The 72,089-nt window shown below is 32.7% G+C and overlaps 4 protein-coding genes across 5 annotated transcripts; 3 read left to right on the top strand and 1 right to left on the bottom strand.

Moving 5' to 3' along the window:
- The first annotated feature begins 10,701 nt into the window (after window positions 1-10,701).
- Window positions 10,702-20,125, top strand: LOC146923901 (uncharacterized). 2 transcript variants are annotated; one of them, XM_085708992.1, is made up of 18 exons: window positions 10,702-10,867; window positions 10,958-11,018; window positions 11,132-11,168; window positions 12,185-12,315; window positions 12,449-12,553; window positions 12,649-12,757; window positions 12,920-13,053; window positions 13,567-13,706; window positions 14,379-14,429; window positions 14,515-14,597; window positions 14,701-14,755; window positions 14,840-14,954; window positions 17,273-17,765; window positions 17,843-18,056; window positions 18,149-18,219; window positions 18,439-18,607; window positions 18,712-18,844; window positions 19,061-20,125. In XM_085708992.1, exons 1-18 carry the CDS (start codon window positions 10,760-10,762, stop codon window positions 19,753-19,755), a joined length of 2,904 nt encoding a protein of 967 aa, XP_085565118.1. In that variant the 5' UTR covers window positions 10,702-10,759; the 3' UTR covers window positions 19,756-20,125. The 2 variants fall into 2 exon arrangements, with proteins under 2 accessions (XP_085565118.1, XP_085565119.1); XM_085708993.1 differs by having other exon boundaries at window positions 12,652-12,757.
- Window positions 20,126-21,632: 1,507 nt separating this feature from the next.
- LOC146923902 (protein INVOLVED IN DE NOVO 2-like) lies at window positions 21,633-29,899 on the top strand. Its single transcript, XM_085708994.1, has 12 exons — window positions 21,633-21,774; window positions 22,999-23,350; window positions 23,514-23,846; window positions 24,232-24,594; window positions 24,760-25,116; window positions 25,532-26,524; window positions 26,712-26,893; window positions 27,219-27,308; window positions 27,658-27,945; window positions 28,032-28,241; window positions 28,569-28,811; window positions 29,542-29,899. The coding sequence occupies exons 2-11, from the start codon at window positions 23,035-23,037 to the stop codon at window positions 28,803-28,805; spliced, it is 3,369 nt and encodes a 1,122-aa protein (XP_085565120.1). The 5' UTR covers window positions 21,633-21,774; window positions 22,999-23,034; the 3' UTR covers window positions 28,806-28,811; window positions 29,542-29,899.
- Window positions 29,900-30,691: 792 nt separating this feature from the next.
- Window positions 30,692-32,753, bottom strand: LOC146923903 (expansin-A4). Its single transcript, XM_085708996.1, has 3 exons — window positions 32,511-32,753; window positions 32,019-32,337; window positions 30,692-31,357 (listed from the first exon to the last, which is right to left on the bottom strand). Exons 1-3 carry the CDS (start codon window positions 32,659-32,661, stop codon window positions 31,048-31,050), a joined length of 780 nt encoding a protein of 259 aa, XP_085565122.1. The 5' UTR covers window positions 32,662-32,753; the 3' UTR covers window positions 30,692-31,047.
- A 24,957-nt stretch (window positions 32,754-57,710) lies between these two features.
- Window positions 57,711-62,352, top strand: LOC146923904 (uncharacterized). The gene has a single exon (XM_085708984.1). It carries the CDS (start codon window positions 59,819-59,821, stop codon window positions 60,983-60,985), a length of 1,167 nt encoding a protein of 388 aa, XP_085565110.1. The 5' UTR covers window positions 57,711-59,818; the 3' UTR covers window positions 60,986-62,352.
- The last annotated feature ends 9,737 nt before the right edge of the window (window positions 62,353-72,089 follow it).

A 72,089-nucleotide genomic window follows, 5' to 3' on the forward strand; every position in this document is an offset into this window, starting at 1 on the left:
TATAATAACTATTAATTTAATAAATCTAAAAAATTGGAATCAATCTTTAAAAAAAAATATCAATCCCCAATTCTTTCTCAATTTTCTCAAACAGTAAAAAAAATCATTTATTTAAAAATTTATTACTCGAATTATTTTATTTAACTCGAAAAATAACTATTAGTATAGTTATTTTTTATTTAAAAAATATTTTATTTATTAGTTTATATTAAGTGGGTCAAAGAAAGTTACTCAAAATATTTTATCAAAAAATAATATATATGTAAAATTTGATCATAGAAAATTGATGTGTTATTAATTATCAACTTTACATTAACAGTACAAGAAAATTTACTTAAAATTTACTTTGTAAATGAGGGTGTGTACATTTGATTACTAATTAACCAAAACCGGTATGAAAGATTTTATAGGACTATAAACTGTTGGAACAAAATGTGTTTAACAATGAACCTTGAGAGTTTTGATGATAACAAGGTATTAAAAATTGTCAATTGGACTAGCTAATATTTGTTCAAGTGTACAGGACCATATACAAAAATTTACATCTTAAATAGGTTCTGGATGAACAAAAGAGAGCTAAGAAATCAACAAAAAGGAAGCTTAAAGCGTCTGAAGAGAAATGCTCCTGAAGTCCAAAAGTGCTCCTGAAGACAAAGTGCTCCTGAAGTGGTGACGTCATCAGAAGCTGAAGTTCATCAGAAGCAAGATTCTCAGAAGCAACCTCATCAGAAGCTGAAAATCATCAGAAGTTGAAGGTCATCAGAAAATGCAAGAATTAAAGCTTCAAAAGTTGTTTAATGGATTCGAAAGCAATGCAGAAGACTGGGAATACAAAGCAACGGTCATTTTGAAAGGATTTGAAGGCATTGGATGCTTATCTTCAAAAAGCGTTGACAAAAGTACAATTGTATGAAGTGTACAACCACTATCTCCACTACTCTGTTGTGTCTCTGCTACAGGACAAGAAAAACAGCTCTGCCTGCAACAATGTTCCTTCATAATGGGAATGGATTTAAAATTGATCCTTCATAAGACAACTACATATCAGGCAAAAGATCATTGGTGATTGATCAAAGTTTCAAACGACTCTTTTTGATGTGCTGGCAATTTCACAACGTCTCTTTCACACCTCTATATAAAGGACTGAAGACTTAGAGATTGGTAGAGACTCAATAACAATTTACAAGTGTCAAAACTCTGCTGAAATTGTTCTGCATTCAAGGTTCACTTAGAATTTCTGTTTTCAAATTCATATCTTAGAAATTCTAGAGTCTTAAGAGTCTGCATCTGATTCGTATTGTGAGCACCTCTGATTGTATATCAAGTGTTCCACCTCAAACATTTTTCTTTGTAATCTTGTTTGATTAGAAGTCTCTTGCAGTTGTGCTTGAGCAATAGAAGTCTCTTGATTGTGTTCAGGAGCATAGGAAGGCTCTTGCTTGTGTGTTTGAGCAATTTGAAGTCTCTTGCTAAGATTAGCATTGAGCAATTGTAATCAGATATTACATTTTAGTGAACTCTCCTTGAAAGTGCAAGGGGGACTGGACTACTTCCGATTTGTGGAAGGAACCAGTATAATTGCTTTGTGTCTTTCTTCTTCTTCTTCTTCTTCTTCTTCTTCTTCTTCCTCTCTCTCTCTCTCTCTCTCTCTCTCTCTCTCTCTCTGTTTTTATCCGCTGCATCTTAGTTCTGAATTCCACTTTAGAAGCAGTTCTCACTTTGCTTCTGATCAGTGTTTTCAGCTTAGGAGAAAACGAAGAAAAATCTAACACAATTCAACCCCCTTCTTGTGTTTTTCTCACCTTCATAAATATTTAATAAAACATTGATATTTTATAGTAATTTTATTATTAGAAAGATTTTATTGGATTATAAACTTTTAATAAAACTTACAACTGAGGGATCAAAAGATTCACCAAGAGGGCAATAGAACGAACCCGAACCCCAACCCTGGTTTTTGGTTTGCCATACGCCATGTAAACTAAAATGTGGTCTTGGAGTTTTTGTGCATTGTCCCCTGCACGTAGCGGGCTGCCACTGGAATGAGACCACTATATACTATATAATCATATTGTAAAGTATTTATGAAATAATAAATAACAAGAAACACTTGAAATAAAAATTTCATCGTGTTTCAAAATGTGTTTTTCTTTATTGGAGTTTCAAAGTTTGTTATGTATTAATAGTCTATAAATTGTTGAAGTAAGAGAAAGTTTGGACGCACAACTTTAATGTTTCATAGTTGTTGTTGACAAGTAATTGGTTCAAAAAATGTATTACGTATTAATAATATGTAAATTGGTGAAGTGAGAGAAAGTTAGGATGTTTGTTTTGTTTTGTTTATGATGAAAATTAAACACCCCAAAATAAGTATATATGTTAATTTAGTTTTATTAAAGAAATGTTTTTTTAGTACAATTTGTAATTTTTAGTAGGATCTTACTATCACTACTAATTATGATGCTACATTTTATGAACTTGCTATTAAATTAAGAATGAAAAGTATATTAATGCATGATAAACGATGGTTCAAGACGAAAATGAGTTGTACAATAGTAATATTGGGTGCAAAGAAAAAACCGAAGGTCAAAGAAATTGGAAATGAGAACTAAAAAACAATAGATCAAAATTCATAGTCTGCTCTCACCATATGAAATCGAAATCGTCAGCTCTCTCCATATGAAATCGACATAATTCATAGTCGAACATTTTATGATTGATTTCATGAACGAGTAAGTTTTACAAAGCTTTTCCATTATTTATATTGAGAATATATTCCACGTTGGATGTTAATTGTTTGGAATAATAATTACCAATTTTTTTGATGAAATATAAATGTTTTAATATGTATTAACCAATTTGTATGATGATCTTAAATAATTTGAGTTGATATTAAATAATTTCATTATTGTTTTATTTGCATGGTGAATAAAATTGTTATGTTTTTTTTTTCAATAGTGTTCATGTAAAGAAGGATTTGAAATACACTTGGGAGAATTTCTTTAAAGACGATGATATGGTCTTTTAGCAACAAGAACAGGAAGAGCATGGTAGCTGCTTTTATAAAACTTTCAACCAACAAACATATTTTCAATTGGCCATAGATTTATATCCTGAGTTTGATCTTGTTAAAGTTTTGATGGTCAAGCTACATCCCCAAGCTATGGGGTGAACTTTGACATAGAGGATTTTAGATCAAACCTTGAAGTTGTATATTTTGCTCAGCCTCAATCTAAGTGTGTCACTCCCATCGATAATACCAATGGTCTTCCTCTACCAACCGAATTTCAATAAATCATGATGTGTTATGACCCAACTGGAACCCAAAAGATAGATTGTATATATGATGATACAAATTGTAAACCAATATTAAAATGGTATGTTTATTGAACAATAAACCTTTTTGGAATTTTAAAAATTGTTAGTGTAATAAAGGTATAAATCCTCATTAGTTGGCGTGTGTTTTTTTTAAGAAGTTGAAGTGTGAATGTTAACTCAACTGACAATCAGGGACGAATCTATAAATTTTAATAAGCGGGGTCAAGATTATTTATTATAAATACAAAAATATAAAAATGCATAAGCTATAAAATGACAACATCAACTTTACCATTATGGAAAAAAAATTAGAGATTACAAAAATTATATGTCTAAAATTTGAACATTTGTCACTCTCTAACTATTTAACATAAGGGAAAATGCTAACTACTACCCCAGGGGTACTACTTAGAGAAATAAATTTGATAAAAAAAAATCTCGGGACTTGAATAGTCACTAGATTTATGTTAGGGAAACATAATATAACATTAAATAACCACTTATTCTGTTAGAGCACAAATGCAAAGACTTAATAAAAATTGGGGGAGAATACTAAGTAACAACTAAGATGGTAAAAGATTGTAAAGGCATTTGATATATTGGGACACAGTTACGAAGTACCATTTTTTACTTTATTGTACTTAATGTATGTGTGTGAGTTTTTTTTTTGTTACAGTATGTGTGTGAGTTTCGTCACTAAACACTTTAGAAAAAAATTAAAGAAACAACTTACATAGATTAATAATGTTTCGTCACTCGAATTCAATAAACTTCAAACAAATTAATTACACACCTTCAAGAATCCCTTACTACTCGGGCCTCATTTATAAGAGAAAAATAACTTTTAGATTGATTCAATAAATTATGTTTCTAATTTATATTAAGAATTAAATACATCATTTATTGAATCAATTTAAAAAGTAAATTTACTCTTATAAATAAGACTGAAATAGTAAACAAAAAATTCAATCAAAGTCTCTCATTTAAAAGTTAAAACACGAAACATGAAAGTAAAGAGTAGAGATGAATTAGAAAACCTTTTATCTCAAAAAAATGAATTAGAAAAACTTATACGGTTCACATGACTTTCCACAAGTCCCATTTCCACTTCCTTTAACTATGACTATGATTTAAGAAAAAATTTCATTAATAAATAATAAAAACCAGCATTTAGCTTCCGACCAATGCACAATTGCACACTAAATAAGTGTTGTTTGCAGCAAAATTAATTAATTAATTGGGCAATGTGGGGTCAACATAACATTACAAGTGGGGTCAAAGCATCAAAATATGGAATTGCTAGTTGATTATATTTTGAATGAGTGGGTCAGCTGACCCCATTAAGGACTATGTGGATCTGTGCCTGTTTTGCTAGTCTTTTGATGATCAATTGTTCTTTTCATTACATTATCCATCAAATATTTGTTATCATGTTTAAGCTTTCCAACGTTAAAGAACGTATGAAAATAAGCTGAAAAAAAAATGAAAATTATCATAAATTATTTAATACTATTATTCATCATAATCTTACTTGTAATCAGAATATTTAAATTTGCTGCAGTCAACTCAACGGTTTGTCTATGAAGCAAGATTCACAAAGTATAAAAACTAACTCATAAAATAAACTACAACGAAAATTGCAATATAATTGCAATCTCTTGATCCATCACCACTTCAGCAACTGCATTCTTCCTTGTTGCCTTCATCTTAATCTAAAAAACAAAACAAAACAAAACAAAATCGATTACAATATAAACAAGACAACAGAGATCTTTCTCTTAAGATATAAGGAAATGTTCTATAATATTAAGTAGAGACAAAGCGTGCTTGTTTCCTATTTCGAAGTTCACAGTTATAGGTAGCTTTGGTGGTTCAAACTTCAAACTTATAGATCTCAAATAAATTTCATCCATGAAAAAAATTGATTAAATTAAAATTAGTTCATTGAGAGATTATATGCAATAAACAAGATAATAAGTAATGTACAATCATTTCAAACAATCTAGAAAAATAAGTAATAAGTAATGTAAACTTACAAACAAAGTGAAATGAAAAGCACAGAAGTATTTGTATCCATGTATATCTCAAAATATTGTATTAATAATAGACAAAATAAACAACATCAACAAAGAGTAGACTCACTCTTCTTGAGGGATAATTCTATCATGTGCTAAAACAAGTATAAACAAATAAACAAACTTAATGTTCAGAAAACCATCAAATTGTTGCAGTTATAGACTAAACAGAAACAACAATTTGCAGACTATAGCATAACCCAACAAGACTATTTCAAAACCACACATAATAAAAAAAATAGCAAAAACGCTCTATAAGAAGAAGATGAATAATAGGCAGAACCTCCGACCTTCAGTATTTTCATTCTTTTGTCTTTCCACAATCTCCAAAATGAACATTACAGTCATGCTAAACCACAAAGGATGGATGATAAGGTTATCTTAAGGTGAAGGGGGAGGTGGAGGAGTGGAAACAATTAAAGTTAAAGAAGGTTTGTGATTAGTGTTGATTGATGGAAAATTTTCTTTGGAAATGAAATTGAAGAAGGGTTGGATGAGATTTTTAGCCGACGTGGAAGTGGAGGGTTGTCTTGGGGGGGGGGGGGAACATCATCGGAATGTGGTCAGACATTGTTTTTGGAAAAAACGTTGCAACTGAAGAAGAAGAAGAAGAAGAAGAAGAAGAGGAATGTTTGTGTTATATATATTGTCTCTCGTGAGTTTTTTCTCAAGTTTTCTTCCGTTAACCAATCTCAACCCTCCATTTATTTTAATGAGCAATCAACGGTTACTAGTAAAAACAATTAAATAAAATGGAGAAGGTAGTGGGGCACCAAATTCGTTTTACCATCTCTTTACACAGTCACAAATCCATCTCTCTATGGGGTGAATATCTAATATATTCCATTTTATAACGAATATATTAGGTCATAAGTTGTTAAATTAACATGAATGATTTTTTTTAAGTAATGAATGAATGTTTTTATTGTAATAATAATATTTTCTATTTAAAAAAAATATTTGAATTTTATAATAATAGGTTATTTGTGTTTAACTTCACGAACTAAAAATTGATAAAGAAAATCAATTGTTTATCTTCATGGAATTTTAGGCTGGGAAAACTTTAAAAATTGGGTTAATTGTATGTGTTGATTTGAACTATAACCAACTCAAAACACATACAATTTGTTTAAATAATATCAAATATTTGAATTCTTATTTGATATTATCAACACCCAATTTAGTTCAACACCCAATTGTATGTGTTTTGTTTAACTTCACATACAATTTTTCACTTACTGGGAAAGCTTTAAAAATTGGGAAAACTTAAACAAATTGTATGTGTTTTGTTTAGTTCAATTGTATGTGTTTTGAAAAACTTAAAAATTGGGTTAATTGAGTTGAATTATGTGTTTTGTTTAAGTTTTTCAATTCGTATTTTATATTATTTAATTGTATGTGTTGATTTGAACAATGAGTTTTCTTTTTGTTCTGTTTCTGGTCAATGCGTTTGTATTAGTTGAACTATTGGTTTTATACTGTGATAACTATAACCATATTGGTTTCAAATCTCGTTGGTTGCAACTTAAGATAAACATCAAATATTTGGTTTTAAATTTATTTCTTACAGTGCCATAACTGTTGTGATGGTTATAACTATCTACAATGCTTGTAAATACTTGACAATAATTGTAATAGTTAACCAGTTGAGATATTTATAGAGAATAACAAGCTTATTTAACCCTTAAAAAAATTCTTAAATCAAATCAAAGACTAAACCTTAAAATGTAAAAAAAATAAAATCGCAGGGCCTCAAGAATAATAAATGCATATAGTGTTAATGTTGATTTTTCATGTCTTATGCTTTTCGTCTGTACATATTAACTATGTATGTTGGTTGCCACATTTGTTCAAACAATGAAAGATTTGGAGACCAACACGTTAGCCTCCAATGTTCTAAAAGACCATAATATATATGGTTCGTATCTCATAATAAAACATAGTTTACGGTTGCAGTTGTGTTAAAAAGAAAAATGGTTGTTTTATGCAGAAAGTATTTACGAGTGTGACCATTATTCTTTTCCTTGTGAGATGCAACAACTGTTAGTGCGGTGTTTATTTGATTCAGGTTGAAAGATTAGCTTTGAGCAAGTGCAGATCCGATCAATGACAACGACTTTGGCGTTGTCAACGTTGCAGATCCGGATACACGAGTATTCCGGAGACTTGAATATATTCATATTAGTCATATTTGTAGGCATATATACTTTGCTGTTTTATGCTATTAACATGGATGCTGTGAGTTTGTTAACAGATTCATCCTTTTTGTTTTTAGTGAATTTTGGATTTGTATTGTATCGATGTACTCTATCAATTTGAATGAATGAATATCGTTTACTTTTGTCAAAAAAATAAAATAAGAAAAAACAATACGTTACGACATAAATAAGTATAAGAAAACAATTTATTCCCTTAACTTAATTTCAGGTAACAGTTTGGTCCTTTATCTTTTTTCCATTTTAATTTGGTCTTTTTTGTCCATTTTCATATACATTTTCAAACTTCAAATCTTATATTCTTATGCAAACATAAAGGAGGATCATAGATTTGAAGACTGAATGTCCATAAGAAAATAAAATCATGAATTATAAGCTTAAAAATTCATATGAAAATGACAAAAAAGACCAAATTGAAATGAAAAAAAGATAAAGGACCAAACTGTTACCTGAAATTAAGTTAAGGGACTAAAACTGTAATTTTGCCAATAAAATCTCTTATTACTTAAAGTTAACCCGTAAGCAATATTTTGCCCTAGATTTACCCTAATTTCCCTGCTTAATTTTACCATATTAGCCATATCTCTTCTATTATCTCTTATTACTTAAAGTTAACCTGTAAGCAATATTTTGCCATAAATTTAATTTCTCTGCTTAATTTTACTATATTAACCCTATCTCTTTTATTATCTCTTATCTCTTATCTCTTATTATTTAAAGTTAACCCGTAAGCAATATTTTGCCCTAGATTTAGCCTAATTTTTCTGCTTAATTTTACTATATTATCCTTATCTCTTATCACTTAAAGTTAACCCGTAAACAATATTTTGCCCTAGATTTACCCTAATTTATCTGCTTAATTTTACTATATTAACCCTATCTCTTCTATTATCTCTTATTACTTAAAATTAACCCGTAAACAATATTTTGCCCTAGATTTACCCTAATTTCTCTACTTAACTTTACTATATTAACCCTATCTCTTCTATTATCTCTTATCTCTTACCTCTTATTACTTAAAGTTAACCCGTAAGCAATATTTTGCCCTAGATTTCCCCTGATTTCTCTGCTTAATTTTACTATATTAACATTATCTCTTCTATTATCTCTTATTGCTTAAAGTTAACCCGTAAGCAATATTTAACCCTATCTCTTCTATTATCTCTTATCATTTAAAGTTAACCCGGAAGCAATATTTTGCCTTAGATTTACTCTAATTTCTCTGCTTAATTTTACTATATTAATCATATCTCTTCTATTACCTCTTATTACTTAAAGTTAACCCGTAAGCAATATTTTGCCCTAGATTTATCCTAATTTCTCTGCTTAATTTTACTATATTAACCTTATCTCTTATTACTTAAAGTTAACCCGTAAACAATATTTTGCCCTAGATTTAAACTAATTTCCATGCTTAATTTTACTATATTAACCCTATCTCTTCTATTATCTCTTATTACTTAAAGTTAACTCGTAAGCAATATTTTGCCCTAGATTTACCCTAATTTCTCTGCTTAATTTTACTGTATTAACCTTATCTATCCTATTATCTCTTATTAGTTAACCCGTAAGCAATATTTTGCCCTAGATTTACCCTAATTTCTTTGCTTAATTTTACTATATTAACCATATCTTTTCTATTATCTCTTATTACTTAAAGTTAACCCGTAAGCAATATTTTGCCCTAGATTTACCCTAATTTCTCCGCTTAATTTTACTATATTAACAATATCTCTTATTAATAAAGCTTAACTCGTCTCGCTATTACTTAAAGTTTAACCCGTCTCGCTATTATGTTAGTCAAATTATGTTCCTAATTTCAATGATAATCGCATTTATTGTTCATTTCAATTAAAAGATCAAAATCTGTGTTGGGTCGATGTCATGTTACAATATCAAGGTCGATGTCATAGACATAATATGATATGATACAATACCAATGTCTACGATAATTAATATTATGAATTTAATTAGAACAATTATGACATTCAACTAAACTATTTTGTTACATGTTACTGTCAAATATTACCTTCGATATGACCCGTGCGATAACACGGGTCGATGGTCTAGTATTATTTAATAGAAACACAAAATGTTCGCACGGGTCGATGATCTAGTATTATTTAATAGAAACACAAAATGTTATCGGACTTTGTCAGGAAGTTTTACCTTACACCCCTACATCTATACATCCACCCTTACATTTTACTTAAAGTACCTATTTTACCCTTTTATATAAAATTCACTAAAATTGCCTATTCACCCTTCTAAGAATTACCGGAAAACACATTCTAAATTTTCCAGAATACATCAAATTCAGTGTATCTTTTCATGATTGCAAATACAAATCACGCAAAAGGCAAGAGTGTTGTATCCAATTCCAGTAAACATACAAAATTAAAGAGATGATTAGACAAGATTCACAAAACAGGCCCTTATAATTACTCTCGGATTCATGTTCAGATCTTCTTCATCATCAAAGTTGTGCTGAAATTATGTCATTGTTAAATCATTAATTCCATCTAATATCAAACAAATTGTTTCCATATTGTATTTGGGATAATTCTCGATGTGAAGGCTTGGAATCAAAAAATTGGAAAGCATGGATTCAAATCCAACAACCCACTAACACAAAGAATGAAACATTGCCATCGAACCCAATGAGATCAGTGTGAAGGCTTGGATTTCATAAAGGAGACATTTCTAATTTCTTATTGATGTCATGAATGATCGGAATCGTTTTCGGTGTTTTCAGAAACAAAAAAATAAAGATCGAAAATGTTGAAAAAAGGTTTTCGGAAAATTCATAGTGTGGGGGTGAACTCATCTCCATTCCGAAATGTTGAGGAGGGTGAGAAATAAGTTTGTAAAAAGTTAAATGATAATAAGGGTAGTATTGGAATTTTTAATATTTTGTAGGGGTGAAAATATATGTGTAGGGGTATAAGGTAAAATTTCCACTTTGTCATCGTAACCAACAAAGCCCAAACCGGATTGTAGTAAAAGCCCGGATCCGGGTCTATCCACACGGGCCACCCGGTCCATATTTGTCTTTGGTTGTAGTAGTAACCAGGGTTTTTCAATTCTGTTTCAAACACGCACGCTCAAACTCTTTCTTTCTAATTCGTTTTCATCTCTTCATCATCGGCGATGGGTAAGAAAAGCAAAGCAATGAAGGAAAATAGCGACGGCACTGTTAAACAATGTCCCTTAACACTCTTTGTTTCTAATTTACCCTATTCCTTCACTAACTCTCAGGTATTTTTTTTATTTTTTTTTTCATTCATTCTTTTCCATTTTTATTTATCATTCTTTTGTTTATGCTAATTTGTTGTTGAATTTATTCAGCTTGAACAAATTTTCAGTGAAGTTGGGCCTGTTAGGCGTTGTTTCATGGTTACTCAAAAGGGTAACTTACTAACTAACTAAGGATTAGTTGCTTAATTAATGAACATTTTAAGCTGAATTAATACAAAAAAAGTTATTATTTTTTTTCTTGACACCATGTTTAATTGTTTTCAGGGTCTACGCAACATCGTGGTTTTGGTTATGTTCAATTGTAAGTTCAGTTTAACTCATTTGTGTATGAACTAAAATGTAGCCATGTATGCATATGAATGAATCAGTGTTGTTAAATAACCGCTATAGCGTAGCAGAATTTCAACAAATCACTATTGTTCTATGCTATGCTATTTAATATAAAATACCGTCTAGTAACAGCTATGGCAACACTATAGTTTTCCGCTGTTGTACAAGGGTCTTAATAATTAGAAATAGAGTTTTCTGTAGTAGTACGGCAGTCAACTACGTAGCACAGACGCAAACACCAGACACAACACAGACACCGATAGTAATTTAAGAAAATGACATGATTCAGTGTAATTATAGGTGTTGTGTTGGCGTCGGACAATGACGCGTGTCCGACAACGGGACACACCTAATCCAAGGAGTGTTTAATGCCTAATTGATAATAATAAAGTAGCGGAATTTGAACAAATCGCTATTTTTATGTGATATGTTATTTAGTGCAAATGTTTTCAAATAATAGCTACATCGGCATTCTTGCATTGTTTTGTAGTGGAATTTGAATAAACAACTATTTTTTGCGATCTGCGATTGATCAGACTGTAATGAATAATCTCACCAGAAACCCATCTTTGTAAGTAAAGAAGGGTTTGCCATTTTTGGTAAGTGAAATTTGAGTGTATTGTCTGGACGTATAAAAGTCGAAGAAATATTACTAAATATGATACTGTTGGTTCACAAAGCTTACTTAAGAGGATAATATTGATGTCATGAGGACCGAGGAGGGATACAGTTTTTGAACTTTATAATAGGTTTTATCAGTTTTATAGTGCTTGCTTCACTAGTATCAGGTTGGTAGTCTTCTTTTCATGCTCACTCTGCATGTTGTGGTAATTCATGATAAACTAATCCGTAATCACAGTATATTGATGTACTTTTTTTTGTGCAATTCCGTTTTACATATATTATTAGAATTGTATAATTTGTAACATGACTTTTCTGGTTTGTTAATAATTTTTCTGGTTTGTTAATAATTGCTGTCATCTTCAGTGCTGTTGAGAATGACGCTAACCAAGCCATTGAGCTGAAGAACGGTTCATTGGTTGGTGACCGGAAAATTGTAGTGAAGCACGCAATGCCTCGTCCTCCCCGTGAAAATCGAAGATCAAAACCGGATCAAGGTTGATTGATGCTACCAATTCTGTTTCAGATAGAGATGTTATATATACTTTCCGAATGATGTACAGATGATTTGATCTTATCATTGTTCCTCCCTTGTTTTCTTTTCTCACTCTTTCTTTTACGACACAATAGAGGGCAATGAAGGCGATCTCACAGAATCAAAAAATGATGATAAAGACAGCGGATTATCTGGAGCAGAGAAGCCTGTTTCAGTTCCAAAAGAACCAAAGGAAGAAGGTTGTGATTGTGTTTACGTGCATTTGATTAGCTTTATTAGTTGCTCATTTATATATTTATTGCTTTTTCTTGATATTATATTTCATTCCTTTTAGAAGTGAAAGTTTTGGATAAACCGAAAAACTCAAGGAAGCCCGCGGAAATAAAAAAAGCAGCTCTTTGTAATGACGCAGCAGATGAGGGGGGTGGCTCAGAAAAGCAGAAGTATTTACTCTTCTCCCCTTTCTTAGTAGTACTTCAGCCATGAAATTAAGAGATAATGAGATGATCTGATCCTTTCATTATGGATGTATCTTTTCGTATCATGAATGTATATCTTATTTCTAAAAAGCTGTTCCCTGCTCTATGTTTTTTTTCTTTTGGCAGGGTTGCTAGAACTGTTATATTTGGTTGTCTTGTGAATTCTGCTATGGCTGAAGATGTTCACCGCCAAGCCAGAGAAATCGGCACTGTGTGTTCTATTAAGCATCCCCTTTCAAGGAATGATCTTCTGCAGCATGGTAACTGCTGATTTTATCTTTTCAAATTACAGAGAAGATAGGTTTTATGTATAATTGTTATTGGTGTGATATGTCATGTTATATTAGAAAATATTTAAAAAATATATTTTCGCTTGTTATAGGCTGTATTCCTGTTCTTTTCAGTTCATATTTTCTCATTGTTTTGCACTTCGTGTTGAATCTCATGGTTAGTGTATGAAGCAGTTTCTAATATAGATTTGCTTCTCTCTCGTGCTGTTCTATGTGCTCTGGAAGCTGTCAATCTTATTGTAATTTATTTTTTTAATGCCAAGCCTTTTTATTTTATAACTAAACATCTAGTTGTATTGTATCCCATATGATCAAATGTTGGGTATGCCTGATAAGGACATTGAAGTTTGTTCTTTCACTAAAATTTCCGATGAGATAGTTTTCCAGTTAGGATGCAAATCAAGAAGATTGAATCATGCATTATATTTATAAAGATTCTTTATACTGCTTAGGATAGTAAGGTAATTATGGTATTTTTCCCAGGCCTGCTGCAAGAAGGCTGTTCTTTCAATGCTTCAGCTGTACTTTATACAAGTGTAAAATCAGCTCGTGCTTCTGTTGCAACATTGCATAAAAAAGAGATAGGAGGGGGAACTGTTTGGGCACGCCAACTTGGTGGGGAGGTAAAGTGCTTGTCATAGAACGCATCAGAGGATAATATCATCATGCACCATATAGTATCTTTTATATAGAGTGATAACTGCTAGCTGATTAGAAGAGTTTGTACTGATATATATTAATAGAATGAATAATTTTGCTTTGTATTTTGATAAAAAAATGATTTTAGCTTTGTCATAAAATTTTAATGTGTTAATATTCTTCCAAAATTCAAATACAAAAAATCTTAATAACTACAGGTTTATTTCTGCTACTGCTGATCACGAAAATATGGCGTCAATGCATGCATTGTCTTAAAAAATAGGGAGTTACATCATGGGAATTTTTGATATGTGATGCGTCTAGAGCCTTGAAAGGGTTTTCTTTTTGGTGCTGTCCTAGTTAAAATTGTTTTTATTTCATTTCCTTGTATCTGATGCTGATATGTGACAATCAGCTCTTTAAAGTAGAAGTTTTGTTTATCTTCCCTGTTCAACATTTCTATCAACTATGTTTATCCTATAATTTGAATTTCGTAAATTGGTTTCTATTTTCTAACAATGATTTCATTTTGTTCATGCTTTTTGCGTATTTTTTGTATTGGTTTTTAATTTGGTCATAGGTAGAATGAACTTTTCCCTGTTTACCATTTATGATATTTAGTTTGTTTAACATTTTTGTTGTTGTATGTGGGCCAGGGAGCCAAGACTCAGAAATGGAAGCTTATTGTCAGAAACCTTCCTTTCAAGGTTCGATCTGTTGAGTTACAGAATATAACATAATTTTTTGTTTGGAGACCTTGTTTTCTAACTACTTGACTAAATATGGATACAGGCCAAAGAAAATGAAATAAGGGACGCGTTTTCATCTGCGGGGCCTGTATGGGAGGTATTCATTCCACAGAAGTCCGACACAGGGTATATATTCCTTTTCTTTTCCCGATATAAAGCGTTTCGATACTGTATTATAATACATTATGTTTTCTTACGCTGTTTTCATCGCCTCATTTCCTGTGTGCAGTCTTTCGAAGGGTTTTGCATTTGTAAAATTCACCTGCAAGCAAGATGCTGAAAATGTATGAACTGTTTCAAAAGTTTTACTTTACATACTGTTTGTCTTCTAAAATCACTTGTATATAAGTTCCCTGTTGCTGTTTCAGGCGATTCGAAAACTCAATGGATCGAAGTTTGGGAGTCGTCTCATAGCTGTTGATTGGGCTGTTCCAAAAAAGATATTTAGTAGTGATACCAATGATGCTCCTGCTTCAGAGGAAGGTAATTTGTTTCTTTGTTAAAATGATACTGCATCTTCAAATGATTTATTTATTAATTTGTTAACTAGTAGAGTTTGCTAAAACACAGTGCATTTGAATTTTGAGTCCTGTGACATTATCATACTTCAGATGTAGAGTGACATTATCATACTTCAGATGTGACATATTGACCATTTTTTGAATGAATGTGCAACATATCTTCCTCACAAGTGTCAAAATCATTTTGGTTTTTTTCATATATGAAGAAACAAAGATGATTAAGATTAAAAAATCCTATGGATGAAATTCTGGGTCTTAGATTTATAGAAAGTAAGAAACTGAAAGAAATAGAGAGAAAATGGAAGACTGCCACATATACATAAATATAATAAATAGAGAAATGCTAGGGTCACACCCTCTTAACACTCTCTTTAACACACTCCAATAATAATCCAACACATCATCCACTCTACTTATCACTTTAACCGGCAACCTGTTGAATAAGTTGCAAGCCTAAAAAAAAAAACTGTTATCATTTTCCTGTTCGGTGCCTTTCTTTCCGATTTCTTTTTCACCCTCTTTCTCATCTGGCTTGTGCATTTAGCCTGGCTTCCTCTGAACATTCAAGTTGTTTTTTTTTTTTTTTTTAATTTGCTTACACTTACAATCAAGTTTCTACTAATTTTTCTCATTAATTTTCTGGAATTCACTTTTCTTTGTTTGTCCTCCTTATCCTACAAAGCATAAATAGCATCAACAAAAAATCCCAATTGTTCTCTCAATCTTGTGTGGCGGCATGAAAATGATTTGGGTTTTTGGTGATTTTTTGTTTAATTTTGAGCTGTCACTAGAATGATGCAGTAGATAAAGCTTTTGAGAATCCGAATTCCAACCCTAGTGTCACTTTACGATCTGTCCATGGATTCTCTAATCTAATTGGGTTTGTTTTTGTTTTCTGATTGAGTTTCAATTTGGCTGTTGGTGTTATCACCCAACCAAAGGTCAGGGGCGACGGTTCACGAAAATACAACAGTATCATTTTTTCTTTTTTTCTTCTTTGAATTTAATAATTTAATAACTTGTACCATCAGTCATCAGGTAAAGTATTAAAAAGAGGAGGATGATATGTTGGATTATTATTGGAGTGTGTTAAAAGAGAGTGTTAGAGGGTGTGACCCTAGCATTTCTCTAATAAATAAGCATCACTTATTAAAGATAAAAAAAAGGTGAAATTCAACATAATCAAAAAGTACTTATTTTAATGATGTGTCTGATACAAATATCCAAAACAAATTACAAACTACCACAACAAAACTATAAACAATAGGCACAATACATCATGAAATAGGTGTCCCTTCACACCATAACATTGACCTCACCATGTCGGAACAACCAAAAAGTACTTTTTTAAATGAGGTGTCTGATAAGTATCCTATGGTTGTCCATTTCTGAAGTATGGACTCGCCTAAGACCATGGCTGTCCATGCATCATAGCCTCTGTTTGTCAATAGCGGTCGCGCCAGCCACTATAGCTAAAAAATCAGGATCACCGCACCAGGCCGCATCGGCGCGTGTCAGGCCACGTCGGCGCGTGTCAGAGGTGGAAAGCGGCCAAAGCAGACCTATAAATAGTAAAACAATAACTTGTGCTAGTTGTATATAATTGGTATTAGCCATTTTCGATTTTGCTATCCCTTTTATTTCATATTATGAATACTTCATGAAATTCTGAGTAATGTTTAAGGTATTTTAGTATTTCTTTTTGAATAGTATGGTATCTAGTATTAAATTTATCAGTGGCCGCACCATCCAAATAGCGCCCACTATACACCCCGCTCCCGCACCGCGCCAATTATTGGGTTGGCCGCGCCGCGCCGCATTTTCGAATTGACAACAAATCATAGCCTACAAAATGTTCTATGAAGGCAGCTAGACTGCACTACCCGGATGGGTATAAGACACTGGTGCAATCTCAACCAATGCACATTCAACAGTAAGAGAAACAATACAAAAATAGCAAATTGTATTTTGCTACCAAAGGGCAACTATTTTATTTTATTTTTTTAATCATTTATCTGCAGTATGTATACATGTTCCTGGGTATAACAATTTTTAATTTTTATTTGAAGTTCATTGTCTGTGCAATATGTTCCCAACACTAGAACAATATGTGCTCAAACTATTTAAACCAGACATCTTTTAATTATTTTTATTTGAAGTTCATTGTCTTAGAAATATGTACCAGACATCAGAACAATATGTGGTCAAACTATTTAAACAAGACATCATTTAACTCTGTTTCAAACTATTTAAATAAGACATCTGTTATGATTTCTTTAGGACAACAAAAGGTGACAGATGAAGATAGTAGTACTACTACTGAGGATGATCTTGAGAATACTGACAAAGAATCTGATCAAGGGGATGATAGTGATATTGATAGTGTTGTGGAGGAAGATGTTCCTTCTGACGATGATTTTGAAAAGGAAGCAGACATTGCAAGAAAAATTCTTAACAACTTGATTACATCCTCTGCCAAAGATGAATCTGTAAATAATGATTCCGTGTCGTCTGATTCCGTGTCGTCTGAAGAAAAGAACAAGCCAAAATCAAAGGAAACTGTTAAGGGTGCAGATAGTAAAACATCTAAAGAGTCCGACAAGGTTTCAGATATTTCTAAGCCTGAAACTTCCAAGGAAACAGAAGATGATTTGCACAGAACAGTTTTTATAACCAATCTTCCCTTTGAATTAGATACCGAAGAAGTGAAGCAACGATTTTCTGCATTTGGTGAAGTAGAATATTTTGCTCCTGTTCTCCACCAAGTGACCAAGTATGTCCTAGAACAATATTTTTTGTGTGTCTGTGTTACACAGATTATTATTCATACTCCTCTATTACTCAATGCAGGCGTCCACGAGGGACTGGTTTTCTTAAGTTTAAAACCGCGGAAGCAGCTGATAATGCAATTTCAACTGCCAATACTGCTTCTGGGATGGGTATTTTGGTAAAGGGTAGACCATTAAAGGTTTTAAAGGCTCTGGACAAGAAATCGGCACATGACAAGGAACATGAGAAAGAAAAAAATGAAGTTCAAGACCACCGCAATCTTTACTTGGCGAAGGTTTGTATTCTCCTCTGTACCTTGTGTTCCAGGCTATGGTAGCTGATATGCAATAGGAGAGTAATTGTATTCTTTTAAATTGTAATTAATAGGAGGGACTTATTCTTGACGGAACTCCAGCTGCCGAAGGGGTTTCAGCCACTGATATGTCAAAACGCAAAAAGTGAGTATTTTATGGTTGACTTTTGAGTGCAAATGACATTTATATTCTGTGTATGTATCATTGCTACATCCACTTTACTATTCTCATTTCTTTATTATTTTATGCTGTATTTGATCTTCCATACTTGGGTGGTAAAGTTATTGTTATTTTTCTGCTTTTAGTCTAATTCCTGTAACTGATTGTAGTGATCTTACATTATTATTTGTGAAATATTTATAGTTTGGAAAGGAAAAAGAAGATGAAGCTTCAATCCCCAAATTTTCATGTTTCAAAAACTAGACTTGTTATCTACAACTTACCAAAGTCAATGAATGAAAAACAACTTAAGACGCTTTGCATTGATGCAGTCATCTCTAGAGCTACCAAGCAAACACCTGTAATTCGGCAGGTTGGTTAAATAGGTTATGACTTGAAGTTGTCAATTATTATTATTGTTTCTGTATAGCTTTATGATTACCATTATGTTTTGAATGTTACAAATGTACTTTGCAGATAAAGATTTTGAAAGATGGCAGGAAAGGAAAGGCTACTCAAGAACAGCAGTATTCCCGTGGAGTCGCTTTTCTTGAATTTTCAGAGCATCAACATGCCCTTGTTGCGTTGAGAGTTCTTAACAATAATCCTGGTAACAAACAATTACACCCATTTCTCCATTGTGAATATACTAGCTTTGTTAAAATTGTCAACTGGCCCCATAAATTGAACGCTTCCAAAAAAAATAAAAATTAATCAATCATAGAATGTGTACTGAAGTGTGTTAAAAAAAGTGTATTGCTAGCATTTCTATGTGCAGTGCGCCGTGTTTTTCTCGTAATATAATGTTGTCTTTCATTGACCACAGAAACCTTCGGTCCTGAACATCGGCCCATTGTGGAGTTTGCTCTTGATAATATCCAGAAACTGAAACTTCGTAACGAAAAGCTACAGTATCAGCAGCTGGCTCCTCACAACGGCAACAACAGAAACGAAAATGATAAACCCGACAATCCAGGAGTTTACGCTCATGGAACTGACAGAAAACAAAAATCTCAAGAGCATGACAAACCAGCAAAAGACTTGGTACCAAATTCAAATAGCGAACAAGGTGGTAAAGTGCCAAATGGAAAATCTCCTCAAGGAGGCAAATCCAAAAGACAGAAAGAGAACCCCAAGAGTACAAATTCCGAAGTGATATCATCGAAAGAAAGTCCAAAAGCGTCTTCGGCGGGCAAGCTGAAAAGTAACCAAGATGGCCAGAGTCATGGTGCTAAATTACATGAAGGTAAAAATAGTTCCATTGAAAGTAGTAGGAAAATCTCAGGAAAGAAAGAAGACGCGATATTTGGAAAGAGGAAGATGCAAAACCAAGAACAAGCAGGGGAAAAGGTTTCTAGGAAAAGGCCAAAGAAGAACAAAGATTCAGTAGGGAAGGACATGGTAGATAAGCTTGACATGCTTATAGAACAATATAGATCCAAGTTCTCACACAAGGGTTCTCAAGGAAATGATGGTGAGAAAAAACAATCTAAACAGCTTAGGAAATGGTTCCAATCATAAAAGTGGTTTAGAGGGGTTTGGTAGCTCAACGCTTCAACCAGTTTGAACCAAATAATCAAATGAGTTGAAGAGTTAAAAGCTTCAAGATTAAGTCAAGGAGAAAAAATACCAACATAACACGGTTAGCCAACAAAAGCTTCCATTAAAAAAAAAGTAAAAGTGATTTTAATATAAACAACTTAGGGGATTATTTTATATTTTTTTAAGAAAAGTATTAACTATTTTGTATATGTTTAAAATTATAACTCTGATGTAATTAAAGTATGACAAATATCTATTTTTCTTTTAGGAATTGAATTCAAGTTCTCCTGAACTTTGAAATAAATACGAGTTCTTGTTGACTTGGAATAAGAATGATATTTTATTTTAATGATACATTTCACTCTAACCATTTATAGACTTTTTATTTAATTTTAAAATAATATTAGTTCTAACAACAAAAATAATATACAAGTTTATGCAATTTCTCATATTCAGTAGTTTGATATTAATAAAATTATATATTATATGATATTTTCACATCTTTCAAATGGAATACTTTTTGTTCATCAAATTGGCCCTCAACTAAATATGTATTTTAATACCTATAAATAGAAATATGTATTTTAATAAGCAGTTATAAATTTAGACACAACTAAATGTAATACATCCCTCGAAAATAAAACTAAAACTAAATGTAATATATTATTTAAAACATTATAGAGCACTAGATGTCGGTATCTCTTATTCTTTTGCAACATATATTTTTTTTTTTAAAAATCAACAAATATTGGTAATGACGAATGCAACGTCCGGGGTTCAGACTTCAAACCCCGGCCACCATAAAAAAATGACAAATGAGTGCAAGATGCACAAAAAACATTCATGAACAAGCCAAAGAGATAAACATATAAGCAATGTGTCGATATATGCGGAACACCCGATAAAACCTCCCAACACCACTAAATAAAAGCAAGCACAGAAAGGAGCCCAGCCAAAAGCTAAGAAGCCTGATGCCGAGGTTTACCCACGAATACTCCTCCATCACAGCCAGCACAATAGCAGATTGAACAAGGTTGCAACATTGGAATGACCTACCAAAACAAACACAATCAATTAAAAATTTAAAATTAATTGAATATCAATTCAAACCTACCTAGCCCAAGTAGAAGAAGATCACAACATTGAATGCAGGAGTAGTCATTCTTCAACTTCATATAAGGTCAGGGTTTAGAGAAGGGCTTTGGCTACAAGTCCTGCATTGATTACATAGTAGATCAATCACATAAATGATTTCTGTGTAGTGTGGTTCAAGCTATGAAATAACATTTCTGTGTAGTGTGGATCAATCACATAATTATCATTCACATAAAATCATCGTTTTGAAATCGTAAAATTGACAAATAACATATTTTTTAGAGGTTGACAAATAATAGATAAAAGTTAAGATAATTACTCTTTTTTTTGGTAAGCCAAATGTATTCTCTACACGTAATTACATAAACCAATCTCTCAAAATAAGTAAATAACCAAAATTCGTTCAAGAGATTGAATACTACTTTTTTTATACGCATCAACCAAAAATCAAACCGGTTCAAATTATTACACACTCCGATCACTATTATAAATAGAAAACAATTTTTAAATTTATTGAATAACTAAGATATATCTGATCTATATTATAGACCGAATACATCAATTATTCTAAAAAATAAAAAATGATTTTTTTTGGTCATAACCGGGACCAAATAACCAAACAGGATATTTATTACTGCAGTAAAAATTGAGTGGTCTACCATGGACCATACATAAGATAAGATGGTCCATGTTATAAGGACCATCTTTTATCACAAGTTACAAAGTACTATGAAGTAGTAGTTGGATTGTTTTGTCGGGTCAAAGTGAAATTGAAATGTTTGGAACATCTAACATGCGTGTCTTCGAAACTGTAACAATTGTTCTTACCAAACAAACTCCATAGCTTCTTCTTCAATTTCAATTTCAGTTTCTCACATGCACAGTACTTTCAATCTCTTCAAGGTTAATATTCCTTCCTCTCTTTTTTTCTTCATCATGCATCTCACATTCTTAATTATACTATATAAACCCCATTTCATTATTTTCTACTTTAATTCTCATGATTAATGTTTTTTTTTTCTCCTTTGAACTTTAATTATGTCTTGCTATTTTTTTTTAATCTAATCATCAATTTAGCTTCTTCTTTTTTTTTTTTTTTTTGCCTTAATTAATGCATTGGATGTGAATTTCTTTGTTGATTATGTGATGATGGATAATTAAGTTTTAAGGGTATTTTTTATAAAGAATTAATAAAAACAAATGGGAATGTTTCTGTTAATCTGCTCTGTGCTATATTGTTTGATCATACTTGATGTTGAATTTATAAGGACTTGTTGTATTCAGGCCCAATTTGGATAAACAACTTAATTAAGCACTTATTCTGACAAGATTAAAATTAAGTCAAACTGTTTTCATGTAAGTTATTATGTAGAGCTTGTTGAAATATGCTGAAAACAACGTATGGGCATGTCATAAGCTGTTTCCTAAGCTCTCTCAAATGGTATTGGAAGTGTTTATGTTGGTAAATAAACTCAAATAAGTCAATCTAAACAGACTTTCACTGTATTAGTGAATCTAGTAGTCAATTTAGTGAATTTAAGTCATTGGATGAAGATTAGAAGACTCACATTGTGAATTTCGCGTATACGGAAATTTGAATCTCATCGATCCGTTTTTAATAACTTCTCAGATTGGTGACTGTAATAAATTTAGATTGGACGAAATCCATTGTAAGCATTAAATCTGGAATCATGCAGCTAAGAAATTACACATTTCACGTGATGTGTACAGTCCACATTTCGGCTTTGGTTATTCGTGCTAAAATTCAAGTAGGAACACATGTAATATAAAATTTGATCTGACAGTCCAGATCGACAACTATGTGATTACGTGAATGTAGTGAATTCAAATACGCAAACATTGCGTGTTATTACAAACAATTTCATCGTGCTTTTATCATTTTGATTGAAAGTTTTACCTGTTTTGTGACATTTTTGTATTAGGCAGTGTTTGTCCATACTCCAATGCAATCCTATATTCAAAGCTCTAAAATATTCTTTTTTTTTTTTTTCTTCAAGAAATGAAGTATCTTTGAAGAAACTTGCTACTTCACGATTGTATTTAGTGGTAATAACCTGTGATGTAGCACCTAAACAACGAATACTAATATTGATTTTTGTCTTTCAGGTGTCATAATATTGAGTTGAGCCTAGGAGAAACTCTATGGCTCACTGCTCTATCAAGGATACCGGTATAGCGGAATCCCAGTTGAGTTGGTGGTATCTCGTATCATCTTACGAAGAACTCAAAACAGGGAAACAAAAGGTAAAAACCTCGGCCGAGAGTTTCAGTTGTCCGTACTGCCCCGAGAGGAAACAGGATTATAAGTTAAATGAACTCCTGAATCATGCCACCGGGATTGGTCGGAGTAGTTCAGAGAAGAGAAGTGCTAAAGAGAAGGGTAGTCATTTGGCTTTGGTAAAATATTTGGAGCAAGATCTTAACAGTAAGGATGGTGCATCGAGATCTATAGATCAAGGTGATCTGTTGTTAGTCTTATATTCCGTTTTAGTCGTCGTTTTAAGGTTAATTACATTACACATACCAATAAAACTGATTAATATTGTTACTTTTGATTAAATTATTTGCCTGGTAAATCAGCAGGACAACAATCTTTGCTAACACTAATTCTTGTCTTTCAGTTACGAACACAATAAGTCCAGGACAAACAGTAATTTCTCACTGTTCTATCAAGGATACCGATATAAGTTGGTGGTATGTAGATACAGCTTATGAAGAGCTCAAAAATGGAACTCGGAATGTGAAAACCTCAGACGGGACTTTCATATGCCCGTACTGCCCTAATAGAAAACAGGATTATTTGTACAGGGAACTCCTAGAACATGCTTTTATGGTTGGTCGGAGTAGTTCAGATAAGAGAAGTGCAAGAGAAAGAGCTAATCATCTTGCTTTGTTGAAATATTTGGAAAAGGATATTACGAGTATGCCTGGACCGTCAAAGCCTGTTGATAAAGGTGATCCTGATCCTGCTGTTTGCGATATACCACAGAAATTTTTTCGTTCTAGTTAATATATTTTTCTGGGTAATTGAATAGGCTGAAACTATCCATTTCACAGTGATATTATTTTTTATACTATATATAAAAGAGATATCGGGATTTGGTGTAGTCTTTACTCTGTCAATTTGACCCTTAATTTAAACTTTTTATTTTTACTATTTTATCATTCTAATATATTTTTGTTATATTAATAATCAACTAAATTTTGTAACTTCAATTATTTTTATAGAAAATCAGAAAGACGGACACATTAACGCCTGTTTGCACGCTAGTAATAGAATACTGATTCTGTAAAGCAGCATAGTAAAAATCAGTGCTAAAACTAACTTTTATCTTTCAGGTACAAAATTGATAAGTCAAGGACAAACTGTCACGGCTCCATGCTCTAACAAGGATACTGGTTCAAGTGATCCTCGAATAAGTTGGTTGTATGTAGATAAATTTTATCAAGAACTCAAGAATGGAAGTCTCAAAGTGAGAATCTCAGATGAGGCTTTCACTTGTCCATACTGCCCGAAAATGAAAAAACCGGACTATGTGTACAGGGAAATCCTTGAACACGCTTCTGGGGTCGGTCAGAGTAGTTCGCAAAAGAGAGGTATCAGAGAGAAGGCAACTCATCTGGCTTTAATGAAATATTTGAAACAGGATATTATATATGTGCCTGCTCCATCAAAACCTGTGATTGAAGGTGATTCTTCTGGTAAGTAAGCAATTGTTCAAAACTTCAGTTCAATTTTTCCTAGTTACTGAATATACTGAATTTGACCAATTCAATTAACAATGATATTTGGTCAAAGTAACGTGCAAGGAGATATATTTTATCAAAGCTTAACAGTCGGTACTAAAACAATATTTTGTTTTTCAGGAGCCATGATACAAAGCCGAGAAGAAAATGCGACGACTCGCTGCTCCGACAAAGATTCTGATAAAAGTGCATCTCAAATAAATTTAGGGCAATTAAAAAGAACATATGAACAGCTCAAAAAGGGGATTCAAAACGTGAGAACCTCAGATAAGACTTTCACTTGCCCATACTGCCCTAATAATAAAAGGATAAAACGGGATTACGTGTACAGGGAAATCCTTGAACATGCTTCCGGGGTGGGTTGGAGTATCTCACAAACTAGAACTGACATTGAAAAGGCGGATCATCTGGCTTTGGTCAAATATTTGAAAAAGGATCTTATAAATGTCGGTGGTCCTTCAGAACCAACGAAGAAAGGTGATATCTCGCTCTTAATGAAACATTTATGAAAAAAATCTTTGTTTAACCTTTCTTTCCAATTACCTACTCCCGCTAATCTTTTTTAAATGCCGCTTCTGTTGATAAATTGTGTTCCTACTTACATGTCATTTTCCTAGTTCAATGCAATATTAAATACTGTTTTGTCAATGACACCCTTAACTATTTGGCGCTGAGTGAGAAATAAGTGGAATGGGATAATAAATTTTAAGGGTATTATAGGTAAAAAAAAACTAACAATTTCATCAAAAGTTAATAACTTTAAAATGACAAATAAAGAAACAAAGGGAATGATATGCAGACATTGGCAACTCACAATGATATTTAATGGAATGGAAGTAATCTATGAAGCACTTAACAAGAATCATTACTAACTCCTTATTTTGTTTTGCAGGCACCATAATGTTGAACCGAGGAGTAACTGTAACAGGTCACCTCTCTGAGAAGGATGCTAATAATAGCGCATCTCAAATAAATGCGTTGTTTGTAAATAAATCCTATACAGAACTCAAGAAGGGTATTCACAAGGTCAAAACATCAGAAGATACTTTCTCATGTCCGTATTGCCCCAAGAGAAAATGCAATTATAGGTACAGCGAACTCCTTAATCATGCTTTAGGGGTAGGTCAAAGTGACGCACAAAGGAGAAGTGTATTGGAGAAGGCCAACCATCTAGCTTTAGTGAAATATTTGGAAAAGGATCTTATGACTATGAATGTGGAACGTCCGTTAAAGCCTGCAAATAAATATTTGGAAAACAATCTTATGAATGTGGAACAAAATCGAACAAAACCAGTGAATGAAAACATTCTTGTCAATTCTGAAAGGCAGTTTGTATGGCCATGGACTGGGATTGTGGTTAATATTCCCACTAGCCAAACCGAAGATGGACGATGTATTGGTGAAAGTGGTTCCAAGCTAAGGGATGAATACCGAATAAGGGGTTTTAATCCACGTAGAGTCCGAACTCTTTGGAATTCATGGGGTCACACCGGAGCTGCAGTTGTGGAATTTAATAAAAGTTGGCTAGGGTTATATAATGCATTGGCATTTGAAAGGGCGTATGAATTAGATTGTCATGGTAAAAAGGACTGGCTTTCTTATACTGAACAAAAATCCGGTCTTTATGCGTGGGTTGCCCGAGCTGATGACTACAAAGTGGACAACATAATCGGGGAGCAACTACAAAAGATGGATGTTAAAACAATACCTGAAATCATGGAGCAAGATGCTAGAAGGTTCAATAGACTCGTGCAGAGTATGCATAACATTCTTCAAGTAAAGAACAACAAGATAAAAGAAATGGAAGTAGTATGCAATGAAATTACACTTCGCATGGACATTGTGATGGGCGAAATAGACAGACTTGCTCAATCTCACAGTCAAGGTATCTATTATTATAGAAGCTGCGTTAGTTTTTCTCTAATTTTGATTATTACTTGCCAATTGTTTCTAAATTTTGTTTATAGACATTCTGCTAGATTTTTGAAACACATTTGCAACAATTTAGTGTTTTAAATGACGTTGAACTATTCAAATGATATTGTTTTATGTCATCATTGCTTGTATTTCAGAGATGAAGAAAATACAGTCAAGTGCAAATCAACACTTTCAGAGTGTTTTGAATGGTCATGAAAGGCTTAAGTTGCAACTGGAATCTCAGAAAAGAGAACTTGAGTTGCGAAGAATTGAACTGGAAAAACGTGAGGCACGTAATGAAAGTGAAAGGAAAAAGTTGGATGAAGAGATTAACAAGGTGCATTGCTTTTCTAATTTTGTTTCATCTTTTTTATCGTTCTGTGACTCACATTCCTGTGAAATGAAGATCAAAGTGAAAATATTGTTTAAGGGTGATTAATTAAGATAGTTTTAATTTTATCTGTTTAGATTTTCCAATTTTTTTCCTCTTTTTTTCTTTCCCTTTTTTCTCCAAACAAGGATCTTGCCGAGGAATCTATAAACCAAAAGTTTGGCATTATTTATTTTTTGCGTCTTTGAAATTCTTCAATAATAATGATATGGTTAAGAATCTTGTCAAATGTTTCATTTAGGTCCATGCTTATGTTTTTTGCTTTTTCTAGACTGCAACGAAAAATCACTTTCTTCAAATGGCTGCTTTGGAGCAACAAAAAGCTGGTGAAAATGTTTTGAAACTTGCCGCAGATCAAAAGGTCCGTATAATTTGTTTTAATGCTTTTTTAATATCCAAAAGTGTTAATGTCTGGATTAGTTCTGTTTATGGTTCGGTTCAGGAAGGAAAACCGAACCGCATTCGGTAAAACTGATCCGAACCATATTCGGTAAACTTGAACCAAACCGTTGAGGGTTTCTCCCGGACCCAATTGGTATACGCTGAACTGATGCACCAAATATATATGCCAGTTCAGTGGTTCTGAACCAAAACTACCTTTTCAGCGTGGTTCGGTTTAACGGTTTGATTCGGTTTTTGGTTTTATTAACAGTCTTAGTCAGCATCAAAGTGGCAAGCTGATAATGGTACTTGACTATCTGTTTATCCAGCGGCAAAAAGAACAACTCCATGCCAAAATCATCCAGCTTGAAAAACAACTAAATGTGAAACAAAAACTGGAATTGGAGATTCAGCAACTAAAAGGAAAACTAAATGTCATGAAGCACATGGAAGATGATGGAGAACTTGATGTTCTGAATATGATGGATGCCTTACATATAGATTTAAGAGAGAAGGAACAGTCACTTCGAGACATGGACGCATTGAACCAAACTCTGATCATTAAAGAGCGTAAGAGCAATGATGAACTGCAGGAAGCTCGAAAGGAATTGATTACTGTAATTTTTTTAATTTTTCTAATGATTTGTGTTTTGAAAGTTCTTTCCTCGCATCTTTTAAACTCTTGGATTTTTATCTATCACAGACCATTAAAGAGATGCCAAGTTGTGCCGATATTCGTGTGAAGAGAATGGGGGAGCTAGACTTTAGACCATTTCTAGAAGCTATGAAGAAAAAATATAATGAAGATGTTGCAGAAGATAGAGCTTCTGAACTGTGTTCGTTGTGGGAAGAGTACCTGAAGGACCCTGACTGGCATCCATTTAAAATTTCTACAATCCAAGGGAAACATCAGGTTGTATTAGAAAATTGACCGTTGGATTGAAAAATCATATCATATAGATAATCTATGTAAATTTTTACGTTATTCTAAAATGATTTGATGTGCCCCTGAAGTACGTCAAGATTAATGCCGTTTAATAAAAGCACGTAAGACCTAAAACTTGACGTACCTCATGTTGTCAAACTCGTGCTACTTGTTTTGGAAAATATCTTTTAATAGAGCAAATTGATCTACACAATGGATTTCATTTTCATTTTAACCTAAAAGTACATTGCATTATTTTTCTCTATATATTTTCCTAGTGAAACTTACCTTCTTCGTGCTTTCTTTGAATTTCAGGAAGCTATAGACGATGAAGATGAAAAGCTGAATGAACTGAGAAACGAGATGGGCGAAGAAGTTTACAAAGCTGTGGTGGCAGCATTGAAAGAGATAAATGAATATAATCCAAGTGGGCGGTACATAACCTCGGAATTATGGAATTACGCAGAGGGAAAGAGAGCGTCTTTGCAAGAAGGAGTGCGAGTTTTATTAAAGCAGTGGAAATTGCATAGACAAAAAAGGGGAATGATATGAAGCCTGGTATGTTTCTAATGGAATATGAAACTGCATTTTGCTTTTGAACTGTATTAGCTAGTGAAATATTTTACTGATATGCATATATAGCACATACGCCACAAATCCTTTCTCAAAATTCCAATTTTATAGTATTCACAACATTTAAGTCCTGTTTGGATAATCGGTATAATTAAGCACCTATAACATAAGCTCTTATCATATAAGTGGTTATGTACAAGCTATTTCTATAATAAATAAAGGATAAAATAAAGTCAAATTATTTTTATATAAGCTATAAGTTGTTTTCATAAGCTATCCTGAAAAGCTTATGGAAATAAAGATGAAAACAACTTATAGACAGGACATAAGTTGTTTCCATTAGCTCTCCAAAATAGTCCCATAAATGCTTATGTCAGTAAATAAGTTCAAATAAGTCAATCCAAGCATATCTTTGGATTTATTCTCCCCTGCCTAATTGATTAACTTGATTTTGAGTATAATTGTTTGTATATAATTGAGTTTGAAGTAAAGTGGTTTATATTTAGATTTAGATGTTTTTACTCTGAATGCAAGTTTCGTGTAAAAATTAGTGGTAACTTTTCAACTCAATGCAAAAATTTATATTACTCGTCAAACTAAGGTTCAATTTGGCAATTGCATTCGCATAAACTAAACACAAGTATGTTTACTAAAACCACATTGTTTTATGATGTAACTGTGGATCATGTTCCTGAAAGGTTGGTGTTGGCTGCAGGAATCATCACACATTGTTTTCTCGAAGGGAATCGTGCGGTTGAACATATTTAGGAAATACATCATATATTTGGCTTCACTTGATACTTCAAGCTTCTGTGGAGGTCTTTCTATCGTCACTGCTTTCATAACCACAAGCTTTGTGCTTATGCTTATTCATTTAGGTGGAGTTCGAAGTTAAACCTAAACTTTTAAGCCCCTAAATTTGTACACTAACGTAAAATATGTTGTACCATTTAATAAACATGTACATCATTTCTGTTAACTTTTGCTTTCATTAATTTGCTTTTATGTATTCAACAAGGTGGATGTATTTAAGTTTCTACTGTGTTTGATTATAATATTCGAACATTTTCTTTTGTGGTGGCATGGTGGAGTTATGCACTTGTTTTTTTATTGGCATTAAAAGTAGAGACATAATTTGCGGAGTTCTAGATTTGGCATAAGAAAAATAATCAACAAGGTTTTTGAGACATTATTGCAAATTAAATGTTATTCACACAGTGACCTATTGTAATGTCCCCGTAAGCTTATCTCAGTTGGTAAAGACAATACATAATATATGCAAGGTCCGGGTTCGAACCCTGAAACCCGGACAAAAAAAAAAGTTACCTATTGTATAAGGATGATATACTCAACTTGATAAGTAAACACGATAAGCAATGGAATAAGTTATATGTCTAAATCTTAAAGCTAGATATATGCCAAACTATAGTAAATATTTCATTCAAATAAAAAATGAAACAATGTATGTATGCTAGCATTTTTTTTTTTATAAATATTACTTTAATTTATTTTATCAAGGGAATTTGCAAGAGACATTACGCAAGGTATACTTTGATACCAATCTACAAAAAGACAAATATACAGTTAATTGATTAACACTAATACCCATTTGCATAATCTTTTCTCCTTTTCTACTTTAGCTTTTCGGCGCTACCAAGCGTGCTTTTAACAACATGCATGCATCAAACACACTTTTGTCAAATTTCAACTCTTACTAAGTAACTTATCATATCATCATAAGGATTCAATTAATCAGATCCTAATAACAACTTAACTAAACCAAATTGGTATAAAACTCTATTTTATAAAAAAAAAAGAACATACTATAAAGTTAAAAAAGAGAATAAAGACAAACACACTTGATCTTGTCTTGTCACATAATAATATATTACATAATCATAATGTAGAATATATAGAACCATAGCTGCGGGCTAGTGAACTTTAACTTTGAAGCCACTTCAGCTCCTTACAAATTTCACATAATCTTTCCCTCCATTTTCTCTCTAAAAACTAAAAAAGTTCAAACCCATTATACCAAATACCAAACAAACCTTAACAAACAAGACAAATAAAAACCTAAAAGCATCACTAGTCACTATCATATAATGCTACTTTTTTTCTTCCATTTTTTTCTCCACCTTGTTTCCCTCTATCCACATACCAAGAAATATTCAAAATTACTAGTACTAATATAAAAAAGTGCTTTTATAATTTTTCTTCCTTAGACTCGAAAATTCTTGCCAGTGAAAGTTTGACCAAATTGCCAATTAGAGGGAACAATATTCCAAGAAGTTGAAGTACGTTTATCACTGGATGTAACCCTAAAAGAAAGTGATTGACCAACCAAAACAGAATTTGATTGCCAATTTTGCCCCCAGTTACGACTCATACTCATCCAACCAGTTTTTGAGCCTTTAACACTAGTCTTCACTATATCACCTGCACCTGCAACGTTGGTGATTAGAACCAAGTTGAAGTAACGGAAGCCGTTGATTGTGTATCTTATTCCTCCTTGTTTTCTGCATGGTACCCTACATGCATATCAAAGGACACGAGTATTTTCAGCAAGGGTATAAAGTTGTAATAAAACACAACATAAAGGGCAATAAAATATATGTTAACTAGTACTAGTATAGTACAAGAGTGGCAGAAAAGTAGATTCTAAATTTTGTTGTTTCGTGAGTAGTGTAAATATGCGGCAAAATGACTGGTTTGTCACAAAACTTGAACCGGTTTAGATCAACCATTTCAATCTAACAATATTGACATTATCAAATAGACTTAAAATTTTTGATTGATTTCATTTTAATTTTGATTTATCCTATTATAGTAATTTTTAATATTTATAGTACCTTCGTACATGATGTCTTTAGTAGCATCAACTGAGGTAGCATCAACTGAGCTACGCTTACGAGACATTTACATTATTCTTTATAATGATTTTTTTTGTTATATTTGTAAATGGTCTTATTTTTTTTTAAAGGAATCAAAATATAGTGATATTAATTTTTAGCATCTTTACAAAAAATTAAAAAAGATACCTTCAATCACACTTCATGAAATTTTTTTACAAGGAATGCTACAAGATTAAAACAATGAAATAAAAGAAAATAATAAACACAAACAAATTAGGCTAGTTTTATAAAAAAGAAAATGAAATTTGGAGTGAAAGTAAACAAGAAAAGTAGTTACCTGCGGTAAGAAACAGGAACAATACCAGCACGATATTGAGCAATTTTGAGGAACATAGGCATAGCAAGATCAAAGTGTGGTCGTGGAGGGTTACACCATCCTCCATTATCACTTGGTTGAGCAAAATTTGGTGGACAAAAATTTGTAGCAGTTACCAATATTGAAGGACTTCCAGGGTGGCACCAACTAGGATCATTGGAACACTTTAACTCAAAACACGAGCCACAACTTAAACCGTTGTTGAATAATGCTGTGCTTAATGCTGCTGTGTTCACACCATAACCTTGACTATACAAATTTCCATATCCACATGCTCCACCTAAAATGTAACCAAAATTTAACATTAGCACAAAAAAGTATTATTAAATGAAGATATCAGAGACATTTGATATGTTGCGACGCGAGTTTGAATCTGCTAGGTATATTTTTAGAACAAAAAATAAAGAAAATTGCGGCATGGTTGGTGGTTATTTTTTTCTAGTACTAACTAACCCATTGTTCCGGAGGCGTCGCTGCCGCCGTAGAAGGTGGCGTGAGCGGTTTGCCATGCTCCGCCGGTGTAGACACCGGGGAGTCTGGCTTCGGTTGAAGTGAGGAGAAGGGCTAAGAAGGTGAAAATGGTGGTGATGTGGAGCTTAGTCATTGCTCTGTTTTTGAGAGTGGAAAAGGGAGAGTTTGTGTTTTTGAGGAGGGAAAATGGAGTGGTGGTATTTATAGAGAAAAAAATGTGGACCTATGAGAAGTGTGAATGAATAAAGAGAAAATGGGACATGTTAGGTTAATATAATAAAGTTATATCAAATGAAAACCTAGTATTTTGTCACAATCAATATTTGGGTAAAACTAATTTATATATTGATGATGCATTCTATAACTAAACCACAACTATATCTAAAATGTTTTCACTTGCAACAAATCACAATGCCTCCTACGCGTGACTTTAAAAATAGTTGTGGTTTTTTATGATCGAACTATTGATGAACAATATAAACAAATCTTACATCTAGAGTGTATATAAATTAAATTGTAAATAAAATTAAAAAAAATTGAGAGTAAACATAGACTTAATTATTACATTTGATTTATGACTCTTGGTTTTGGTTTTTGTTTTTGTTTTTAGAAAATAAAAGATACACCGATAATATAAAAGAGTTTACCGACATCCAATGAACATCTTACATTCCGCCATATTATAAACATAAACATATTTTGATAAGAGTAGTGATATTTGTACACATTTTTCTAAACAACTTCCATGACAACTTTGTTTTTCTTTATTTTGATTGGTCAAAATCAATAGAGAGATAAAAAGATAGAAAGAAAATAAGAATATAATGTGAGTATGAGAGAGAAAGTTGTCAAAAAGTTATTAGAAATTGGTTGTACAAATATCATTTCTCTTTTGATAATAATCATATGATATAGAGATTGATGATTTCTTATCGGGTGACAAGTATGGTGCATGCCCTTTAATCTCTATTGTTTTTGCATTGCGGGGATTAAAATTTGTGTTTAGCGGTAATTGGAATTCAACAAACTTCACTAATAAGGAGGGAATGGTGACTTTGGTGAGAAGTGAAAAATGGGCCAAGAAGAGGACTAAGGCATGTGGGGGTGGATACTGAGTCATGATGAGTGTGTGTAGGGGACAAAAGAGGTTAGTACCCTTGAGGACCAAAAGACTGAAATCAAATCTCTTTGCTTCATACGCAAGATCTGCTACCAAAATTAAAACATTTGAACAATTTCGATTTTAGAAATTTTGGATTGTTCACTTTTTTTGTTATTTTACTCATCTGTCTCAAGGATGAAATTTGAAAGTTGAAGAGTAGGTTTGCTTGGACCTTGGTCAAAAGTTACTGAAATGTAAGATTCTGATGAAATCTGAATTTCAGTGTTTTGTTGTGGTGGATAATTGCTGTATATAGTATATACTGATAGATATACATGAATTTGTACTTTCATACTTGATGTTTTTTATTGGACAGTTTGACTTTGAAGCAATATTTAAGAAATAGAACCATAATTCTTGGAGCACTTGGGTGACATAATGTCACCGTGACATTAAATCTGGGTCACACAACACATTCATTAGTACATTTGTATGACCCAGATTTAATGTCACGGTGACATTATGTCACCCAAGTATTTTCCATAATTCTTTTATCTGTGGGAAAAAAGGACATCATTGTTGAATGTTTGGCACATTAGTGACTAGACTATCTCACTATCCATTATTATCATAATTACGCGTTTTTTTAATCAAAATTTAAATTACACAACACAAGTTCACTGTTTTAAAAGTCATGCTAAAGAGTGTTTTTAAGCATTTTAAATTAAGAAAATATTTTTTGAAAAAATTGAATATTCAATTTTTAATATATTAAATACACAAATTTTTATAAAAACTTAATTTTAAAATTCTTACAGAGTGTTCGAAAATATTCGTTAACATTTCCATTATTTTAATACTATTGTTATAAAAAAAATAAAAAGCTTAAAAAAAAATGTCACGCATATAAACAAAGTTCACTGATGTATGTGTACATTTTTTTTTGAAAGTGATGTATGTGTACATGTAAACCCCGTACACTTTCAAGGTTTAAACGAAACCTTATACTCCATCCGTTTGAAATTATAGGATGTTTTGGTCATTTTACACGTATTAAAAAATGTAATTAGTTTTGTATGAAAAAAGATATTATGAGTTGTTTTACAAAATTGTATTTAATAAACGGTATGAGAAAAATAAATTAAAGATTTGAAAGAAAAGAGAGTAATAAATAATTAAGGTTATAATAGCGAAAGTAACATTAATATTGTAAAGCGACTTATAATTTTAGACAAATTTTTTTCCCTAAAACGACATATAATTTAGAACAGAGAGTATAATTAAAACGATGTTTAAGGAGTGTGTTTGGTTAAATAGTTTAAGTAAATAACAACTCCTACTATATTATTTAGAAAAATGCTAACAAATTTCCTTAGAACATTGTTTAAACATCCAAAAATAGTAACTTTTTCGTTTAAAATTGTGTAGTTATGACTTTTACATGTATTTAACTTACATTTTCAAGACAAATTTATTTTTTTAATATATTTTTTAAACAATGTCCTTAGGATACTTGTTAGCAAAACTCATTTATTCAATCCATGCCTCCCATTATGAGTTCCCACATTGAGTGACACATCTTGCCTAAAATATTAAGGGGAGAGAAAAATACTAACATAAAAATAAAAAGCATATACAATTTTACCCAATTAGGAGGAGCTAAGTGAAGGAGGGTTTAGTATTTTTCCCTAAACGTGAGATGCATTTTGGTATCTTCCGATGTATTTTTTTTTGGTGGGAGGAGCCACTGCTCCCTTGAGCTCCTTAAGAGCTCCGCCACTACCCATATTATGAGTGATCTATTTGTAAAAGTATGATTCAAAATAAATAATTTTTTTATTCAATTTTCAATACAATATTAATTAATGTTTTTATTTGTACCGACTAATATTATTTGTATTGTAACCAAAAAAAAACTAATATTATTTGTATCATTCTAATATTGTACTCTCAAGTCAGTATCTTTCATTTTATATTTATGATAATAGTAAGTACATCAATACTAATTTAATAAATGGCTGTGTACCTTAATACATAGAGGTGAAAATTAGCTAAACCGAGAGAGATTTTGCTTGGTTGAAAACTGACATGTAATGTGTCATAGACTTATTTTATAGGTTTGAGTCTAATTTTTGAAATGGGGGGAAGGGGTCAAGACTCAAGAGGAAGGTATAAGGTAGAGATAAAATAATCTTATAAAATAAAATGGAAAAGTCCCATTAACTACGTAGAATATTTTTCTATATTTTCAGCTACATAGCCAATTTTTCTTTTTCTTGAGGTGAGCTATATAGTCAAAACTTATCCACACAATAAGTCGGAGAGACTAAATCAAAGAAAAATACTTAAAAAAAAATGATAATAGTAAAAATCAAGTAGAATTACGACATCCACTAAGAAAAGTTTTAGAATTAAAGTATTTCATATATGACTTATAAAAAAAAGGCATAGACAATTGCCAAACGCCAATGTTGAATGAAACATTGTAATTAGACTTCACATTGTATCCTAAATTGTTGTCTGTCTAGTTCACATGAACTGTGCAAAGTGCAAACATAGAACACACTACCATTTTAATTATAATTTATAAAGTGTTCCTATTCTATAAAGAAGAAAATATAATAAAGCGTTCCTATTCTAAATCTACAATATATTATGAAGTCTTTCACACTTCATAGGGTTTCAATGAAGCGTAACTGCCAAAGTGGAATAAATTGAACGTTTGTATAGATGTAGTTAAGTGGGTCCCAATTAATTCGACCGCATTTATCGGTCCACGTATTACGCCATGTCTTTGCCGTACCTTTTGGAGACGCCGTCGAGTCTTTCCGTACTTTACTTGCAAGTCTTGCATACTTTAGTCATTTATGATTCACTATCTCAAGTTATTTATGTTCATCTTCCAAGTAAATACTTTCCCTCAAAATAAATAAATAATACTAGTAGTACTTAGTAGTAAATAATGCAGTAATTTAATCATAGCACAATAATTTTACACTGTCAATTTAAACTCTATGCTTCATTCTTAGAACATTTTCGTTGTTTTTATTTTTATTTTTACCATTTGGTAGATTGAGTATTACTTGTATTTCATTTTTAATTTGGATAGCAGCACCACTTACACTTATATATGCATCAAATATACACACATATGGAGATTGATATTTAGAAAATAATAAAAAAAAATTATTTCTTGTCATAAATTTTTTATCTTCTAATTAAAGTTAATATGTTAGACTCAAATACCAATAATCTCAACTACATAAAATAATCAAATCTTGTGACTCTTGACTCCTGTGTCACCCTCCCTTAAAAAAGTTTTATACGTGAATTGCTTAAATTTTTTAGATCATATTATCTACCAAATCAACAAAATCTGCCACGTAGTGAATATATTGAAGCTGTGTAGTTCAACAACTATAGATAATAGAGGTACACAGCATTGCTAATTGACTATCACATACTAAATCCTAAATCCTAATGCAGAATGTGATCCATAACGGTATCAACATTATTTGACTTCAGCTCCCAAATTCTCAATTATTTTTGAGACCATTAATTAGGATCTAGCAAGCGTTAAAATATATATGTTTATGGATATGATACTAGCATATTGTTTCTTGCCACGCAAGTTAGGGACGTGGACGTAATACCAAAGCAACAACACATTTGATCAGTCACATTCATTTCCTTCTCAGGTAGGGATATTAGCATTGTGTGCATGTGAAGATTTTAATGGTTTAACCTAATATGTAATCAAGATCTAACGGTGGTCTGTCAAAAGAAGAAATCTAACGGTGCTGCAAAAAGTTCACGTACCCATGCATGTTATAAGCATCCATGTTTTTGTTAATGAATAATGTTTGATGGACATTCAAATTAAGATGTATACACTATGAGAGAGAAGTGATGTGATATATGTGATAAATTAGTAATGTGATAGAACGAGAGATATAAAGATAAATGAGACGTTGAATGAGTGTTTGAGAATTTGAGGTATCTAAATATCATTGTTCTTTGTTAATACATTCTCCGCATAGTTTTTTCTTTGTTTGAAGTTTGTCACTTCTAAAATTTTGGGGTATTCACCATTTAATAAGAGGTCTTTTGTTATTCAACTCTCAAATTCTAAATTTATAAACTCAAATGCACCTTTGGTCTCTATTTTAACTAAAACATAATTTTAATTCTCAATTTTTAAATTTGAAATTTTAGTCGCGCTCCGCTATTTTCTTAAGGTTCAAGATTTTTTTTCACAAGTTAGTTTGAAGCTTATTTTTCATGACGTGTCGTATTCATTAATGATGTGAAATTACAATGTTGATTTGAGCCATTAACAATCAATTTCAAAAAAATATGTTTACATTTGATCAGTGCAACCAAAAAAGTTGTAACATGATTTTTTAATCCAAATTAACAAATGACAATAATTTCACATTGTGAAATTGGATTACTAGGTGCCTTTGAAACCAAGTCAACGCATATGTGAAATGACAAAGTCAACGCATACGTGACATGCCATGTGTGTAATTAATTAATTAAAAAAATAAAAAATCGAAAAAAATCAATTTTTAAATAAAATAAATGAAAAAAATAATAAAAAATATAAAAAAATTCTGGAAAAATGAAAAATAATAAAAAAATACTAAAAAATTCTGGAAAAATTAAAAATAATAAAAAATATTAAAAAATTCTGGAAAAATGAAAAATAATGAAAAAAATTTAAAAATTTAAAATTTTTCCAGATTTTAAATTAAATAAATGAAAAAATCCAGAAAATCAATTTTTAAATTAAATAAATGAAAATAATAATAATAAATAATTAAAAAATAATGAAAAAAATTCGAAATCTGGCAAATTTGAAATTATTTTTTTCGATTATTTTTTTTCAAATTTTTTCCAGAATCTTTTACAGAATTTTCTAATGTTGAAAATTTGACATTCTAAAGGCGCAAGGAAACGAAAAAAGTATACACAAAAACACCGACGAGAATACAACTTGGCCACAAATTTGGTACATATTTCTTCTTTAGGGAAATGAATGTTTCCATGACATTACTTTTTCGAATAAGTGATTCTTGGAATTTTCCATGAATATTTTTGAAATTTTTTTAGTTTTTTTAATCATTTTTATTAATATTTTTATTTTTCAAGAATTTATTTCATTTTTTTGTAATATTTTTTTCGTTTTTTAATTTTTTCATTATTTTTCATTTTTCCAGAATTTATTTCATTTTTTTGTAATATTTTTTCATTATTTTTTTCGTTTTTTAAAAAATTTGGAAAATTTGACATTATTTTTTTCGAATTTTTTCATTATTTTATAATTTTTTATTATAATTTTTTTCATTTATTTAATTTAAAAATTGATTTTCTGGATTTTTTTTTCATTTATTTAATTTAAAATATGGAAATTTTTTATATTTTTTTATTTTTTCATTATTTTTTATTTTTCCAGAATTTTTTAATATTTTTTTATTATTTTTTTCATTTATTTAATTTAAAAATTGATTTTTTCGATTTTTTATTTTTTTAATTAATTAATTACACACGTGGCATGCCACGTATGCGTTAACTTGGTCAAAATTGACTAAAAGGACCAAATATGCAAAGGGGCTAAAACATAGGGGACTAAAATTGTAGTTTTCAAACTTAGGGGGCCAAAATCGCAACTTTTTGAAAGATAGGGGGCCAAAGTTGCACTTTAGCCTAATTTAAAAGCACTTGTTAACATTATTCATTTAAAAATTAGATGATTAAAATCATATGAAACAAAAGTTGAATTAAGCTAAATATATTTGAACTTAAAATATTTGTGACTTTAAAGCCCATTCATTATTTGCTTAAGGATCGAGTGAGCCCTACACTTCTCCCTCTAAAATGTTCAAGACGACAAATAATTACTCCACAGGTTGAATCAATAACTTTTAGAAGTGAACTTTAAAACATGGTAAGCGTTCACTACTAGAGGTTGATATTAGATGCAACTTTTCTTTAGACAAATACTTTATGGTACCTCTAAATAAGAGAACAACGATCTTAGATTGTTTGACATCAAATAATTTCTAGTATGAAGGAACGAGGGAACTTCTTTTTTTTTTTTTTTTTGAGGGAGAAGGAACTAGGGAACTTCTATTAAAAGCTTTTGGTATTTATGGTTTTTGTTTTGCGAATGAATTAAGATGTTTTATTACTCTTAAGATAAGAAGATATGAAGTTCTTCTAAGCCGAGAGACATAATTATTATACTTTTTATTTTTTCCTTTAGTGAAAAGACTCAATCACATGGTGGTAGGTAATTCAGTTGGCATTGATAATCAACCATGCCAAATTATATGATGATTTATTAGAGACAGTCTTTAATTTGTCGTTTTTAAGAGAGACCAAAACAATCTCTTGAAATTTACTATTACTACCAAATTTGCATTTACTTATGAAACTTTAATCATCCTAAAAATTGATTACACGTTTTTTTTAATCTTTAACATGATGTTGCAAGTATCAACTTATACACGCATCTGCGACATGATGCCCGACCTCCATTCTACTATGTTCATACATAGTATGAACAGTTTTTTGAAATTGTCAATATAATGGAATGATATGATTCGATCAGAAGGATCTTTCAGAATTCCTTAAAATATCATTTAGATTTCGAAATTGTTCATTCCAATCACCAATTTATAAAACTATAAAAAAATAATGCGAAAGAAAACAAAAGAAAGAAAGATACAAGTATCATCTTATACACTCATCTGCGAGATCTTGGATTCAAACCGGGGTAAAAGGTCTAACAATATAGACATTGTCAATCGAGTAATATCTTACAAAAACTACTTAGTTAGTCTTAATTATATGTAAGAGGAGTGTTAAAAAATTAAAAATTATTAAAATAATTATTTATTATTATTATTTTCATTTATTTCAAAAATACATATTTTTCGCTATTTTTTATTCACAATTTCATTAACATGTAGTTTTAAACCCTGTTATAAAATATGAAACAACCCAAAATAAAATTAAAATATGTGAAAAATTACTAAAGACAGTTTAAAAGTTAATTTTAATTACAAAATCAGTAGCAAAATATTTAAATTGAATTATCATTGACATTAAAATTATAAAGAAATGAATTAATTTTTCTTAAATGATGGTTCAAAATTAATATATATCATAAAAATATTTATTTATGTTAAAATAGATTAAAGTGTAGTGCATATTTAATTATTAAGGGAGGGGGTTGTAATTCAAGCATCTATAATAAGGGAGTGGAATATAAATTTTATTTTTCAAGGGAGGAAAGTGTATATTTTAACATAAGAGGGGAGGGGAGTGTAATTCAAGCATCTTTGAGGGGAGGAGAGTGTAATTTACTCTTCTTTTTTTTTTTTTATCTCTTTTTACAATATTTATTCATATTTTCAACTACATTAATTATTTTTATTTCATCAAAATATAAGCACATAATTATTTTATATCTTTTCTATATTAACAAAGTAATCAATACATACTATGAGAAATATAATCTATTCTAAAGGATAAACTAATTACAAAAATAATTTTAATTATCAACAAATTTAATACCATCTCGAAAAGGAAAAAAAAAGGATTTTGATTCATATTATGAGAAAATTGAGGTTTGATTTCTAAGTCACCATATAATTTTCCCTAAAAAAGAGAGTCACCATATAATTTAATGGGTCTTGTTAACTAGTGCCCCCGGGGCACTCCTTAAGCATACTAAATTAATAAATTACTCCCTCCGTCCCTATATGTAAACCCCCTTTGCTTTTTTCATATTTCTTAAGAAAAGTTGTCAGTGTAATTAATGTGTCTGTTTTGTGTGTTAATATTACCAAATTATCCTTTGTTTGTACGTGTATTAAATTTGACTATTCATATTTCAAGACAAGATAATAGTATTAATTAGGGGTATGTTTAGGAAAAATAATAATAAATGCATCTAGTAATTTGAAAAAGGGTTTACATTTAGGGACAAAAATAAAGTCAAATGAGTGTTTAGATATAGGGACGGAGGGAGTATTATTTAAAAATGTCAAAGTTTTCAATTTCCAATGTACTGATTACACAAACTTTCATAAAAAGTTTCCATTTAAGGCCCTTAACCCAATGCCCCGGGACACTAGTTAACATTTCCCTAATTTAATACTACCCCCGTTCCTTTTTAATTGTCACCTTTTGATATTTTACACAAACCAAAATAATCAATAAATGTTACTACTTTTGATACAATTATTTTTTACTTTTACTATAATGACCTTATTAATACTCCCTCCGGTCCTATTTATAAGAGAAAGTTGGGTCAACAAAAGTTGATGTATCTAGTTAAAAAGTCAGTCTAGATACATTAACTTTTGTTGACCAAACTTTCTCTTATAAATAAGACCGGAGGGAGTATAATATTTCATTTCATATGTTTCTCTCTCCGCAATAAATATCTAAGGGTAATATTGGTAAAACAACATTTAATGTTGCATTGACCTTTGAAAGAGACAATTAAATAGAAACAAAATTTTTCTTTAAAAACGACAATTAAAAAGGAACGGAGGGAGTAAATGGTACAACCCAAGAAGCTAACTTGGATATGATATACTTGCTTTCCATAATTACTTAGATCTCGTATCATATGTAAGGTAAAATGTATAGTCCCCGCAACTAGAACAAATAATACCTATGGTAACATTCAAGCATAATATAATTGATGATAATAAAATCTTATGTAAACCTAAAAAAAAAAACTTACGGAAACACTCTTTGAAGTAATTATATAATCAACACACTAGCTTGTGGTTGAAGACGAGGAGACAGAATTCTAAAAGAAAAAACTGAAGGCTGTGTCTAAACAGATGATAATTTATGATGCTTAATTTATTATCCTTCGATGGACTAATAATTAAGTGGAAGCCTCAAGATAAGGATTTTGACAATGTTAGAGAGACTTGGTAATGTTATAGTACTAGTGTATTACATGATGCTTTTGCATAGAGTAATGATATTTGCACGACCATCTGTGTTGTTAGCATTTTTTTTTCTTTTTTTTATTGGTCCAAAACAATAGAGAGAGTAAAAGAAAGATAGAGAGTAAGAACTTAATGTGAATATGAAAAAAAATGTTATTAAAAAATTATCACAAAATAATTATACAAATATTATTTCTCTTTTAATAAATATAACCTATAAAAAAACATGATGTTTTTTTACAATGACTATTTACAGACTTTACATATATTACATGGACTATTTCATCAACTAACTCTTTAATATTTCATCATTAGTCTAAAAAAGTTTCATTAGAAACAAGATCATGGTCTAGTCGCTGAAGAGGTGGTCATTAAATTATTGGTGATGGAGAGAAAATAATATATCATACAGGACCTTTACATGACACTGTTGGACCATTTGTACTATATATCATGTTCTGTTTCCTAGCTCTTTAATGGAAACCCTTTACTCAATTGCGCAAGCTCTATTGATCTTTACGCAATCCCCATATAAATTCCAAGTTTTCCCCATAAGCAAGCTAGTAGATTGCAAATCATATCTTCAACTTTTTAACTTCTTCCATGCACCACCATTGCCCCAAACTTTTGTTTTTGTTCTTTTTGAAAGCTTTGTTTTAATCATTTATTGGGCCCAAGCTAGCCTTGCCACCAATGCAGTATAAGATTGTCTCTATGGCTCCTCTAATGACTCCGAACTCTGCTCTTTACCTAACACATTTTGCTCATTCCCAGCTGAAATTGTCAAAGTACTCATGAATTCACACTAGTGTTAAATCTGCGTGACTTAACTCACGCAGAGATTTACACAGAAATTTACACTGGCGTGAGTTAACTCACGCATGGACATTATAGTAATTTCAGTTGGAAATGAGCATTTTTGTTAGGTAAAGAGCAAAATTCAACGACTCCTTAGGTCCCTCAAAATTTTGATTTTCCCCCTCTTAACCATTCGGTAGTTATCTCTCCAACGGATCATTTTATATGTAAATTATAATTGGTTGCATTATAATTTTTACTTTTACACTCAACCTCATTCTTCTTTAAAATCTTGCAATATTTGAACGATTTTGGTGTTATTTATCACAATCATTCCATCAAATAGGATCAATCTTCACTTTTTGCGATCAAATAGGGGGTAAAGCTTATTACTTTTGTTTACATTATCTTTATGCTAATTATTTCTTTTATGATGTCAGATAACCTTCGGGAGGTAACTCCCGAATCATACTGACTATGAATTAAGGAGATACACACCATTTGTCTCTAGATTGCCATAGATTTTAATATTTGCATTTGATTGGTTAATTAATGATTTTTTTTTGGGTGATATATACATAGCTATGGTTGAACATTCCGTCGTTCCAAAGCCGGATCTGGAGGTCTATTCCATTGATGTTGCATAATATTGTCCTTGAAAAGAAATGTGAAGATCGAGAAGCAATGATTGATTGAGTTCGTTGTCAAGCAAGAAAGGCATGATTTACTACTATTGTACTCCCTCCATTTTAAAATGAATATCGTTTAAAGTTTTTACACACATATTAAGAAATACATTAATTAAAAGAAAGAGAGATGTTATTTTACCAAATTATCCCAATCAACTATTGGTTGTTTTTCATTAAAGAAAAAAATAATAGTTTGGAAGTAGTGTATATAATATTAATTGAAGGGTACAGTCGAAATGAAAAAATTATTATTGCATTGGAAACTGATTATCCCAATCAACAATTGGTTGTTTTTCATTAAAGAAAAAATAATAGTTTGGAAGTAGTGTATATAATATTAATTGAAGGGTACAGTCGAAATGAAAAAATTATTATTGCATTGGAAACTGAAAGTGACATTCATTTTGAAACAATTTTTTTGGTTTAAACAACACTCATTTTAAAACGGAGGGAGTAATAGATAAACCCGATAGTGGTTTCAGATGTATAAAGTCGACGAAGTTGAAACAAAAAAACACAAATTCAAGAAAATGCGTATGTTCGTTTAAGTTGCGTGGTTATTTTAGTGCATAAAACTACAAAGTTTTAGTATTAATTCAGGATTATATAATCATATGATAGAGTGAAAGTAATCATTCATATTGGATCAACAAACTCAAAACATAATCTATTTCATCAACAAGAAAAACAACATTAAAATAAAAAAAACAAAATATAAAGTTATTAGAACTTACTTATTGTGCTGTTGAAGAAATGTGGCAAAAGAGAAGTGTAATGTGGTATGTTTTGTTGGGAATCAAAATTTGGGTGAAGAAGTAAATTTAGGTGAAGGAATAGTGTTTTGAAACTTTTAAAAGATAAAAATCGTAACTATTGGATTAGTTCTCTGTTCGGGAGATAACACTCAAAACACACCGAACATAACATAACTTCGGAATGGTTCGAGTCGTATCTCCCGAACATTATTTATTAGCAAGAGAAAAATTGAAATTTAAGAGGGCTTGAGAGCAACTCAGAGGGTCAGAAAAGTAATCTTCAATGCAGAAAGCAAAGCTAGATTGACTACCAATTTACCTACCTAATCTAACGGGCCAATGCATTTTTTTTATTAAAATTGCTCTTCCCACTTGTCAAATTGCTAAAATAACACTTGAAAATTACACATTTGACTCCACTTGCAGATAACTATCGTTTGGTGATCGCAACGGTAGTTAGTTGTGGTTGCCTCCTGATAAGTGCTCAAAAGTAATATATTTCATCAGTTAATTTAGGCTTTTTATTGACTTTTTTTGCAAGTTATCTAAGGAAAAGCTACTAATGTTGTACTTTTACCATTTATGCTTTGCATGCCTGATTCCACCCAATTTGTGCAGGAAATGACAAGCAAGGACCAAGAAAGAAGCTTCTGAGCCAAAGTCAGCTTGCTTGAAGCGACTGCAGCTCGCTTAAGCGAGCAAGTTCTAGTGAGATTTTCCTCCATACGCTTATGCCACGCTTCCTGCTAGCTTGTTGAACATCCGTTTAAAGCGACCACAGCTCGCTTAAGAGAGTACAACGTCGAGAGCAAAAGAAATTCGCTCATTGCACGCTTGCAGCTCGAAGAAAGTCAAACTCGTTTAAAGCGACTGCAGCTCGCTTTAAGCGAGCAAGTTCTAGAGAGCACCAGAATAGCTCGCTTATGGCTCGCTTCCAGCACGCTTTAAGCGAGCAAGTTCCAGAGAGTACCAGAATAGCTCACTTATGGCTCGCTTCCAGCACACTTTAAGCGAGGTTCATCCACCTTAGTGGATAAGGCCCACGTGGTAGCCTCCTAATGGCCAACAGAAGATATCTTGGCCATTCGCTTTGAAGCGGCCTCAGCTCGCTTAAGCGAATGAGCTCGAATTGTGGCCATATAAATAGTTTTCTCTTCTTTTTCCTCATGATCTATCACTATTTTATTACATTTTCTGGTTTTTAGAGAGAGAACTAGGGCATTTCTAGAGAGAGAGAAACACAAAGGAAGGGTGTTAGGAGTAGATTCTTCCCAAGATTTGTTGAGACATCATGAATCTTAGCATGAAATCTTCATCTTTCTTTTATCCTTTGCCAAGTTTTCATAGACATATGTAGCTACATCTACCCTTGTGGGTTTTTAGGTATTCAAACAAGCTATTATATAATCTTTGATCATTTAATATATTTTTTTTGATAAACTGATCATTTAATATATGGTTCTAGCTTATTTATTCAACATTGTTATTTTTTTTTATTTATTCAACATTGTTATCATTGTTATTTTTTATTCAACATTGTTATTATTCTTGCATTTAATATTTTATTTAAGATTTGAAATGTTATTGAAAAATACTTTTGGATCTAGGATTAGAATAATAATCTATCGAAGTTTTTATTCTAGACATAGAGTTTAAGTTTTGATAATCACTTTGTAATCAAGTGCTTAATGCTATTGTATCGTTTAATAGATTGAGACATCGTCGATTAAACGATACGATTGAACTCATGAAATTATTTAGACATAAATAATGATTGACATCATGACATTATTTAGACATGAATAATGTTGTTGACTGATTGTGGTTATCGTTTAAAAAGTCAGAATCCGTTATTTGGTCAAGAGATTGCAGTTGTTACGCTTGGTTGATTAACTCTAACCCCAAGCAAAATGTCCCTATCTCTTCTCTATTTATTTTTTATGTTAAATAGCCACTATAGGTTTACACAAACAAACAATTTAAAGCCAAACACTTAAGATGATAAATGAAGTTGAAATGCATAAGGTTTACGATATTCCCTGCGGAAACGATCCTAATATACTCACGTGCTCATATGAAAATGACATGTAAATATCTTACATCACCTCCTCCAAAGTAGTTGACAACCACTGCGATTGAATTTTTCCTAAAACCAGACCTACTCCTACCTCACTATACATTCATCATCTTTTTACCTCATTCACAAAAAACTCCAAAAGTGTAATTTTCCGTCAAATCTTTGTCTCAAATCATTGAAGAAGGATTACTAGAAGACTTCTACACACATTTGACGTTAAGAAACATGCAATACATCTTTTAAACCATTTACATTTGAAGAATTTTCTGCCATATTTTTGTTGTTACTGACATGCACACGCAACGATAGTTAACTACCGCTGATAGAACGATAGTAAGCTGCAGTTGGGAGAACTGCACTTAGCTAGCAATCATTCTGGGCTTGTATTTCCAAAATTTCCAATAGTTACTGCCTATTTTTTTCTTTTCAATTTTTTTATTTTTAATTAAATATTTTCGCAATGCTATATTGTTTATTTATAGTTATGTTTGAGAATGTGGATGATGATTCCGACGAGGTACAATAGTTTTCCCACTAATCTTCTGTAGCTAAGTATATATTCAAAAGGTTTTGAGTTGTCCTGATGTAAACCAAGAGGTGTTTGAACTGGTTTTGAGCCAAGCAACCCATCGTCATTCAATAGATCAAGACAATACTTCCTTTGGTATATACTGATTCTTGTTTTGGAATGAGCTAATTCTATGCCAAGAAAATATTTAAGCTTTACAAGATCTATGCCAAGAATACTGCATCAAGAGTAGCTTTAATTATGTCTATCTCAGTCGTAGAATTTCCTGCCAATATTACATCACCTACGTATACAAGTGAAGCAGTGAAACTAGAATATGTATGAAGTCTGAAAAGTGAGTGATCCGAAGCAGACTGCTTGTATCCTTGATCGGTTAAGAGCATCTACAATGGTGAGGTCTTCACCATTTAAGACCTGGTACCTAATAGGTACTCCCATTGTGGAAAAAAAAATTGGAGGTCTTAAAAGATCCAAGGTCTAACTTAAGACCCCCATTCATAAATGGGCCCACATCACTTTTTATTAAAATAATAATTTTCATGGCTATTAAATAATATTTGTGGGACCCTATTAGACCCTTTGTTAGAGGATCTCTATTGGAGTGGTTGAGTACCTATTAAGTACTATTATTAAAAAATTATTAAAAAATGATGTGTCCATGTGGGACCCATTTAAGACCTCAAAGTTGAGGGTCTCCATTGTGGATGCTCTAAGAAGCTTGTCAGTTTCTCATATACAACCCGAGAGATGAATCGAGAAGTTAAGTGCGTCGTCACAATTAAGCTTAACACAATCCACCCAGCGCGTGAAAATAACGTATATTTGATGAGGCCATTCAGAATAACACGAGTCAGATTACTAGGAGATAAAACCCTTATTTCAAGATACTCTTGTTCCTCCACGTCCACACGTACCAATAAGATACCATGAATATAGTTTCCCTATCATCCTTGTGGGCTCCGCCATCTTCTTGATTAAATTGTTGAAGATTCAGTCCTTACAATTCAAAGAAAATAATTTAGTAATTTGATTAAAATCCAATAACTTGGTCAAAATTTGGGTTGCGTGGATGAAATTCCTTAGAGCACAAATGATTGTGTCATCCTCATTTCCACAAGAAGGGCATATAGGAGAAACTCTAATTCCCCATCTACTTCTTCGATGGTTAGTAAATAGACAAAGTATGGATTTATAAGGTCTAACATAAAGGGTTCATTAATTAATTCAATAGCCGAAGTTGAGATTAATTACAATAGTTTATTTTGTAATATTTATATGTATATATTCAAGTACTTTACATTTTTTTTTTTCAATTTCACACGAGTAGTGAAAAACATAATAAAAGCACATTGAAAGTGATAAAAATAAGGAAAATTAAATTTGTTTTTGATTGAGTGTGTAATACAATTTACAAAGATGAGTATTCATAGGTAAAATTATCCCTACTAGCCAAATGACATAGCCACAATGTCCAACCTCTGCCCGACTAATTTTAAAGGTAGTTTGTTAGTTTCCCTATGAAGGGATCGTGGCACGCACGTTTGACCATCGACTTCCTCTTTCGCGATATGATATGTTGACAAGATCCTTGGTGTGCAGCTTTCCCACAATTAGTGGCACTATAAATATGGAGTGTGGGTGTTCAACATCATTGTTCAGTTCTAGTGATCATTGACTCAATATGTGATCCTCAAAGACCCACATATTTAATTATTATACTTGAGAAATAATCAACTTTTCGTCAATAAATTGTCCTAACCTTTGCCTAACTTTCCATTTGTTGTGGGGTTTTGTCGCCTAAACCTTAATCGCCTACATGCTAACTATTTTTACGTGTAAACAAATATGAAATGCTAGCAACACACATTTTAACACACACTTTTCAACACACTCTCTTTGATTGGTTAAAATTCACATAGGTCCCATCAATTTTATATGGGTCACACATAATTTGGTGGGACCCATGTGATTGTTAACCAATCAAAGAGTGTGTTGAAAATTGTGTTAAAATGTGTGTTGCTAGCATTTCTCAACAAATATTATTGACCAAAAATTTTAATTTTATTAAATCTTTTATTTGATTACAAATATAAAAAAGTTTCAAAAAATAAAGGTTTAATTGTTTAAATTAAATATGTAATATATGCGAAGTCCTAAAAATTACCATGCAATTTTAGATTCTTCTTATTTGTTACTTCTTATGTTTCTCTATAGAAATAAGTTCTAGAAAACCGACCTAGAGGTGGAATTTTTTCATGATTTTTTGTAGGCATGTTTATGACGTTAAAATATGACTTTTCACGTAAAATTAAAAATTTCCGAGTAGAGAGGAATTAATTATGAATTTTCATAGTGAAAAAACTAAAAAAAACAAAACAACGGAACCTAAAAATCAAATTTTGAGTTGATTTTTTTTAGAGGAACCCCTATACAATACATAGAGAGGATTTGCAAAAACCTGCAAAATTTCAATTTTGAAATTCAACAAAAACATATGCAAAATCGAATTTGGAGATTCCAACAAAGACATGTAAAATTGCAATTAATTACATAAACAAAATAATAAATAGAACACACTAAAAAATAATATAATAAAATGGATTGGAAAGAGATGATTATATTATTAAGGAAGGACTTTTTAAGTTATTAATAAAGAACAAATAACAATCAACGCTGATCCAATAATGGGAAGAAAATTGCCGTTGACACATTGCATAAGACTGTGTCACACATGTAAAATACGTTTTTGCCCCCTCGGCAGTTAACTGCCGAATTATGAAAACCGGCTGCAGTTAACTACCGAGGAAAGCTTCGGCAGTTAACTACCGAGGAAAATTGAAAACTTCGGCAGTTAACTGCCGAGGAATCCTCAACCACCCCCCCCGTTTTTTTTTACAAAAACCATTAATTTTTTTTATTCTTTAAACCTAAATTTTCCTTAATTAAATTTAATTCTTTAATCCTTTTAAGGAATTAAACACAATTTTTTTATGATTTCATTCATGTGATTTTGTTGCCATAAATGAAGAAATATGGATTTTGTTGCCATTAAATACACGATTCTTTTTATAAAGTTATTGATTTCATTCATATGATTTTGTTGCCATAAATAAAAAAATATGAGATTCTAGAATTACTACATATTCAATCACGTTTATTAATTAAAAAAATGAGATTAATTAAAAAAAATGAGATTAATCACGTGAATATGTAGTAATAAACGTGATTGAATATGTAGTAATTCTAGCAAAATCCATAAATTCAACAAATTGGGACCAAAACTACAATTAAGCCAATCTTATATGTATATACAATAACAATATATATGCTTATATATATATATATATATATATATATATATATATATATAAACAATATCTTGTTACTCATTAGAAATTTCACATTTTTATAAGAATCACTAATTGGTAGTAGAACTTGTGCTTCGCTTGCAAATTAAGTGTTTGCCTCTTGTTTATTGGATGGATGCCGTCAAACTAAAACTTTCCAGTACATCAGAAATGGAATTGTGCTGTGGTGAAAATTCGGACGCATTATGCAGAACAGATGCCAATGTGGTCTGACGGGCTACTGCTTGAGACGAACTTATACATAGGATTGATTGGGGTATGTGGCAGGAAGAGGCATAAATTTGAAATCGTGATATGTTGCTGGTGGAAGCATCAATGAATCTTTGTAATGTATCATTAAGAGTAGACATTATTTCAATACTGTAATTTTTTTGTGTGCTGATACTGCTGATATTGATGGATCATGGATGCTATGTAAAGACAAGCGTGGTATTCATCCTCATCCCAGGTTGTGTACGGGATTTCGTCAAGCTGTGAATGATTGTGATTTATCTGATATTAGACTTGATGGGTACCCTTTTACCTGTGCCAAAAGTTGAGGTACTCCTCGACTAGCTGAAGAACATTGGACCTTGCTACGGTCACCTCAGATTGGCTTCAGTTTTTTCCAAATGCAACGCTTAACAATCTTATGGCATCACACTCAGATCACAGTCCTATTTTGTAACAGAGTACTGTGATAAATTTGAGGGAAAAAAAATATACATTTCAGTTTGAGAATAGTTGGTTGTAGGAGCTTGATGTGGAAGAGGTGGTGGGTGAGGGTTGGGGAATGGATAGAGTGGGGGATGTGGTGGACCATATGTCTGGCTGTTCGAAAAAGTTAAAAGGGTGGGAAAGAAGGAAACACATGAGGTTTAAAGAGGAAATCGTTCATTGTTCTCGTGAATTTGATGTACTGAGGTACCATACCGAAGCTGACGATAATAAGAGGTTCTCAGAGTTGAAAGAAAAACTTGCTAATATTCTTATTCAAAGGAGTTGTTGTGGAAACAGAGAGCTAAAATGCACCGGATCAAGAGGGACTTGAATACTAAATTTTTTCATATGTCAGCAATGACGAGGATCAAGAAGAAGAAGGTAATAAATTGGTTAACGATAGACGTGAGGAGGTTACTAGCCAAGAGGAGTTGAGTGATGTTGCTAAGAAATATTTTGATGAGTTATTCAGGCCTGCCTAATGATGGTGTGTCCATGAACCTGTCTTGGAACTCATTCATAGTAGAGTTACTTTAGAATATAGCGAAAGTCTCATGATACCTATTAGAAAGGAAGAGCTTAAGCAAGATTTGTTTCAAATGCATCAGGATAAGTCTCTAGATCCATACGGTTTCAATCCGACGTTCTTTCTTATGTTTTTGGAATCTTTGCTGTGATGATATTTTTGCAGCAGCTACATCATGGTTAGATCATGGATTTTTCCCAAACAACCTTAATGAGATGAATATCTGCCTTATTCCGAAGTGTGAAAATCCTATTTCCAATTCCATGAGGGGTTTGTGTCCTATCTCGTTGTGTAACGTCTTGTATAAAATGATTTCCAAGTGTATTTCTCATGAAGAATATGCTTTCGTGAAGGGGAGGTCTATCATGGATAATGATCTTATTTTTATTGAAGTAATTCATGCCTTGAAAAGGATGACAAGAGAGAGGGAAGGGGATTTGGCATGGAATATTGATATTAGAGAGACATACGACAAAGCAAATGGTGGGTTTCTTGGAGGTGTTAGAGAGAATGTGATTTGGCAAAAGGTGGTTTTGGTGGATGATGATGTGTGTCAGTTCAGTGAATTACTTGGTATTTATGAATTTTGATATAGTAAGGCCTATGTTTTCGGGGAGGGGGCTTCGTCAAGGGATCTTTATCACCTTATCTCTTTATTCTAGTAGCGGAAGGACTGACAACACTTATTCATCAAGTGGTTGGAATAGGAGACATACACTAGGTGTAAATTTGTAGAGCTGCCGCTACGGTATCTCATTTGCTGTTTACGGATGACAGTTTTTTATTTCTAGGTGAATCAATTGCTAAGAATTCTACGAACATATGAAGTTGTATCAGGATAAGAAATTAATTTGACCAAATCAGACGTGTTCATCAGTTGAAATATCAATTTTGCATCTCGAGAAGATCTTTCTAGAATTCTAGGAGTCTATCATGTGTTAGGTACGGGTAGATATTTGGGACTACGGACTACCTATATGATTGGTAGAAGTAAAAAAGCAATCTTCTCTTACATCAAGGGCTGTATTTGAAAGAAAATGAATTCATGGAGATGCTGCTCATTATCAAAAGCAGGGAAGAAGGTGATTTAAGTTTGTTTAACAAGGCATTCCATCTTATCTATCGGTCAATGTGGGTCTATTTTTAGTGGCTCTTTTCTTTCTCAGTGGTATGTATGCCGAACGCAATGCCTGCAACTGTTTAACGATGCAGCAAATAGTCAAAAAAATTAGTGAAAGACATAAAATTCAGCTAACAATGTTATCTCCCCCTCTAATATGTCCAAGCCTATCTATTTTCTTATGCACACAATTGCAACTCGATATGTGTTCAAGTTGGGCTACTAGCTACCACTTTGCTTATTGTTTATGTTGCACGTTGATAGTTTTGTCATGTAATCTTAATTTGATTAAGTTTCAACTTTATAAAGTAAATTAGAATCATTGCTACTCTAATTTCACCTTGAGAATGACACATACTGATATTGTAAATTTGTAACATTGTTTTCTAATTCAGACAGAATCTGATTAGGTTTTTCTTTAGTCTTGTTTGGTTCCGTAACTAATGTAAATTGTATTGAAGGTTACATTGTTTAATTTTCTTCTAAAAGGTTACATTCACATGTGTCTTTGCATCTGCTCAGCTCTTTATGAAAGTATCGTCTATAAGAAACCTGAAGGTTGTGGAAATACCGAAAGATTTTCAATTAAAAAATAATACAAAGAGATGTACTGCCAATCTGTTTTCATAATGAATTTTTTGCCAATCTGTTTGTTATTTATTGGCATCCCTTGTTAATATTTTTTACATAGAGAATTCTATTAATGGATTCATCTGAAACAATAAGATGTTAGCTATCTTTATCTTTATTATAATAAATGTTAAGCAGTCCTGTTTAACCCTTATATACATACCCCACATATCAACATAAAGAGCATCAAAAGAATCAATTTTAAGGCATAACTATTCAACTTGTCAAAAAAAAAAAAGCATAACTATTCAAAGAGGTATTGTTGTTATCATGTAGGAGGCCGAGAGATGAATCGAGAAATTAAGTGCCGTCGTCAAAATTAAGCTTAGCCCAACCCTCTGTTGGTAGCTTCCAGCGCGTGAAAATAATGTGTATTTGATGAGGCCATTCAGACTTACATGAGTCGGATTACTAGGGGATGAAACTCTTTCAAGATAATCTTGTTCCTCCACCTCCACATGTACCAACAAGATACCATGAATATAGTTTTCCAATCATCCTTGTGGGCTCCGCCATCTTCTTGATTAAATTGTTGAAGATCCCGTCCTTACAATTCAAAGAAAATAATTTAGTAATTTGATTAAAATCCAATAACTTGGTCAACCATCTGTTGTGGGGTTTCATCGCCTAAACCTTAATCGCCTAACATGCTAACTATTTTTACGTGTAAACAAATATTTTTGGCCAAATTTTTTTAATTTAATAAAATCTTTTATTTGATTACAAATATAAAAATGTTTCAAAAAATAAAAGGTTAGTTGTTCAAATTGAATATGTAATATCCGTGAAAAATAACCCTGCAATTTGAGATTGTTCTTATTTTTTACTTCTTATGTTTCCCTGTAGACATAAATTCTAGAAAAGTTACTGGAGGTGGAGTTTTTTCATTAATTTTTGTAGGCATGCTTATGACGTTAAAATATGACTTTTCATGTAAAAAAATTAAGAAATTTCGACTAGAGATTATGATTTTTCATAGTGAACAAGAATAATAATAAAAGATGACAATCAAGCTACAACATAAAATAAGACAATCAAGCTACAACTATTAATCATGACCTACTCTTTAATCGTGACCTACTCTTTAAATAAAAATATGACTTTTCATGTAAAAAAATTAAGAAATTTCGACTAGAGATTATGATTTTTCATAGTGAACAAGAATAATAATAAAAGAAGACAATCAAGCTACAACATAAAAGAAGACAATCAAGCTACAACTATTAATCATGACCTACTCTTTAATCGTGACCTACTCTTTAAATAAATCAAGAAAGAACGATTAACAATTAACAATCATAGCTCAAATGTCCGTTAATATAAGATGCACTTTGAAGCTTATAAAACTTAACATACGTGTTTGTCGATGTGGGACTATCTTTACGCTTTTAAGCTTTAAAAGAAAGAAACATAAAAAAGAATAATTCAACAAGCATTTATCCACCACCTTATCCATTTTGAATGCATCATCACACTCTATCTCTTCGCTCAATCTTTCAATCCATATTTTAATTTTGCTTTGCTTTTTATGTTCTACTTTCTAGAACTTAATTATTATTATTTTTTTGAAAAATTCTAGAACTTAATTATTGAAACTCGCAGTGTATGCATTTTAAATTTTGATTTCCAAATGCATCAATATATATTGAACTTAACTTAATGTTGATGTATAACATTAAGTACCTCGTTTGCAAACATGTCATTGAACATGTATGTATGTAGGTGCCACATTGGTTATCCTAAATGCGCAAAGTTAGGGACAATTCTGAAAATTACATGTTTAGAATTTATTGTCATTTTCAGCAAATTATTTGTTTTAAACTGATGAATTCTGTTGCAGTTAGGGACAATTTATTTTCTTGTTTGTTTTTTGTGAAGCTGAGAAACATTCTATAGTTCATTTTGCGGTGGATAGTTTGTGAAGCTGAAAACTTCAAAGCTTCTTTTACTTGTATTTGTTTTTGCGGTGGATAGTTTGTTTCTATTGTATGATTGTGATAAATTTGCAGCTCGAAAACCAGAGAAGGAGATTCAATGGGCCAAGTCTGAAATTCTGCTTAAATATGACATGTTTTATTATTTTCAATTCTATTTTTCTTTACTCTTATGTTGAACATGTCTTACCTCAGTTATCTTACTGGACAAATAAAATGTACCACTTTTTTGCAGAAGGAAATGGGTTTTCAGTGAGTTCAGAGTGTCCACTTGTCATACCCCAAATTTTGACCACTTTTCTTTGTATTTACCATTTTTATTCGTACTTTTAACGCCGAGTAATTTCGTCGTCTCAGACAGAATTTTCGGCAGTTAGTTATCTTGAAATACCTCATTTCGATCCCGAAGGGACATTTTTATGTTTTATTATCACTTTTATTATATCTTGCGTTTTAATTTTAGTTATTAGTATTTTATTTTATTTTAACTCTTTTTATTTTTACTTTTAATGTAATTTTCGTTTCCTTTTTTATCATTGTCAATATATTATTTTGTTTAATGTTAGTCCAAGGTCCAAATATCTTTAGTATCTTGTTGGCCAAGTAGCATAGGTCCCTTTGAGAGGGTATTTTTGTCCAAACCAATCACTAGTCTTAACCTAGTTTTTGTGCTATAAGTAGTGGTGCCAATCATTGGCAAAAAGGGGGGGCTGGACAATTTCCAAAGGAGGCACAGAATCACACACGCAAAAAGCAGCGTTGCAGCCCCAACGCAAACAACAATTTTCTCATTCTTCTTTCCTTTTTCAAATCAAATCACAAAAATCTCACAAAAATACATGAACCCAGCATGAACAATGTGAACCCAGATTAAAACTCGTAGTTACTCAAATTTCTCAAAACCAACACCAACAGTGATGAATTCGAGCTTCAAAACCAACAATCTTCATTAACACAAATTGAATCGAACAACAACATCAATACACCAAAACACAAATCGGCTCCATCAATCACCCTAACATAACATTGATTTTCGATCTCAAACAACAATTACCAGGAACAGCAGACTGTGTTCATGAAACGTGAAGTAAGAAGAGGGTGAAACGGGATCCAAGCACAAGAACAATTACAGGTCGATACAAAGAGGAAGGAGACCCGCATTAAAGAGGGACCGAACCGGATTCAAGCCACCACAACACAGCCGAATCCAATGTTAGGATCTATTCGCGAGGTAACGGCGAGGCAGATCGGAAGTGGTGCAAGCTATATCGATTTCCAGTTAGAAGTTTTCCTTCGCAAACCCCTTTCTTCTCCGATATAACCCTAAGGTTTGGTTTCCTTCAATCTTTTACTCATAGTTGCTTTGAATCTGTCTGTAACATATGAATCTTGCTTCGTTTTTGAACAAAATTACCTGTAAATGGCTTTCTAAATCCAGATCAGTGTCTTGCTTTGTTATTGGAGATGTTTTTCGTTTTAACCGAGGCTTGATGTTTGTGTTTTGTTTAACTTTGAACCATCCCATCAATTCCTTGTGTTGTTCTGTTTAAAGGAGTCATGTTGATTTTAAAACAAAATTTTGAGAGAAGAAGAGCATGAAGGAAGGGGGCGATGCTGAACCCTTTTAGTGAGAGAGGGAGTGAACACGTTTTTTTGGAGGAAAATAATTTTCTTGTCAATTGTTTAACAGCCACCATATATATGCTAACCCATTAATCCAGACCCATACCCACTGAGTTAACCCGCTCCAGCTTGCAAGGCTTAACCCAAGCCCATTTTCGGTTTACTAGACCCAGTAACATCCTTGCTGTTTTCCTGCTTGCTTTATACACCCCCTGAGATGCTCCTGCACCCCCATCTTGCATCATATTTTATTCTACTTCTTTCAAAACATTTTTGAACTCATTTTGTGACATAATTCTTGCACCTTTTTAACACTTTAACTTTCATGATGCTTTATTTCATTTTGCTTTGATATTTAAAAGAAACATTTTACGCATTTTAAGTATTTTTTTTACTCTATAATATTCTTTGATAATTTTGCTCTATCACTTCAATTTTTACTTCATGCATTTCCTTAAAACTTCAACATCATGCATTTTCTTTGATAAGTCATCCTAGTATGTCGTACCTCTAAGCTTTCTTATTATCTTGCTTGCTTTAATTCTAGTATAATCTCTTGCATTTTTCTTCTTCTTGCAATTTATTTAAGCCCCATGATATTTAGTGTGTATAACTAGGAAAGGGATGTATATTTTTAACTATTGGTTTGTAGCTTGGCAAAGAGGCCATAGATTGTACCTAGGAATTTTTGTAATAATGTAGGTAACACAAGCACCGACACTTGCACCGACACTGTCACTTTATTTATCGCCTTACGCTCGCTTTATTTTTCACGTTATTACGTTAGCTTTCCGTTATTTAGAAAAATCATTTTTACCTCAAAAATTCAAAAGTCAAATTATTTTCTTAATAAACCTTGGATCCAAATCCAAGAGATTTTTCCTTTATTTTCTTAATCAAATTCCTAAATGAATCTTAATTAAACTTAAACTAAATTTCATAAATAAAATGAAACAACCTCACTCCTATTTTATTCTTCTATACCTTGAGGTCTCGCAACCCTTCTTAAAACCATTTTCAAAATAATTAAAATCAACATAACCCACAAAAAAATATATTTTTGAGAGTGAACTACGACGGTTTTGATCCCTTTTAAGGGTACGTAGGCAGAGGCTTTAATCCTTTCAAATCGATCAAATAAAAATAACCAAAAACTCCAACTTCTTCTCCCTCCATTCTTTCACTTATACTTTAAGCAATAATTTTCCAAATAAAAAATAAAGTTAGAAAGAGGTTCTCACGGAGTACCGTGAACGACGCGGGTGCCTAACACCTTCCCGAATCGTAACCGACCCCCGGATCCAAAAAGGGTTTTTCAATCTCTTTTTCCCTTCCCAAGAATAAAATCGAGCAAGTCCGGTAGATTGAAGGTTCAAGTCCAATCAATGGCTTGACACCCGAAAATCTTGGTCTACAAAAATGGCGACTTCACTGGGGATCCTACGCGGGTTTAGCCCACCTTTCTTTCTTTATTACTTTTGCTTTATCATTTGTATATACTTTGTAAATACTTTTACGTGAGTGGTGAGACAAAGTCCTATACCCGGACTCGAGTGAAACATAAGATAGGGGTGGTAGACTCATAGTGGCATACCGAGAGTATTCTCGTGTCTTGTCACACGTGAGATAACCACACTTAGCGGAGGAGCTTAAAGTGATATATGTCGGCGGGTGTTGTCACGCTTAGACTCTATTGCTTTTAAGTTTCCGTTTGTACGCTAAGGACCTTTAGTAACCCTTAACCCATCTTGGCTTTTTTTAGGATGTAGTGCGGTGGCTAAGCCGGGTGATGTCTCGGTATTAGTCTACTTGCAATGCTACACTCGAACTAGACTTTCCTACGAACGTTGTTGGACCGGGTGTTGTCTCGGTATCCGATAAAGTTCTGTGGCGGTTGTAATTCGGGAACCTTGGTAGAACCCTTGTTACTTGTGCAATGGAAACTTTAGTCCTTACCAAATGGCGTTTTTATCCTTAAGCTCCATCATTGTATATCTTAAACTTCATCATGTATTCCTTGCATAATCATGCATACATGCATTCATCCATAAACCTTTTTTTTTCATCCATTAAAAAAAATATATTGAAGGATTTAGCCAAGCTTTTTGTAAACATCAAAGGTATGAACCTTGTAAGAATGAACACCGAGCAATACAACTTCAAAAATCTCAACTAAGCTTTTGCTTTTGTTAAGAACTTCTTTCTTGGGTTCGTTCTTACCTTTTGAAATGGAAACCTATTGCAATATCTTTACAATTCTCAAATGAAACCATATTCCTTTACGATGTTTACAATTCACCTTGATAAATCCTTCGATGAAAAAAATTGTATATTTTTGCATAAACATATCATGCATCATTTTGCATCCATAGTTTCTAGTCTGTGTCTCACATTGTGTCTTCTCAATAAAAGGTCAATCCATCAGTCTACTCGTATCTACAACACTCGAGCAAATCAGAATGGATCATCGTGAACAAGAGAATCACAAGCTTCGTGAAGAGGTGATAACCCTCCGGGCCGAAAATGAGATATTGAGGAACTTGGTATCTTTGATAATGTTTGCACAGGGTCAGCCATCATCTCTTCCTATTGTCAGTACTCAAGCTCAGACGGTTGCTTCCACTACCCCGATTTCAACAGTGTTTGCTAGTACTCCTCAACATGCTATGCTGGAAGGTTATCTCTGGAGTACACCTTTAAGTTCTGGTGAAGTGTTCTGTCCCGATGTCTCTAAGGTTCAGGCTCCTTTTGTGCAAAAATCAGGCCCTTTGATCCCTCAAGCTGCTATGACCTACTCAGCTCCTTTGATTCATACTACTCAGCAGGGTCCTCGGCCAATCTATCACCCAGAAAATGTGGTTGCACACGACCGGATAGCTGAACTTGAAGAAAAGTTTGACAAAATACAATTGGAATTGAAAGCTCTTCGTGGGAAAGAACTGTTTGGGAAAAATGCTTATGATCTTTGCTTGGTTCCCAATGTCGTTATACCACCCAAATTCAAGGTCCCTGATTTTGAGAAGTACAAAGGAAACACTTGCCCTGAGCTTCATTTGGTAATGTACGTGAGGAAGATGTCTGCTCAAGTAGGTAATGATGAACTCCTTATCCACTGTTTCCAAGATAGTTTGACTGGTGCTGCACTGGTATGGTATGTGGGTCTGAGCAAGGATGATATCAAAACTTTCAAGGATCTGTCTGAGGCTTTCATCCAGCGATACAACTATAACTTGCACTTGGCTCCAAACAGAAAGGAACTGCAGGCCATGACTCAGAATGATAATGAATCCTTCAAAGCTTATGCCCAACGTTGGAGAGACTTCGCTGAACAAGTTCGTCCACGTCTAGAAGAGAAAGAGTTGACCGAGATTTTCCTGGAAACTCTGGATCCGTTCTATTTTGAGCATATGCTTGCAAGTGCATCTGGCAATTTCGCAGATATGATGACCGCGGGCATGCGTATTGAAGATTGGGTTCGAAAAGGACATTTGATCAAAGAAATTGTTCCCACAAATGGTTCAGAAGAGGAAGACCAGGAAATGAGTGTGGCAGAAAGTCAGCCTCAACAACAGTATCTGGCTTACCACCCTGTTACCGCTGTTATGCCTGTCACAAATGCTCTGTAAAGTTCGGGTTATCAACCCCAGTTTCAGCAAAATCAACAACAGCCTCGACAACGGACTTCAAGGAAGCAGATCGATCCCATTCCCATGAAGTATGCAGAGTTGCTTCCAAAGTTGCTTGAAAGGAATTTGGTCTATACCAAGGCACCTCTGCCAATGCCAACAAAATTGTCAACCCGGTACAGGCCCGACCTCTTTTGTGCTTTCCATCAAGGGGCACCAGGTCATGATATTGAGCACTGTTGTGCATTGCAGAAGATAGTTCAGAAGTTGATCCAGAAAAATCTCATACCTTTTGAAGAGTTTTGAATTTGAATACGCAAGTTAATCCGCTATCGGATCTTGGTGCATGGAATGTTTAGCTGGAATTGGGTCTTTGCTGATGTTTATTTCTATTACTCATCTGTTTAATTAATATGTTTGTTTGTTGCTTTATGTTTTTCAAAAAAAATCCTTTCATCCCACCCGAGATGGAAGTGAACTTGTTTAGGGCTTTTTGCTTTATGTATTTTCATCATTAATTAAAAGGTCGTCTCGATCTCGACTTTGTTTTATTTTGTGCTTTTTCTGGAAAAATGGTAATACAAAAAACCAAAAAAAATTCTTTTTCTTTAAATCATTTTCACATACCTGCATAATCATAATGTTTATATCAATAATCAAATCATGCATTAATAAACCCGTTGAACACTTTAACCCTATGCTCTCTCTCGACTTTGAGTTCTCTGTGTTCGAAACTGAAGAAAAGGAGGATGAAAGTTTCCTAAATGTGATATATTGCCTACTGGGGCATTTTGGCAGTCGAAGCTGCATGTATCAAGAAAGATTGTCCAGAAGAGGACTTTCGTGTACAAAGACTAGCACGAGATGCTACCATCTTCCTTGCAGGGATATTGTACTTCACGTGCACACTTTAACAGGGGCAACCCCCCCACCATCCCTCAATATACAATATAAAAGCAGTGCCCCACATGGAGGTCAAAGTTCTGTCAACGGGAATTCCAATGAAAGCTAAGCTGGATTGAATTTAAAAGTGTTATTGCAATGTGCCCTGTACAGTTATGTCAAAAGGATAAAGCAAGTATTTGACAAAGAAGGCTCGTCCCCGTGAAAGTCAAGAAAGTGGCTTTGTGCTAAAAATGTGTTACCTGATTCCAGGGGCAATGTATGCCTAATTACCAAGGATAGTGATGAACTTGTGTGTCCTATGAATGCCAGTGCAGTCAAGAAATACTTTGTTAAAATGAAAAGCTCGATAAGTCGCAAACTGGAAAAAGCGGCTTAGGCAAAAAAGAGCGTCTCGATGGATTGAAAACCTGAAAGGGCGGTCCATGCAAAAATTAGAGACATGGAAAAAAAGAAATCAAAAATCAGCTCGATAAGTCGCAAACATTAAAAAAGCGGCTTAGGCAAAAAAGAGCGTCTCGATGGACTGAAAACCCGAAAGGGCGGTCCATGCAAAAGTTAGAGACATGTAAAAAGAAAAAAAGTGATAAAAAAAATGTGTTTATCCTGATAGGTTGACACCCGCAAGGGCGACCTATGCAAAAGTTAAGGATTGTGACAAAGTAACTGCATCTGGTCGGACATGACTCACTTGGGGAAATTCAGCCGTCAAAAGACGTCCGATTTATGGCAAGGTAACTGCATCAATTCAAATATGATTCATCTGGGACATTTTCAACTGTCAAAAGACCTTCGACATGAAGCATCTGCAAATCAAAGACTCGGAACGGTGGAATTCAAAGTTGTTAGAGAGCATAGCGGTTATCGTGTTCAATGTACCTTTTCCAATATAATTACCATTTTCCAAACTTTTTAAAATCTGTGGAGCCACGCCTTTGGCGGGTCACCACTCTTTTACACTTAATTTGAGCCTGTGCCCATTTATTTGAAATTCTCCTTTATTCTATTTGCATAATTTTCTTCTATTTTTGATGTGAATACTTAAAGCAAAAAAAATAAAAAAAAACTTTTTTAATGTCCTTTGAAAAGCATAAACAACATGCACATCTTCTTTGAACTTATGAGTAGTAGAAACATACATCAACATTCGTCCCAAGGACAGTTAAACTCTACAAGATAGTTATGGACAAGTGTTGTGCGATGACCTCTGTCAAAAAAAAAAAAGAAAAAAATACAAGAATACAAAATAAAAGAGCTCGCTAAGTCGAAAACCCAAAAGGGCGGCTTAAGCCAAAAATGAGCGTCCCGGTGGATTGAAAACCCGAAAGGGCGATCCAGGCAAAAATTAAGGGCATACAAAAAAAAAGTATATTCCCGGTGGATTGAAAACCCGAAAGGGCGATCCAGGAAAAGTTAGGGATTCAAAAAATATATACAAAAAAAATGAAAAAGAAAATAAGGACAGAGGCATCACAGTTCAAGTGGGTCGAATGGAAAGAAAGCACTTTGTGTTTGCTTACAAATGGCGACTTCTGCCAGAATGATTGATTGATGGGTTTTATCCCGAGAAATGGCGACTTTTGCCGGTGATTTGATGAATGGCGACTCCTGCCTATGGTTTAATTGACGGTGTCTCCCATCTGTGGCTTGATTAATGTATTTTATCCCTTAGAGATGGCGACTTCTGCCAAATTGTTGATTGATGAGCTGTTTCCCCAAGAGAATTGATTATTGGGCTTTCTCCCCTCAAGTGGTTTGATTATGGGGCATTCTGTCTCCAAGCGGTTTGATTATGGGGCATTCTCCCTTCAGTGGTGTGGTTATGGGTTGTTCCCCCACCAGTGGTCTGAGTATGAGCTTTACCCTGACAGTGTTTAACTCATCTCCAGTAATGTTATCCCCAATGAAGATTGCCGAGTGGTTGTACTGCGGTGTCGGTCCATCTCTCATCTTACCTATCCTCTTTTGTTTCATCAAGTTCACCTGTCATATACAGTCATACATTCATACATTCATTCATACATATATTCATGCATATAAACATTCATGCACATATTGCATGCATACAAAATATCATTGCATTTACCACCTCGTGTCTTATTTCAACTGTATCTCATAAAAGCGTCTACCCCAGTGTGTCTGGTCCAGAGAAGTCATTCACTGTAAGCCCGGTGGATTCCGGCGAACTCTTACCAAGCCCATGGATTCCAGCAAACTTATCAAAAGCCGAGTGGATTCTCGCAACCTCTTATCAAAAGCCGAGTGGATTCTCGCAAAACTCTTATGAAGCCGAGTGGATTCTCGCAAACCTTTCATCAAAAGCCGAGTGTATTCTCGCAAACCTTTCATCAAAAGCCGAGTGTATTCTCGCAAACCTTTCATCAAAATCCGAGTGTATGCTCGCAAACCTTTCATCAAAAGCCGAGTGTATGCTCGCAAACCTTTCATCAAAAGCCGAGTGGATTTCTCTCAAACATTTCATCAAAAGTCGAGTGGATTCTCGCAAACTTTTATTTTGCTTCAAATGGTCAGTCCCAAACCACGGACAGCTTGTGTTTACCTGTCATTCCCTTAATATGTCGTCCCCAGCTTATGTTCAAGAGGCGTCACTAATCCAATACATAAAAAGGTCATCCTCAAGGTGTTTAATTCATAAATGTCACCAATCAATTTGTGTTCAAGTGGTAGATCCCATCCAATAATCACTTTATCAATACTAATCAATATAGACAAGCTTTATCTTCTGTACTTCCGTCCTTACCACGGGCTGTCGGTAATGGACAAGCTTTACTTTCCGTATTAAGCTTTATTTTCCGTCTCAAGCTTTATTTGCCGTCTCAAGCTTTATCTTCCGTCTGAGCTTTATCTTCAGTCCAAGCTTTATCTTCCATCTGAGCTTTATGTTCCGTTCAAGCTTTATCTTCTGTATGTTCTTCTTTACCACGGAAGTCGGTAATAGACAAGCTTTATCTACCCAGTGATACTTATCAGTTTGTTCCCCAGTCAGTTTATTTCCGTCGTCTTTGCATTCATACTCGCATCGCATGCATTCATATCATTGTATTCATCGCATTCTCAGCTTTTCGACTGGTCAAAATTCGGTGTACTTAGTATTTAAGTCTCTTCGACCCATCGATTTAAAAGTCTTCTTTCAAATCTTTGTGACGAAGAAACTTAAATAGGGGCATCTGTCATACCCCAAATTTTGACCACTTTTCTTTGTATTTACCATTTTTATTCGTACTTTTAACGCCGAGTAATTTCGTCGTCTCAGACAGAATTTTCGGCAGTTAGTTATCTTGAAATACCTCATTTCGATCCCGAAGGGACATTTTTATGTTTTATTATCACTTTTATTATATCTTGCGTTTTAATTTTAGTTATTAGTATTTTATTTTATTTTAACTCTTTTTATTTTTACTTTTAATGTAATTTTCGTTTCCTTTTTTATCATTGTCAATATATTATTTTGTTTAATGTTAGTCCAAGGTCCAAATATCTTTAGTATCTTGTTGGCCAAGTAGCATAGGTCCCTTTGAGAGGGTATTTTTGTCCAAACCAATCACTAGTCTTAACCTAGTTTTTGTGCTATAAGTAGTGGTGCCAATCATTGGCAAAAAGGGGGGGCTGGACAATTTCCAAAGGAGGCACAGAATCACACACGCAAAAAGCAGCGTTGCAGCCCCAACGCAAACAACAATTTTCTCATTCTTCTTTCCTTTTTCAAATCAAATCACAAAAATCTCACAAAAATACATGAACCCAGCATGAACAATGTGAACCCAGATTAAAACTCGTAGTTACTCAAATTTCTCAAAACCAACACCAACAGTGATGAATTCGAGCTTCAAAACCAACAATCTTCATTAACACAAATTGAATCGAACAACAACATCAATACACCAAAACACAAATCGGCTCCATCAATCACCCTAACATAACATTGATTTTCGATCTCAAACAACAATTACCAGGAACAGCAGACTGTGTTCATGAAACGTGAAGTAAGAAGAGGGTGAAACGGGATCCAAGCACAAGAACAATTACAGGTCGATACAAAGAGGAAGGAGACCCGCATTAAAGAGGGACCGAACCGGATTCAAGCCACCACAACACAGCCGAATCCAATGTTAGGATCTATTCGCGAGGTAACGGCGAGGCAGATCGGAAGTGGTGCAAGCTATATCGATTTCCAGTTAGAAGTTTTCCTTCGCAAACCCCTTTCTTCTCCGATATAACCCTAAGGTTTGGTTTCCTTCAATCTTTTACTCATAGTTGCTTTGAATCTGTCTGTAACATATGAATCTTGCTTCGTTTTTGAACAAAATTACCTGTAAATGGCTTTCTAAATCCAGATCAGTGTCTTGCTTTGTTATTGGAGATGTTTTTCGTTTTAACCGAGGCTTGATGTTTGTGTTTTGTTTAACTTTGAACCATCCCATCAATTCCTTGTGTTGTTCTGTTTAAAGGAGTCATGTTGATTTTAAAACAAAATTTTGAGAGAAGAAGAGCATGAAGGAAGGGGGCGATGCTGAACCCTTTTAGTGAGAGAGGGAGTGAACACGTTTTTTTGGAGGAAAATAATTTTCTTGTCAATTGTTTAACAGCCACCATATATATGCTAACCCATTAATCCAGACCCATACCCACTGAGTTAACCCGCTCCAGCTTGCAAGGCTTAACCCAAGCCCATTTTCGGTTTACTAGACCCAGTAACATCCTTGCTGTTTTCCTGCTTGCTTTATACACCCCCTGAGATGCTCCTGCACCCCCATCTTGCATCATATTTTATTCTACTTCTTTCAAAACATTTTTGAACTCATTTTGTGACATAATTCTTGCACCTTTTTAACACTTTAACTTTCATGATGCTTTATTTCATTTTGCTTTGATATTTAAAAGAAACATTTTACGCATTTTAAGTATTTTTTTTACTCTATAATATTCTTTGATAATTTTGCTCTATCACTTCAATTTTTACTTCATGCATTTCCTTAAAACTTCAACATCATGCATTTTCTTTGATAAGTCATCCTAGTATGTCGTACCTCTAAGCTTTCTTATTATCTTGCTTGCTTTAATTCTAGTATAATCTCTTGCATTTTTCTTCTTCTTGCAATTTATTTAAGCCCCATGATATTTAGTGTGTATAACTAGGAAAGGGATGTATATTTTTAACTATTGGTTTGTAGCTTGGCAAAGAGGCCATAGATTGTACCTAGGAATTTTTGTAATAATGTAGGTAACACAAGCACCGACACTTGCACCGACACTGTCACTTTATTTATCGCCTTACGCTCGCTTTATTTTTCACGTTATTACGTTAGCTTTCCGTTATTTAGAAAAATCATTTTTACCTCAAAAATTCAAAAGTCAAATTATTTTCTTAATAAACCTTGGATCCAAATCCAAGAGATTTTTCCTTTATTTTCTTAATCAAATTCCTAAATGAATCTTAATTAAACTTAAACTAAATTTCATAAATAAAATGAAACAACCTCACTCCTATTTTATTCTTCTATACCTTGAGGTCTCGCAACCCTTCTTAAAACCATTTTCAAAATAATTAAAATCAACATAACCCACAAAAAAATATATTTTTGAGAGTGAACTACGACGGTTTTGATCCCTTTTAAGGGTACGTAGGCAGAGGCTTTAATCCTTTCAAATCGATCAAATAAAAATAACCAAAAACTCCAACTTCTTCTCCCTCCATTCTTTCACTTATACTTTAAGCAATAATTTTCCAAATAAAAAATAAAGTTAGAAAGAGGTTCTCACGGAGTACCGTGAACGACGCGGGTGCCTAACACCTTCCCGAATCGTAACCGACCCCCGGATCCAAAAAGGGTTTTTCAATCTCTTTTTCCCTTCCCAAGAATAAAATCGAGCAAGTCCGGTAGATTGAAGGTTCAAGTCCAATCAATGGCTTGACACCCGAAAATCTTGGTCTACACCACTAATACTTATATATAGGATCGAATGAAAGACTTAATTTGTAGAAATGTATTGAAATGATTCAGTTGTAAATTCTAAAGCTTATGGAAGACAATGTTCAACTTGTAAGTGGCTTTGTAAATTATATATATAAACAATATCTATTGTTCCATCAAAAGTTATCATGCTTGCTTGAAGAGAAGCCCTAGCGCTGAAAGGTATAATTGATCCTTTCTTTAGTATTTTCAACATAGGGAGGAGGTCAATCACCTATTTTTTTTTCATGTACTTTTACATACAATATTATGTTACTCATAAGAAATTTCACATAAGAATCACTAATTGGTAGTAGAACTTGTGCTTCACTTGAAATTAAGTTTTTGCCACTACTTTATTGGATGGACGGCATCAATCTAAAACTTTCCGGTGTATCCGAAATGGAATTGTGCTGTCGTGAAAAGTAGGATGCATTATGCAGAACAGATGCCAATGTGGTGTGATGGGCCACTGCTTGAGATGAATATATACATAGGATTGGTTGGGGAATGTGGTACGAAGAGGCATAAATTTGAAATCGTGATATGCTGTTGGTGGAAGCACCAATGCGTCTTTGTAATGCATCATTAAGAGTAGGGATTATTACAAGACTGTAATTTTGTTGTGAACATTGATACTGATATTGATGGATCATGGATGCCATGTAAAGACAAGCGTGGTATTCATCCTCATCTCAGGCTGTGTACGGGCTTTCGTCAAGCTGTGAATGATAATAATTTGAATTTGTAATTGTATTCGATGTATTCTATCAATTTGAATAAATGAATATTTTTATGTTTTTGTAAAAAAAATAAAAAATTAAGAAAATAATTTTGCTTATGAAACATAAATGGTACAAATTAAGATAAAAAAAATTGGGTAAATAATCAAAAACAAAATACGAATAGCAATTTGTTAACAATAACATGTTTGTTTACGTTGGCCATTCTCATCTTTATTTATGAGAGACACTTTGAAGTTTATAAACAATATCACACTATATCTATTGGCAAATGTGGGACTATTTTTGGTGGCTCTTTTCTTTCTCAGTGGTATGTATGCCTAACGCAATGACACATACTGATACTGTAAGTTTGTAACATTGTTTTCTAATTCAGGCAGAATTGGTGAGAGGATCTCATGCTTGGTTTTTCTTTGGTCTTGTTTGTTTCCATAATTGAAGACAAAAACATGAAAATGAGAAAGAAGAAATCAATCAACTTAGTACAAAGACTGCTAAATTAAGCAAACATATTACTAATGTATCACTGAAACATTCAGCATGAATGTTCCACCTCTTGCATCAAACAACATATTTTGCTATGTATGATATCTATATAATTAACATAATACAAGTCCTCCAGAGTCCAGATGCATATGTAATACAAATTATTAATTATGAAAAAGCAATTCAAATAGTTCTCTCTTACTATAATCTTAACTTGTGATACAATTCAATCAAAACCAGCCAATACAGAGAAGTTATACATAAAAATATAACAACAAAATAGGAAAACAGAACTTTTGACATGATACCTTTCCTGCATGACCTCTTCCTTTGTTTAACAAGGTATTATCGATGGAGATCGTCTAACAAATCTTCTGCCTAAGAGAAGTTGTGGCATTGGACTGATTCTTTTAAGATAATAACATTATTCTCAGTATAGTTTAACAATTGATTACTTACAGTGGCTCTAATGATCCACCATTTTGTGTGCTTAGCCTATGGAGTTGGTTGAAGCAATTGAAAAGAATTATTGCTGATACATGTATTTCCTTATTGCATACTATAAATTCCAGTAGTTGATCTTTTATAAAAATGTAAGTTAATTGATAGTATTTGATTTCTGTCCTAATAAATTATGATTTTATCTTGCAGCATGATCACATATATACTCATGTATCTAATGTAAATTCTTTTTATGGTTGCATTGTTTAATTTTCTTCTAAAAGGTTACATTCACATGCTTACATTCTGTGTCATTGCATCTACTCAGCTCTTTATTATGAAAGTGTCATCTGTAAGAAATCTGAAGGCTGTGGAAACACTGAAAGATTTTCAATTAAAAAAAATAATACAAGAGATGTACAACCAATTTGTTTTCATAATGAATTTTTTGCCAATCTGTTTGTTATTTATTGGCATCCCTTGTTAATATTTTTTTACATAGATAATTTTATTAATGGATTCAACTGAAACAATAAGATGTTGGCTATCTTTGGCTCTGTTTGGTAAAAATAACGGATAGCTTATAAGCTAGCTGATAGCTTTTAGCTGATAAGCTAGCTGATAGTTTTTAGCTGATAGCTTATAGCTGATAAGCTAATTAAAGTGTTTGATAAAAATAGCGGTTGAACTAGCTGATAAATGTAAAATTACATAAAAGGACATTATTAATTCATATAAAATTTATACTACTATAAATTAATATTTAAGATATTTGATAATTTAAATATTTTAAATTTAATAACTGTTTATTTTATTTTAGTTTTTATACTTTATATAAAAAAAATTAAGCAAAACCTTTCCAAAAAAAATTAAACAAAAGTTACTTGTGACCCTCTTAAAAAAAAGTTAATTGCGACAACAATTTTTTTTTAAAACGTAGCGTAATTTTTTTAACTAAAAAGTAACATTTTTTTTAAGGGAAATGTTATGTAAAAGCAAGTCTATATTTTGTAACCAAAACATAACGTGAGCATGTAATTTTATTATCAGCCTTTTTTTAAAAAAATTTATTATCAGCCAATGAAATCTGAAATTTAATTAAACATAAGTACATAACATGTCTTTTTTTAAAATAGCTATTTATTACAAAGGGTAAACATGGGTTTTAGTTAAAGTGGTAAGGGTATAAATGGAATAAAACATGAAAAGCTATAAGCTATAAGCTCAAACGCTACTTGAAGTAGCTTCTGAAAAATAGCTTATAAGCTCCTGAAACAAGCTATAAGCTCGTTGTAAAAAGCGTTACCAAACAGAGCTATTTTTTGTCAGACGAGCTTATAAGCTAAAAGCTAAAAGCTAAAAGCTCTTTTTTGAGCTTACCAAACAGAGCCTTTATCTTCATTATAATAAATGTTAAGCAGTCCTGATTAACCCTAATATACATACCCCTCATCTTAACACAGAGCATCACAAGAACCAATTTTAAGGCATATAGCTATTCAAAGAGGTATTGTTGTTATCCCATAGGAGGCCTCCATAACCCAAGAGATGAATCGAGAAATTAAGTGCGTCGTCACAATAAAGCTTAACCCAACCCCCTGCTGGTAGCTTCCAGCGCGTGAATATAATGTGTATTTCATGAGGCCATTCAGAATCACATGAGTCATTACATGGATGAAACCCTTTTTTCAAGATACTCTTGTTCCTCCACATCCACGGGTACCAACAAGATACCATGAATATAGTTTTCCTATCATCCTTGTGGGCTCCGCCATCTTCTTGATTAAATTGTTGAAGATCCGGTCCTTACAATTCAAAGAAAATAATTTAGTAATTTGATTAAAATCCAATAACTTGGTCAAAATTTGGGTTGCTTGGATGAAATCCCTTAGAGCACACGGATGATTGTCTCATCCCCATCTACTTCTTCAATGGTTAGCAAAGAGTCAAAGTATGGATTTATGAGGTCTAACATAAAGGGTTCATTAATTAATTCAATAGCGGAAGTTGAGATTAGTTACAGTAGTTTATTTTGTAATATTTATATGTATATATCCAAGTAGTTTACATTTTTTTTTAATTTTCATTTTCACACTAGTAGTGAAAAACATAGTAAATGCATATCGATAAAGAGATAAAAATAACGAAAATTAACTTTGTTTTTGATTGATTGTGTGTAATACAATAAACAAGAGGAGTATTTATAGGTAAAAATGATTTCTACTAGCCAAATGACATGGCCACAATGTCCAACCTCTGCTTGGCTACTTTTAAAGATGGTTTGTTAGTTTTCCTTAATGAGGGGATTGTGGCACGCCACGTTCGACCCTCAACTTCCTCTTTCACGATATGATCTGTCGACAAGATTCTTGGCGTGCAGCTCTACCACAATTAGTGGCGCTATAAATATGGAGTGTGGGTTTTCAGCATCATTGTTCAGTTGTACCGATCATTGACTCAATATGTGATCTTCAAACACTCATGTATATAGTTATTAGACTAGACTTGAGAAAAAAATCAACTTTTCCTCAATAGATTGTCCTAACATTCGCTAACCTT

This window comes from Medicago sativa, chromosome 5 (assembly GCF_051527215.1).
Source record: "Medicago sativa cultivar Bolivia chromosome 5, Bolivia_mono, whole genome shotgun sequence".
Lineage (NCBI taxonomy): Eukaryota > Viridiplantae > Streptophyta > Magnoliopsida > Fabales > Fabaceae > Medicago > Medicago sativa.

Excerpts from the sequence above, each read along its gene's own strand:
- LOC146923901 (XM_085708992.1), top strand. The coding sequence starts at position 10,760 with ATGGGTAAGAAAAGCAAAGCAATGAAGGAAAATAGCGACGGCACTGTT. Across the intron at positions 12,554-12,648 it reads AAAAGAACCAAAGGAAGAAG|AAGTGAAAGTTTTGGATAAA; the intron begins GTTGTGATTGTG and ends CATTCCTTTTAG. Across the intron at positions 14,756-14,839 it reads GCAAGCAAGATGCTGAAAAT|GCGATTCGAAAACTCAATGG; the intron begins GTATGAACTGTT and ends TTGCTGTTTCAG.
- LOC146923902 (XM_085708994.1), top strand. The coding sequence starts at position 23,035 with ATGGCTCACTGCTCTATCAAGGATACCGGTATAGCGGAATCCCAGTTG. Across the intron at positions 27,309-27,657 it reads AACTTGCCGCAGATCAAAAG|CGGCAAAAAGAACAACTCCA; the intron begins GTCCGTATAATT and ends CTGTTTATCCAG. Across the intron at positions 28,242-28,568 it reads CAATCCAAGGGAAACATCAG|GAAGCTATAGACGATGAAGA; the intron begins GTTGTATTAGAA and ends TTTGAATTTCAG.
- LOC146923903 (XM_085708996.1), bottom strand. The coding sequence starts at position 32,661 with ATGACTAAGCTCCACATCACCACCATTTTCACCTTCTTAGCCCTTCTC. Across the intron at positions 32,338-32,510 it reads CGACGCCTCCGGAACAATGG|GTGGAGCATGTGGATATGGA; the intron begins GTTAGTTAGTAC and ends GTTACATTTTAG. Across the intron at positions 31,358-32,018 it reads GTTCCTGTTTCTTACCGCAG|GGTACCATGCAGAAAACAAG; the intron begins GTAACTACTTTT and ends ATATGCATGTAG.
- LOC146923904 (XM_085708984.1), top strand. The coding sequence starts at position 59,819 with ATGGATCATCGTGAACAAGAGAATCACAAGCTTCGTGAAGAGGTGATA.